Below are 57,918 nucleotides of genomic sequence, written 5' to 3'. Positions count from 1 at the left end.
TTGGCACCTTTCAACACCCTGCTTTATCACATTCATGCATGCAAAACACTCACTTACACTACTGATTACTGATTACACACACCATTGTAAATTATACTTAGTTATTTAGTTAATAAATATATGTTTTGCTACTCCTTATCTCCACGTTGTCTCCCTTTGTTACGGGCTTTGAGCCGGTTCGTGACAAGAGACAGAGTACATTTTTATAGAGAACAAAGGAATTTCTTCCACCTCACAGAACTTGAGGTCCGAACAACATTTATGTTCTGGAGAAGGTATAAAAGATCGGTGAAGAATCCAGCTACGAACTGGTCCGTTTGGTACACTTTTGGGAAACTCAAGGGAGACAATACGGCCACATTAACGCTGTTTATATAATAGCCTCAGATATGAGGCTTACATCTAATTGCTGTATAAGATGAATGAGTGAGGATGATACTGTTTGTGAAATTGTATAATGTGATTTTGGACTGTTTAATGAAGGAAACTCCAATTCCCTTTGGAGTTTAACTAAATCAGAGGGCCGCCCATGAGCACAGTTGTGGTCGGTCGGGCATCCTGGGACAGGCCCTTTTCTGCAATTCGAATAAAACCCCACCTTGAGAATTTCTCAACAGACCATGTTGCTCTCAATTACGAGAGGACAAAGGTTGCAGACCAACTTACCTCGATAACGAGAGGGCCAAGGTTTGAGACCAGACTGCTGAATCTTTTAACCATCCCACGTGTTTAAACTCTTAGACTATCGATACCGACAGAATAAGATATTAATTACTAGTCTGCAGCTAGGAATTCGGTATCATTGAATGCGATGACCGACAACCGCCGAAACATCTACCCATAACAACATGAATGAATGTCACTCTGAACTATCCATTCTAACCACGACAGAGAGGACGGACAAACTCTCCAACAGAAACAAACTTTTCAGCAGAGATCCCGACAACACACTGAGAGTAAATATATATATTGATTGCAATTTTCCGAAAGAGTGAGCGTTCATGTGCAAAGGATTAGCATTTCAATTGTTATAATTATCAACTGTGTGTTGTCTCATCTCAGTCAACCCCCACTTCCCTTTTGGACACCAAGTCGCGATGCCAGTTTATCCCACTAGGGAAACTCCGTTATCATTTCCTTGTAACTATCTACTGTTTATGCATTTCTGTGAGTTACTTAGTTAGTAAATAAATTATTTTAAGACAATTGATGTATGGATGACTCATAGTGAAGACAGGGTTCGTGCAGATAACCAACAATTTACGGCGTTTGGAATGAGACTAACGTGAGGTCAAATAAATAAATAATTTATTAAGAAGACTAATTGATCAGATATTAAAATATCTGAAAAGTTGTATTAGGAAAATTATAACTTTGTAATCTGAATATTTTCCTTGGTGCCCCGACTTCCTAGTTAATTACATTTGCCTGAGTAGTTAATCACGAAATGCTAATTACAGAGAATCTTTGATAAAAACTAAGTCTTGAGTTAATGATTGTAAAGACACGACAAGTGTATATAACTTTCAAAATACAGAAATACAAAATACAGAAATACAACCCATTTCATTTTTCTAGTCCCAAAATGTTTTGCATTTCAGTGTAACAGTATAGACTTTGCGTCCGTCCCCTCGCCCCGACCTGGGCACGAACCAGGGACGCTCTGCACACGTTAACATTCACCCTCGAAGCATCGTTACCCATCGCTCCACAAAAACCGCGGCCCTTGCAGAGCAAGGGGAACCACTACTTCAAGGTCTCAGAGCGAGTGACGTCACCGATTGAAACGCTATCAGCGAGCACCACCGCTAACTAGCTAGCCATTTCGAATCGGCTACACTAGCAATCAAGTTTTCAATACCGGCAGTATTTCTGTATTTTGAAAGTTATACATCTTGAAAACTTGATTGCTGACATGAAAAACATTGAGACTATAAAAAATAATGGACTAATGAAACAAATACCAAAATACACTTTTTGGGTGGAAGTTTCCTTTAAGATTTAGGCCTGCTAATCTGTATTGGCCAATACCTATCGTCTCTGGGTGTTTCAACATTTCTATAATTTCTACCAACTATTTTGTGTCTATCTGTACAGGGGGCTCTCGAGTGGTGTAGCGTTCAAAGGCACTGCATCCCGTACAAATCAGATGGGCTTGACAATCTGGACCCTCTATTTCTGAAACTATCCGCCGCCATTGTCGCAACCCCTATTACCAGCCTGTTCAACCTCTCTTTCATATCGTTTGAGATCCCCAAGGATTTGAAAGCTGCCGCAAGTCATCCCCCTCTTCAAAGGGGAGACACCCTGGACCCAAACTGTTACAGACCTATATCCATCCTGCCCTGCCTATCTAAGGTCTTCGAAAGCCAAGTCAACAAACAGGTCACTGACCATCTCGAATCCCACCGTACCTTCTCCGCTGTGCAATCTGGTTTCCGAGCCGGTCACGGGTGCACCTCAGCCACGCTCAAGGTACTAAACGATATCATAACCGCCATCGATAAAAGACAGTGCTGTGCAGCCGTCTTCATCGACCTTGCCAAGGCTTTCGACTCTGTCAATCACCATATTCTTATCGGCAGACTCGGTAGCCTCGGTTTTTCGGATGACTGCCTTGCCTGGTTCACCAATTACTTTGCAGACAGACTTTGTGTCAAATCGGAGGGCATGCTGTCCGGTCCTCTGGCAGTCTCTATGCGGGTGCCACAGGGTTCAATTCTCGGGCCGACTCTTTTCTCTGTATATATCAATGATGCTGCTCTTGCTGCGGGCGATTCCCTGATCCACCTCTACGCAGACGACACCATTCTATATACTTCCGGCCCGTCCTTGGACACTGTGCTATCTAACCTCCAAACGAGCTTCAATGCCATACACTCCTTCCGTGGTCTCCAACTGCTCTTAAACGCTAGTAAAACCAAATGCATGCTTTTCAACTGTTTGCTGCCTGCACCCGCACGCCTGACCAGCATCACCACCCTGGATGGTTCCGACCTTGAATATGTGGACATCTATAAGTACCTAGGTGTCTGGCTAGACTGTAAACTCTCCTTCCAGACTCATATCAAACATCTCCAATCGAAAATCAAATCAAGAGTCAGCTTTCTATTCCGCAACAAAACCTCCTTCACTCACGCCGACAAACTTACCCTAGTAAAACTGACTATCCTACCGATCCTCGACTTCGGTGATGTCATCTACAAAATTGCTTCCAACACTCTACTCACTCTACTATGCAGTTTATCACAGTGCCATCCGTTTTGTCACTAAAGCACCTTATACCACCCACCACTGCGACCTGTATGCTCTAGTCGGCTGGCCCTCGCTACATATTCGTCGCCAGACCCACTGGCTCCAGGTCATCTACAAGTCCATGCTAGGTAAAGCTCCGCCTTATCTCAGTTCACTGGTCACGATGGCAACACCCACCCATAACACGCGCTCCAGCAGGTGTATCTCACTGATCATCCCTAAAGCCAACACCTCATTTGGCCGCCTTTCGTTCCAGTTCTCTGCTGCCTGTGACTGGAACGAATTGCAAAAATCGCTGAAGTTGGAGACTTTTATCTCCCTCACCAACTTCAAACATCTGCTATCTGAGCAGCTAACCGATCGCTGCCACTGTACATAGTCTATCGGTAAATAGCCCACCCATTTTTACCTACCTCATCCCCATACTGTTTTTATTTATTTTATTTTATGCTCTTTTGCACACCAATATATCTACCTGTACATGACCATCTGATCATTTATCACTCCAGTGTTAATCTGCAAAATTGTAATTATTCGCCTACCTCCTCATGCCTTTTGCACACAATGTATATAGACTCTCATTTTTTCTACTGTATTATTGACTTGTTAATTGTTTACTCCATGTGTAACTCTGTGTTGTCTGTTCACACTGCTATGCTTTATCTTGGCCAGGTCGCAGTTGCAAATGAGAACTTGTTCTCAACTGGCCTACCTGGTGAAATAAAAAAATAAAAAAATAAATCTCAGAGCTAGAGGCATCACTACAGACCCTGGTTCCATTCCAGGCTGTATCACACCCAGCTGTGATTGGAAGTCCCATAGAGCTGTGCACAACTGGCCCAGCGTCGTCTGGGTTAGGATTTGGCCAGGGTAGGCCATCATTGTAAATAAGAATTTGTTCTTAACTGACTTGCCCTAGTTAAATACATTATTATTTTTTAAATACACTGAGTATACAAAACATAAAGTAAAATCCACTTCAATCAGTATAGATGAAAAGGGAGGAGAATAGGTTAAAGAATAACTTTAAGCCTTGAGACAATTGAGACATGGATTGTGTATGTGTGCCATTCAGAGAAAAGGCAAGACAAAATATTTAAGGGCTTTGAACGGGTATGGGTAGGTGCAGGGCACACCGGCTTGTGTCAAGAACTGCAACACTGTTGGGTTTTTCTATGCTCAACAGTTTCCTGTGTGTATCAAGAATGGTCCACCACCCAAAGGAAATCCAGCCAACATGGCACAACTGTGGCAAGCATTGAAGTCAACATGGGCCAGCATCCCTGTGGAATGCTTTTGACACCTTGTTGAGCCCCGACGAATTGAGGCTGTTCTGAGGGGAAAAGCCAGTAACTCAATATTAGTGAGGTGTTCCTAATGTTTGGTATACGTACTGTATATATAATAGGCATAATATCTAAACTCAGCCAAAAAATATATGTTCTCTCACTGTCAACTGCATTTATTTTCAGCAAACTTAGCATGTAAATATGTGTATGAACATAACAAGATTCAACAACTGAGACATAAACTGTACAAGTTCCACAGACATGTGACAAACAGAAATGGAATAATGTGTCTCTTGAACAAAGGGGGGCAATATCAACAGTAACAGTCAGTATCTGTTGTGGCCACCAGCTGCATTAAGTACTGCAGTGCCTGCAGGAAGGGTACCACATGAGGGAGGAGGATGTCTTCCCTGAAACGCACAGCGTTGAGATTGCCTGCAATGACAACAACCTCAGTCCGATGATGCTGTGACACACCAGGCCTCGGTGTAACGCTCATTCCTTCGTGATAAACGCGAATCCGACTCATCACCCCCAGTGAGACAAAACCGCGACTCGTCAGTGTCTGGTCCAGCGACGGTGGGTTTGTGCCCATAGGCGACGTTGTTGCAGGTGATGTCTGGTGAGGACCTGTCTTTACAACAAGCCTACAAGCCCCTCAGTCCAGCCTTCTCTCAGGCTACTGCGGACAGTCAGCACTGACAGAGGGATTGTGCGTTCCTGGTGTAACTCGGGCAGTTGTTGTTGCCATCCTGTACCTGTCCCGCAGATGTGATGTTCGGATGTACCGATCCTGTGCAGGTGTTGTTACACGTGGTCTGCCACTGCGAGGACGATCAGCTGTCCGTCCTGTCTCCCTGTAGTGCTGTCTTAGGCGTCTCACAGTACGGACATTGCAATTTATTGCCCTGGCCACATTTGCAGTCCTCATGCCTCCTTGCAGCATGCATAAGGCACGTTCACGCAGATGAGCAGGGACACTGGGCATCTTTCTTTTGGTGTTTTTCAGAGTCAGTAAAAAGGCCTCTTTAGTGTCCTAAGTTTTCATAACTGTTACCTCAATTGCCTACCATCTGTAAGCTGTAAGTGTCTTAACGACCGTTCCACAGGTGCATGTTCATTGATTGTTTATGGTTCATTGAACAAGCATGGGAAACAGTGTTTAAACCCTTTACAATGCAGATCTGTGAAGTTATTCGGACTTTTACGAATTATCTTTGAATGAAAGGGACGTTTCTTTTTTTGCTGAGTTTATGTGGTTTGTATGTATTTATTTACGTGTATTCAGTGGTGTAAAGTACTTAAGTACTTGAAAGTACTACTAAAGTCGTTTTTGGGGTATCTTTACTTTACTATTTATATATTTTACAACCTTTACTTCACTATAGTCCTAAAGAAAATAATGTAGTTTTTACTCCATCAATTTTCCGTGACACCCAAAAGTACTCGTTACATTTTGAATGCTTAGGACAGGAAAATTGTCCAGTTCACACACTTATCAAGAGAAAATCCCTGGTCATTACTACTGCCTCTGATCTGGTGGACTCATTAAACACACATGCTTCGTTTATAATGGTGGAGGAGTGTGCCCCTGGCTATCCATAAATTTAAAAAAAATTAAAAAATTATGGCTTAATAGAAGGAATTTGAAATGATTTATACATTTACTTTTGATACTTAAGTATATTTAAAACCAAATACTTTGACTTACTAACTTTACTTTAACTCAAGTATGACAATTGGGTACTTTTTCCACCACTGTGTGTATCTACTGTATCTATTTACCTCACATGCAGTTTACAGTACATTCACAGAGAACTCGTTATTTAATTATTTCTTGGTTTGACTCTCAGTAAAAATCTATGATATTCCAGGTGCTTTTCCAGAAGTATCAGATTTTGTCTACCCACTTCAGGAAGATCTCTACTAAGAAGAGTGCCAGGATGATCCGGTCCAACATGTCCAGAACCAGCTTCTGGATCTCCAGCTTGGGGTCCATGTTGTCAAACACCTCTGGGCAGAAAGAATAGTCAGGTTGCCAGATCTACTTCTAGTCCAGAGAGCAAAAACCAAGCTAAAGTGAAGACAGATCATCTGCAGACCTGGCAAACAGGCTACTGAAAGTTGTGACAAAATATGTTGTAAAAACGAAACTAATTAAGAGAGTGAGATAAATACAGTAAGAATTTTTGAAATGGAGTAGGCATTCAAGCTAGGTTCCATGTAGCTCAGTTGGTAGAGTATGACATTTGTATCACCAGGGCTGTGGGTTCGATTCCTACAGGGTACCAGCACCATGCGCTCACTACTGTAAGTCGCTCTGGACAAGTGTGTCTACTAAATGTAGTGCAAAAATCTTATGTCATTGAAAATTCCAGTCAATGTTCATCTGTTTGTTTTTACAAGAGCTGCAGGTAGACTCGACTGTGGTAATATGCATTACATATTAGTTGAGGGAGACTTTAATATGTTTCACCTGCTTGTTTCTCCAATACAATGGTATTCGTAAATATTTTACCTGAAGAATTATTTCAAGGTGTGTGTGTGCGTGCGTGCGTGCACGTTGGCACGTTTCCTGTAATTCTATTGGCTACCATAGTATATGGGTATTTAATATAGTGGGCATGCACCGGTGATTGTCAGTTAGTAAATTGATCTCTTGATGGCTTAATGACACAGGACTGCTCGTTTTGTGCCAAAGCTGAAGCGTCCTAACTAACTCATACTAACTAGCTGCTAGGTACTTGTTCACACTGTGCTGTGAGTTATATGTTACTTATGTAATAAACCACATCAACAAGTTTTCTTTGTTGTGGCATTAATCATGGTGAACCCACGCATCAAACAGAAGATTAGCCCCACAATAATATTATACAATATACAGTAAACAATACAATAGAAAGGAATATGTGCAAAGCTGAACTACATCTGAAATATTGCTTTAAATTATAATGAAAAAAACACTGATCAACAACAACAAAAACATTCAATATGAGTCTCAAGTACATCGCCATAGTAAAATCCCCCGCCATGACATTTCCAGGCACAACTAAAACCCAAGGCTTTAGTTTTCCATTCAAGACTCTGTGGAGAGTTAGTCTCTAGAATCCAGTCGTCCCTGGCGATGTCGGTCCATGGTGATGGTGCTGCCCCACTGGGGGAGATGGGGAGATCTCAAAGCACACCAGCTGGTGTGTGTCTTTCCCCATTAGACTAGTGTACTTCTCCTCGTCTGTCTCTCTCTCACACACAAACATACACCCTTGTTATTTAGCATGCAGTTTATAACAAAAGGTATGAGCTGTTGAGCCTATCAGGTGTAGTGTTTAATCACCTCAAGTATAATAAAAAGCATTGAGCTGGCACACACCTAGAGAAAGTTATTTAGTGTAGAGGTGCTGACTAACAGCGAATAAACTGTAAGCTATGAAAATAAATAAATAAAGAGAGTTGCGCACTCTAGTAAAACACCAACGTTTCGGCATCGCACCCTGAAGAAGGCACAGTGACGCTGAAACATTGGTGTTTTACCCAATAAATTACTGGGATTTTATACATAGAGTGTGCGACTCTCTTTAATCACATCAAGTTAAAATGGCGCCGAAGAGGATGGCTGACGTTTTTGCATTGTTTGTAACTTATATTTTAACTTATTTTGCACATAATGTTGCTGCTACCATCTTTTATGACTGAAAATAACTTGGACATCAGAACTGGGATTTCTCACCACAAACTTGAAAGAAGTTTTTTCCTTTAACAAGTCAGACGAAAGATATACTGCTCTCCCGGGAACAGGCCCAGATCCACGCTTTCATAGCGTGAAGAAAAGACGAGGAAAAGAGGATGCAGATCGGGCTGGCTTTTAGAATCCGGGAGGTTGACAAAAACTCCCACTGCCATCTGTTCTACTTGCTAACATGCAGTCATTGGAAAATAAAATTGATGACCTCAATTATCTTACCAATGATAAGAACTGTAATATCTTATGTTTCACTGAGCCGTGGCTGAACGACCACAAGGATAATATAGAGCTGGGGGATTTTCAATGCACCGGCAGAACAGAGAAGCTACGTCTGGCAAGACGAGGGATGGGGTGTGTGTCTTTTTGTCAATAACAGCTGGTGCGTGATATCTAATATTAAAAAAGTCTTGAGGTATTGCTCACCTGAGGTAGAGTACCTTATGATAATCTGTAAACCACACTATCTACCAAGAGTTCTCATTATATTATTCCTAGCCGTCTATTTACCACCACAGACCAATGTTGGCACTAAGACTGCACTCAACCAACTCTATAAGGCCATAAGCAAACAAGAAAATGCTCACCCAGAAGTGGCGCTCCTAGTGGCCGGGGACTTTAATGCAGGCAAACTTAAATCAGTTATAGCAAATATTTACCAGCATGTCACATGTGCAAGCAGAGGGGAAAAAAACTCTAGACCACCTTTTCTCCACACACAGAGATGCATACAAAGCTCTCCCTCGCCCTCCATTTGGCAGTATACCACCTCAGTCATTGGCTTCATCAATAAGTGCATCGACGTCGTCGTCCCCACAGTGATCGTACGTACATATTCCAGCCAGAAGCCATGGATTACAGGCAACATCCACATCGAGCTAAAGGCTAGAGCTGCCACTTTCAACGAGAAGGACACAAATCCGGACGCCTATAAGAAATCCCGCTATGCCCTCAGGCGAACCATCAAACAAGCAAAGCGTCAATACAGGATCAAGATTCAATCATACTACACCAGCTCTGACGCTTGTTGGATGTGGCAGGGCTTGAAAACTATTACGGACTACAAAGGGAAACCCAGACGTTGATGCTCGCTTCGAGGGTAGCAACACTAAAGCATGCACGAGAGCACCAGCTGTTCTGGATGACTGTGTGATAACACTCTCGGTAACCGATGTGAGCAAGACCTTTAAACCAGGTCAACATTCACAAAGCCACGGGGCCAGATGGATTACCAGGACATGTACTCAAAGCATGCGCGGACCAACTGGCAAGTGTCTTCACTGACATTTTCAACCTCTCCCTGACTGAGTCTGTAATACCTACGTTTCAAGCAGACCACCATAGTCCATGCGCCCAAGGAAGCGAAGGTACCCTGCCTACACTATTACCCTCCCGTAGCACTCACGTCGATAGCTATGAAGTGCTTTGAAAGGCTGGTCATTGCTCACATCAATAGCATCCTCCCGGACACCCTAGACCCACTCCAATTCGCATCCCACCCGAACAGATCCACAGATGACGCAATCTCAATCGCACTCCACACTGCCCTTTCCCAACTGGACAAAAATAATACCTACATGAAAATGCTGTTCATTGACTACAGTTCAGCGTTCAACACCACAGTGCCCATGAAACTCATCACTAAGCTAAGGACTCTGGGACTAAACACCTGCAACTGTATCCTGGACTTTCTGACGGGCCGCCCCCGCAGTTGGTAAGGGTAGGCAACAACACGTCTGCCACGCTGTTCCTAAACACACTGGGGCCCCTCAGGGGTGTGTTTTTAGTCCCTTCCTGTACTCCCTGTTCACCCACCACCTCATGGCCAAACACGACTCCAGCACCATCATTAAGTTTGCTGACGACACAACAGTGTAAGGCCTGATCACAGACAACGATGAGACAGCCTATAGGGAGGAGGTCAGAGAACTGGCCGTGTGGTGCCAGGACAACAACCTCTCAACGTGAGCAAGACAAAGAAGCTGATTGTGACTGCAGGAAAGGCAGGTTTAACAGGCCCCCATTAACATCAACGGGGCTGTAGTAGAGCGGGTCGAGAGTTTCAAATTCTTTAAGGGTCCATCACTCAACGATCTATCATGGTCCAAACACACCAAGACAGTTGTGAAGAGGGCACGACAAAACATTTTCCCTCAGGAGACTGAAAAGACTTGGCATGGGTCCCCAGATCCTCAAAAGTTCTACAGCGAGAGCATCCTAACCCGGTTGCATCACCGCCTGGTATGGCAACTGCTCGGCATCTGACCGATAGGCGCTACAGAGGGTAGGTGTGCATATGGCCCAGTACATCACTGGGGCCAAGCTTCCTGCAATCCAGGAAATCCCATAAAATTGTCAGAGACTCCAGTCACCCAAGTCATAGACTGTTATGAACAGATATGAATAGGCAATGAACATAAAAATAGACTATTTTAATATCTGTGATTGTATGTTATTTTTCAAAGAAATAACGTTTGTTTTACTGTATTTTTAATTAATTGAGCTAAGGGATCAATATCAGTATGATTTCTTTTCAATACAATTATTCACGATATAGCCAAGGAGATGAATGGAGATTGGTCGTGAACAAGGAAATAACGTGCCGGACTCTTATTGGCTGATTAAGACCGTATGACGCTGTTTAAACTCCAATGGTAAGATGCCACACTTGGGTTCCTTTGAGAAGCTCCGGTAATACACATCCTCACCACTAACCTTTTCTCTCGAACAGTGCCACCAACATTGGGCCTAGCGAGAAAGCCTTGTACATTAGATTTCCCCCATTTAAAAACAAAGCTTTACATTTCAAATTGCGCCTCTTTTTTTATTTTTATTATTGCAGGATTTAGAAGACGTTGGCGCGTTTTACAATGTTGAAATTGTTTTTCATTGTTGTTCTCGCCCGGGTTGCTCTGGCGAGATGTGATTGAATTCACGGATGACGATTTTGACAGTAAAATTGGAGACCACGGATGATTCTCGTGGAATTCTTTGCGCCATGGTAAGATATACTAGCTTTGCGTTTCTGTATATCTTATACTGTTCAGTTACTCACGCAAGAGGAATAACATTGGCTTGTCCAAAAGGTTAATGGGCCTTTTAGAATTGATATAAACGTGGGTTAACGTTAGCAAAATTGTGTCCCCCAACTGCATCTAGCTAGCTAGGTACTGTTACCTAGCTGATAATGGTTAGCTCATAGCCATGCACTTCCTAACTTTTATCTAATTTGCCACAGCCTAGTCTTGTGACTCTCTTTTCTGCTCCCATTTGTTAAATGCACTTTGCTACGTTATTAAATGTGTTCGCTAACTAGTTAACTTAAGGTGTCTGGTTTTGTTGGCTAACTAGTTGAGCCTGGCTATCCAGAACGTTTCATGTTTTAATAATAAATGGCCTAATTCGTAGTTTGTTTTGATCATTAGTTTACTAAGTTATCTTGTCTACCTCTGACTTTAACCTTAAGGCTAAATTATTAGCTATTACTATTGGAAATTACCTTACAATGAAGTTAACAATAACGACGTCGGGGGCTTGGCCTGCCACTGTTGTAAACCCTCTCTTTTGGGTTGTCACTAGTTAACGCAGCCACAAAGTAAAACATTGACCATCTTAAAAATGGGTGAAAACAAAATATGTAGGGTTAGGTTTATAAAAGATTTTAAAAGATAAATTATAGAAATGGGCGGGGCTTAGACATAATTATGCCGAGTGACGATCCACTCTTAGCAGAGTTATACAAATTCCGATGCATCCGGATTTCAAGGATGTAACTAAACTGAATGTGGCTTCTTCTCAGGGGTTTATTTTTTTACGCCTGCTACGTGGTCATTGCTAGAAGGATCCAGCGTTTGTCAATTTTTTTTGTGCATTTTATTTAAAGCTAGTCCTAACCTTAACCTAATTCTCCTAACCCGCTGCATAAATTTTCCTAACCTGTCAAATCTGTTAATTTGACAAATGCTGGATCTCTTCTGGCTATGACCCTGCTAGGTTCTTTACCTCAGTGACAATATTAGTTTAGTTGTAACCTTATGATTGGCCAGTGAGCTTGGGTGGCTACTCCCGATTGGTCCCAAAAACCTTTACATAGTTCAACAATGCTGTCAAACTTTGGCAGGGCTTCCTCAGATAATCAGATAATCTTTTCAAGATGGGTGATCAGATTTGATAACTTCATACAGGTTTGTATTTTCCAAGCAATATGTGGATTTCCTTTTTTCTCTCAAAACATTGCTGCTGCATTTATTTCAACGTCCATTTACACGTCAATTTGATCTGTCACCGTGGTATCAAATTCCCCCTGCTTTTAACTACCACTAAGGCCTGAACGGTTCACTGCCTGGGAAGGCAAACATAAAGCAAGATTTTATTGTTTTACAGATGATCAGTTTACCTCACTTGTTTGTCCTGTAGGTGTGGCCATTGTAAAAAACTAGCTCCGGAGTATGAGGTGGCAGCCACACGTCTGAAAGGCATCGTCGGATTGGCCAAGGTACTTCAGCCACTTAATGCACCTTACATTTTTGACCTTTTGGTCTTAAAAGGTTGTGTGTGTGTGTAATACCTACCCCACACTTATGTAAAGACAGCCATGTCCATAAGGTTTCTATAAACTGAGCTAGTTGCACAGTTTGTGCTCTAGGTCACACTTAAGTGATGGACATCTTGCTTTAGGTCGACTGCACAGTCCACAACAACGTGTGCCAGAAATACGGAGTCAGCGGTTACCCAACACTGAAGATCTTCAGAGATGGAGAGGACGCTGGTGCCTACGATGGACCCAGAAATGCAGGTATTTAGCCAACATTCAATATCGTCTTGTCCTGATGGGCTGAGTCACTGCCTGTTATCCACCTAATTACATGTTTTTGTATTTCAATTGTTTCTCTTGTCAGATGGAATTGTCAGCCATCTTAAAAAGCAGGCCGGCCCAGCTTCTGTGGAGCTCAAGACCGAGGCAGATTTCACAAAGTATGTTTGAGACCGTGACGAGCATGTTGTGGGTAGGTTTTGCCTTAACGTTGAGTTCTGCATGAATAAACAAACCAAATGACTGAGTAAAATGTCTACTATTTGCCTTTGTCGTCCTGATATTTGACTGTATGCTGTGTTTCCTGTGTCTGTCTTGTCCAGGTTTCTTTGCCGACGGTGGAAGCCCAGCCAAAGCAGAGTTCCTGAAGTCGGCCAGTGCCCTCCGAGAGTCCTTCCGCTTTGCACACACCGACTCAGAGGATCTTCTCCAGAAACATGGCGTAGAGGGAGAGTGAGTGTTCTCTGATCATTGGCTTGTTCATCCCTGTAAAGGGATGGTTCACTCAAAATACAAACATGTTTTCTCACTGTAGGCGTCAGGTAAGCGGAAAATCATGTTAACTTGTATTTTAAGTGAACTGTCACTTTAATCAGGGACACAAACTAGTCACCTTTTTGTGAAATTCGCTGTTTTGAATCCAAAATGGGTGACGTACGTGAATCGTAAAATCCAATGAGATGTTTACGGGGTTTATCACTACTGGCTGTAAGCGAACGAGTGATGCACCTCTGCCAATCGTTACATAACAGAATGCAGCACGCGACTGAAGAGAGACGCAATCAATGTGCTGCTTACAGCATCAGTGAGCGCTCTGGAAATACAGCAGTAGGGTGCAAGGCAGTTTGCCAGTTAATTTACAGCAGCGCGTCCCTGAACGATAACCAGAGGTAGGTCAGAAGCCTGACCACGGAGACGGGGTGGATGAAGGTGATGAAGCGTACTTCATGAGCTGTAACTGGAAAAACAACTGGCATTTGGAAAGTTTGAGGTGAGGGAGAAAGTGTGGTGGAACAAGTATTAGCATTGTTAAGTATCTTGTTAGCTGGATCTATTTCTCCTCCGTAAGCTAGCCAGAGAAATGTTGAGCAACATTAGCTAACTTAGCATATCAAATAATTGAGTCTATTGTTTTGAACATTAGCTGGCTAATAAAGTCAGACAGTTAGCTAACGTTAGTAACCTAACCAATTCGCTATAGTGTTAACTGGTATACGACTCCTTGCCATTCTCAAGTTATAACGTGTTAGCTGCTTACTGGACCCTGGCAATCTGTGTGAAATGTTAACTAGCTAACGAACTATCTGTGATCAAATGTTTGCTCTACAGTATGTGGTTAATTTTCAGAATGAGAGAATTAAGTGAAAATTAGGAGTTTCAAGTGTAGCTGCAGCTGGAGCCTGTCTTAAACTGGATGCCACTGTAGAGTTGAAAGGAACACCACACACTTTCCTCTTTCAATACAGTGGATAAAAGAGGTATGCCAGGTTCTCTGCCTGAAATAGATTATGCCAACATAGGGTATCATGCTCTGCTGGCACATTGTAGAACAGATGTCCACAGGCAGACAGTGAACAATGTAGTAATGTGCAGTGTAGCACACAGATATGACTTTTGTGAGTGAGGGGGTGGTTATTTCATTTTTTTTACTCAGTGAACTTTATTTTTGCACATGTAGCCTTGTGCACTTGATAGATGTCTGCTATAGTGGCCACTATAATAGAGCAATTCTATTTCTACTTTAAGATTTTTTCACAAGTGCGATATTTAGATGTGTGTGATCACAAGTGTTCTATTATAAAGGCTGTCGTGGCTAACTGCAATATTAGTGTGTTTTTTTCTTCTCAAGACTTGAGTGTCATTTGCAGTAAAGTCTAGGCAACAAATGACATTGGGTTGCTTACATTCTTTAGCTGTGAGTTAGGTTCAGATTAACCACTTTTTATTTTACACACAGAGACTGATCATGTAGAACATTCTTTGTTTAATTAGTTAAAACCTGCATTTTCCTGCATTTATTTTCCTCCTATGTTTCAGTGCAAAATGAAGTGTCACCTTTTGGACCCTCACCAGTTTGCGTCCCTGTTTTAATAATGCTCACTGTTTGCGTCCCTGTTTTAATAATGCTCACTGTTTGCGTCCCTGTTTTAATGCTCACTGTTTGCGTCCCTGTTTTAATAATGCTCACTGTTTGCGTCCCCTGGTTTAATAATGCTCACTGTTTGCGTCCCTGGTTTAATAATGCTCACTGTTTGCGTCCCTGGTTTAATAATGCTCACTGTTTGCGTCCCTGGTTTAATAATGCTCACTGTTTGCGTCCCTGGTTTAATAATGCTCACTGTTTGCGTCCCTGGTTTAATAATGCTCACTGTTTGCGTCCCTGGTTTAATAATGCTCACTGTTTGCGTCCCTGTTTTAATAATGCTCACTGTTTGCGTCCCTGGTTTAATAATGCTCACTGTTTGCGTCCCTGGTTTAATAATGCTCACTGTTTGCGTCCCTGGTTTAATAATGCTCACTGTTTGCGTCCCTGGTTTAATAATGCTCACTGTTTGCGTCCCTGGTTTAATAATGCTCACTGTTTCGTCCCCTGGTTTAATAATGCTCACTGTTTGCGTCCCTGGTTTAATAATGCTCACTGTTTGCGTCCCTGGTTTAATAATGCTCACTGTTTGCGTCCCTGGTTTAATAATGCTCACTGTTTGCGTCCCTGGTTTAATAATGCTCACTGTGTTTGCGTCCCTGGTTTAATAATGCTCACTGTGTTTGCGTCCCTGTTTTAATAATGCTCACTGTTTTCTTGTTTGATGTGTAATCTGATGCCAGTATCATCTCGTGTTCTGTTTTATTGCAGGGGAATCATTCTGTTCCGTCCATCACGCCTCAACAACAAATTTGAAGAGAGCAGTGTGAAGTTCAGCGAGGACACGTTTACCAACGCCAAGATCAAGCCGTTCATCCAGGACAACATGTGAGTTTTACCACAATTTTCTCCCTTTTGTGTTGCTGGCACTGGTGACCCTTTTTAGGCAGTTTTCAAGGGATTCTTTTTGAATGAGTTCTGGGAGACGTATGGACCAGTTAAGACCAGTTTCTCTGTCAAGAGCAGCCTCTAATTTTTTTTTGTTCAATCCCACTGTCTAGAATGAGGGGATTGTTTTTCTTGACAAGTTGTACCTCTAGTCTACTGCGTCTTGCATGCTGACATTTTATGAAACAAGTTGTACCTCTTACACTGCATGTTTCTCTTTCTCCGTCAGCTTTGGAATGTGCCCCCACATGACTGACGACAACAAGGACCAAATGAAGGGCAAGGACCTGCTGGTGGCCTACTACGATGTGGACTATGAGAAGAACCCCAAAGGCTCCAACTACTGGAGGAACCGGTAGGGTCCCTAATAAATAACACTTAATCCCAGGAGGGAACCTTCCTTTTGTCTCATGTGCTATGTCTTGTTAACGTGTAATCTCTCCAGCTGTCAGTCCCTAAGACTCAACTTGTACCTCATGTTGTGTACTCTGAAGGCTGGTTTCCTGGACACGGATGGTAAAGCATGTTCAATGGAGATTTGCAACAGATTTGCATTTCAGTGGCCTATTTGGGATGCATGATAAATGTTCCAAGGTGTTGTTATATGCAATGAACCCAACTTCCTCTCTCTCACTGTCTATAGGGTAATGAAGGTGGCTAAGGGTTTCCTGGACCAGGGGAACAAGCTGAACTTTGCTGTGGCCAGCAAGAACGGCTTTAGCCAAGACATCGCTGAGATGGGCCTGGACGCCAGCTCCGGGGAGCTTCCCGTGGTCGGTATCCGCACCGCCAAGGGAGACAAATACGTCATGACCGAGGAGTTCTCGTAAGTGTCACTTATCACCACACAACTCCAAATGGCTCTTCGGACATGGTATCCCTTAGGATAGGGTGATGAACATTGGTGGAGAATTTACTGGTTAAGAGTTTATTGATCAGACAAGTGCTACCTGTTATTTAACTAGGGAATTCACTTACTGTTTGTGAGTGTGCTCTCACTCACTCAGTCTAATCTGCCATAGAAAAGGAAGATTTTCAAGCATCCCTTGAAAAATGTTAAAGGTTTTGGGGCTTTGTTGCCAAGTTTGACATTTGAAACTCTCTGCAACAAAGGATATCAGCCAGAACTGCAGTTTAAAAGCAGACAAAGATTTACACACGTATTGTCTTACTACCAGCAAGTTAAATGCTTTACTTTCCACTGAAATATAGCAGCTCTAATGGGTTACGGTGCCCTCCTACAGGTAGGAACTTCCTGTGTCTGGGTTTTATTTCTCTACTGGTTCAGTACAATGAAATATAGCAGCTCTAATGGGTCACGGTGCCCTCCTACAGGTAGGAACTTCCTGTGTCTGGGTTTTATTTCTCTACTGGTTCAGTACAATGAAATATAGCAGCTCTAATGGGTGACGGTGCCCTCCTACAGGTAGGAACTTCCTGTGTCTGGGTTTTATTTCTCTACTGGTTCAGTACAATGCCTTGGGTTTTTACACAGACGTGACGGCAAGGCCCTGGAGCGTTTTCTGCAGGACTACTTTGACGGCAAGCTGAAGCGTTACCTCAAGTCTGAGCCAATCCCTGAGAACAACGACGGCCCAGTCAAGGTGAGTCTGCGCTTGAGACTGACTGACAAAATGTGTAATGGAAGCAGCAACTTCGATGGTTTCCAATTGGAGCAGTGCGTTTGGGGAGGATCTGTTTGTGTTGCACTGTCTGACAGATGTCCCTGTTTTACTCTACAAAGAGGCATGGCTTTTCTAGGTTTGTCTGTGTAAACCATTTCACAAGGCCAACCCTTTCCATCCTTTGTTGTCCTCCAGACTGTGGTAGCTGAGAACTTTGACGCCATTGTGAACGAGGAGGACAAGGACGTGCTGATTGAGTTCTACGCCCCCTGGTGTGGTCACTGCAAGAGCCTGGAGCCCAAGTGGAAAGAGCTGGGAGAGAAGGTAAGGGCTACTGATTTGAAATGATGTGATTATGGCCATTCTTCATTGGCATGTGATACTAAACCCCCCCCCCCCCCCCCCCTTTCTACCTCGCAGCTGTCCAGTGATCCCAACATTGTCATCGCAAAGATGGATGCCACAGCCAATGACGTGCCATCCCAATACGAAGTCAGAGGGTGAGTGATACATTTCACTATTTAGCAAGTGTTTGACATGCAGGCGGTGTACATGTCATGGCTGTTGCTCATAATCATTATGCTTTTAAATTCCATGTTTCAGATTCCCACCATCTTCTTCTCTCTCCAGCTGGACAGAAAATGAGCCCGAAGAAATACGAGGTTTGTTCCGAGTATACACACAACCCCAGATAGAACAATGACACATTTCACCGGATGTATAAATGTGAAGCATCCGCTTGGTATTTCCACTCACTACCAAATATGGTGATGAGAGGAAGCTCATTGGTTACCAGTGGGAGGATATGGAAGGTGATGAAGTTTGGTTTACAGTCTGCACATTTTCTCATCGGTGAAACAACCTTTGATCTCAATAGTGTTTTTCTGTTCCCAAAACTATAATCTGCTATGAACAGAGTGGACTAAGTTGATTTTCTAGATTACATTTTTTTGTGTCGACTTCACTCTTTGTTTAAAAAATTATTTTAAATTATTTTTTTATTTTTTAGGAGTGAAAAGGCAAATTGAGGTATTGCACACACGCTCTTCAGAGTAGGCGTTCCCTAACGGAAATATGCAAATGTAGGCTAGAATACCCATAGGTTCTCGCTAGATGCTACTTGTTCTGCCCACTACAACTCATTTGTTCCCATTTGAAACGACTGCTTTGGTCTAGCTTGGTTTAGTTGTAAAAATAAAAATACATTTTTGATATAAATGCAAATCTTTAAAATCCAGACAGATTGCTTCTTGTGTAAATATTTTCTATCACACAGTCAAACTCTCAGTCGTTTAGTTAAGTTCACCATTCTGCGATTCTCGCTGTTAATAAACATCGCTCATAGAAGATTCCAAGGATACTCTCACTCACATGTAGGACTTATTGTGTCACATTGATGCTGCAGCTAACCTGGCTTGTCGATGTTTTCCTTTCTTTCAGGGAGGTCGTGAGGTCAGTGACTTCATCTCCTACCTGAAGGAGGAGGCCACCAACCCCCTGGTGGCTCAGGAAGAGGAGACGTCCAAGAAGAAGATCGAGCTATAGAAGCTCAACTGGAGCCCACATTCCAAGGAGGGGAAAACACTGACAACTAAATTATATTCCAATCTTTAGTAAACTACAGAATGCTCTGAGCCCAGTTGAGATGAGGGTCCTGCCGCTCTGCGAACACTGTGGAAAGTGACGGTGGTGTCCAGGGCCTGCCTGAATATTTTTTATTTTTTTGTTGCCTCAATGAAATTGAGTATTTCCCCTGGTCTGTCTGTACCTCTGATGCACTTTGGTACAATAACAATTTCCAGTCATCTATTAGTTTATTATTTCTGGAAGAGGGGAGTTATGGTGAATTCCTTTTATTTTGTACCATGTCTTTGTTTTTGTACATTTGAAAGGATTGTGAAATAAAAAGGCCCACAAAACCAATATGTTTTGTTTGAATTTATGAGATGTGGCTCGTTTCTGAATTCCTTGAGGGGGGTATTTCTAAACTATATTCTTCCTGATTGGTGCAGCGGTCTAAGGCACTGCGTCTCTGCTAGAGGAGTCACTAAAGACCCTGGTTTCGATTCCAGGCTGTATCACAACCGGCCGTGATTGGGAGTCACATAGGGCGGAGTCAATAACACAATTGTCCCAGTGTCTTCCAGGCTAGGGTTTGGCTGTCATTGTAAATAAGAATCTAACTGATTTCCCTAATTAAAGGGTAAATTAAATCACACGGGACCCATTCAATAAATGTAGTGTTGCACTTCTAACGGGCGTGTTTCCTGGATGCAGTCTAGGCTAACTCCTGGACTGAAATGCTCAACAGAGTTACTGAAAGGTTGTTTTGGACCTGGTATAGGCTTGTTTCCAGGAAACTGGCCTTGCTTGTAAGCGGCTACTTCCAGACACCAATGTGCTCTGTCTTTGTACTAAAGTAAAGTGTCACGGTTTATTTTCATCTCGTGAAACACTGCCTTGCTTCTCAACGAAAGTGAATAGTTTACACTTTGAAGATGTTGCTGTGTAATTTCATTGATCCCAGAGCAGAGGTGTGAAAATCCGCTTTGACCACTGACAATTCCTATTGAAGTGAATGGTGGGGCAGGGCAGAGATACTGGCAAGACAAAACACCCTTCCTAAATTTGGCAACTGATTTTTCTGGAAGTCAAAATGGAATTGAGCCAGCCATGATTACCTGACCCTGGGTTTTCCCATCTAGGGAAAAGTTGTTGAAAAGATGACTATACACATCTACATTTGGTTCTGATTAAAAGGTGAAATGACTTAAATGTCATTTCAACATTTTATTGAACCTTTATTCAACTAGGCAAGTCATTTAAGAAAAAAATCTTATTTACCATGACGGCCTACACCAGCCAAACCCTAATCTGGACGACGTGCGCCGCCCTATGGGACTGGAGTTGGTGGTTGAAGATATCCCTCTAGTGGTATGGGGGCTGTGCTTTGGCAAAGTGGGTGGGGTTATATCCTTCCTGTTTGGCCCTGTCCGGGGGTGTCCTCGGATGGGGCCACAGTGTCTCCTGACCCCTCCTGTCTCCTGAATCCATGATCCCTTATTGATGTCACTTGTTCAATCCACTTCAATCAGTGTAATGAAGGGGAGGAGACAGGTTAAAGAAGGATTTATAAGCCTTGAGACATGGATCGTGTATGTGTGCAATTCAGAGGGTGAATGGGCAAGACAAAAATATTTCAGTGCCTATGAACGGGGTAGTAGGTGCACTCAATATTAGGAAGGTGTTCTTAAGATTTTGCACACTCAGTAAATTTAATATCACTTTTCAACCAATCCAGTGCATTTTTGTTAAATTAAAAATTGAGAAATCAACATGTCAAAGGATTTAACTAAACAACATAACCTTCACTCCAAATCAAAACTCCAACCCTACAACCTGATTTTGGACGATATTACCTGTAATGCTTCTTACACCCAAGGATTATTATTCCCAAACTATACAGCAAATGTTCCGGGAAGCAAACAGAAACCTGAAAACACCATCCAACCTGGAACCGAGTGAGTAATGCTTAGTCTGAAGCTATTTTTTACTTTCAAAAGCCAAGACGGAAAATACATTACAATGATATTTGCCTTTATAAAGGACTGAAAGCTACCAATCTTGCTAGGGCAAAGAGATACAACTTCAATTAGCACTGACTTGTGAAGCGAGAGGTGTCGAAGCCTTTGAGCCCAACAAATGGCAGGCTACCCCACCCAGGCTACCCCACCCAGGCTACCCCGGCTACCCCACCCAGGCTACCCCACCCAGGCTACCCCACCCAAACCCAGAGGCCTTGAAGCCCCCTCCTGCTGTTCAGAGACTGGCATTTTCTACAAGAAATCTGCCTCCAGAAATAAAAGCTTCTCCCAAGTGGGTGTGACACCTACTCCTGTTGCCTGCTGCACTGCTGCTTGGATTCCACCTGGTGATCTGTTCACCGTCTGCCCTGGTTGTCTCCCCCCCACTCCCCTCCCCACTGTTGGGGCGAGTGACTCTGAATTTACAATGGCTACCCCCTCGTTATATATAAAATATTTTATTGTGAATTATGCTATTTGCATCACGACTCCTGCATGCTTTGTTGACTACGAACATTCTTTACCCAATCGTGGGACAGACCATGTTTGTTCCCACACTCGAGACTCTGACTCTATTGGTTACAGAGACTTTTGGCCTCCCATCCTATTCTAACCACCTCTCGCCGGCTTTGTATTCATGTTACCTGATGAAATTACGGAACAATATGATCTTGTTGCCATCTGATGCACATTCTGATGTCATAAATCAGCACTGCAGAGCTCTCGCTGTCCTCTGCCATTTCCTGATTGTATTACTGTTGATGATATCTGGAAATGTGCATGTACACCCTGGCCCATCTACAGTTGCTAGTACCAATTCTGACTTGTGCTCTGATATCTGCTTCACTGATTTCTGCTCTCGTAAAAGCCTGGGTTTTCTGCACGTTAACACGAGAAGCTTATTACCTAAAATGGATCAATTGAAAGTGTGGGTTCACAGCTACAATCCAGATGTGTTGGTCATTACTGAGATGTGGTTTAGGAAGAGTGTTTTGAATACTGATGTTAACCTTTCTGGTTATAACCTTTTTAGGCAAGACAGATCTTCCAAAGTTGGTGGAGTGGCAATCTTTACCAATGGTCACCTTCAGTGCTCAGTTGTCTCCACAAGTCTGTCTCCAGACAATTTGATTTACTGGTTTTAAGTATTAAACTCTCAAATAGCTCTTTGTTGCTGGGTGCTATCGTCCTCCATCAGCACCGGCCTATACCCTACCTGTCCTAAGCTCTCTCCTGACCCCTTACACTAAGTCTGAATTTGTCCTGCTAGGTGACCTAAACTGGGACATGCTTACACCGGCTGACCAAGTCCTAAAACAATGGGACTCCCTAAATCTTTCTCATATTATTACCAATCCCACAAGGTATGACTCCAAACACCCAGAAAAGGCTACTCTTCTTGATGTTATCACAAATAATCCTGATAGGTATCCGTCTGGTGTTTTCTGTAATGACCTTAGCGATCACTGTTTAGCAGTCTGTGTTCGTAATGGCTGCTCAGTGAAACGACCTGTCCTGATTTGTCATACACGCTTGCTAAAAAACTGGCCTCTGTAAAATGGTATAGAATCAGCTTGATACTTCGAATCCCACCGTACATTCTACACTATGCAATCTGGTTTCCGAGCTGGTCATTGGTGCCCCTCAGCCACGCTAAAGGTCCTAAACGTTATCATAACCTCCATCGATTAAGAGACAATACTGTGCAGCTGTATTCAAAGACCTGGCCAAGGCTTTCGACTCTGTCAATCACCACATTCTTATCGGCAGACTCAACAGCCTTGGTTTCTCAAATGACTGCCTCGCCTGGTTCACCAACTACTTCTCAGATTTCAGTGTGTCAAATCAGAGGGTCTGTTGTCTGGAACTCTGGCATTCTCTATGAGGGTGCCATAGGGTTGAATTCACGGGCTGACTCTTTTCTCTGTATACAACAATGATGTTGCTCTTGCTGCTGGGGATTCTCTGATCCTCCTCTACGCAGACAAAACCATTCTGTCGTCTTCTGGCCCTTCATTGGACACTGTTAACTAACCTCCAGACAAGCTTCAATGCCATACAACTCTCCTTCCGTGGCCTCCAACTGCTCCTAAATGCAAGTAAAACTAAATGTGTGCTCTTCAACCGATCGCTACCAGCGCCTGTCCAGCATCACTACTCTGGACGGTTCTGACTTAGAATATGTGGATCTACAAATACCTAGGTGTCTGGGCAGACTGTAAACTCTCCTTCCAGACTCACATTAAGCATCTCCAATCCAAAATTAAATCTAGAATCGGCTTCCTATTTCGCAACAAAGCATCGTTCACTCATGCTTCCAAACATACCCTCGTAAAACTGACTATCCTACTGATCCTTGACTTCAGCGATGTCATCTATAAAATAGCCTCCAACACTCTACTCAGAAAATTGGATGCAGTCTATCATAGTGCCATCCTTTTTAACACCAAAGCCCCATATACTACCCACGACTGCGACCTGTATGCTTACATTTACATTTAAGTCATTTAGCAGACGCTCTTATCCAGAGCGACTTACAAATTGGTGCGTTCACCTTAAGACATCCAGTGGAACAGCCACTTTACAATAGTGCATCTAAATCTTTTAAGGGGGTGAGAAGGATTACTTTATCCTATCCTAGGTATTCCTGAAAGAGGTGGGGTTTCAGGTGTCTCCGGAAGGTGGTGATTGACTCCGCTGTCCTGGCGTCGTGAGGGAGTTTGTTCCACCATTGGGGGGCCAGAGCAGCGAACAATTTTGACTGGGCTGCGCGGGAACTGTACTTCCTCAGTGGTAGGGAGGCGAGCAGGCCAGAGGTGGATGAACGCAGTGCCCTTGTTTGGGTGTAGGGCCTGATCAGAGCCTGGAGGTACTGAGGTGCCGTTCCCCTCACAGCTCCGTAGGCAAGCACCATGGTCTTGTAGCGGATGCGAGCTTCAACTGAAGCCAGTGGAGAGAGCGGAGGAGCGGGGTGACGTGAGAGAACTTGGGAAGGTTGAACACCAGACGGGCTGCGGCGTTCTGGATGAGTTGTAGGGGTTTAATGGCACAGGCAGGAGCCCAGCCAACAGCGAGTTGCAGTAATCCAGACGGGAGATGACAAGTGCCTGGATTAGGACCTGCGCCGCTTCCTGTGTGAGGCAGGGTCGTACTCTGCGGATGTTGTAGAGCATGAACCTACAGGAACGGGCCACCGCCTTGATGTTAGTTGAGAACGACAGGGTGTTGTCCAGGATCACGCCAAGGTTCTTAGCGCTCTGGGAGGAGGACACAATGGAGTTGTCAACCGTGATGGCGAGATCATGGAACGGGCAGTCCTTCCCGGGAGGAAGAGCAGCTCCGTCTTGCCGAGGTTCAGCTTGAGGTGGTGATCCGTCATCCACACTGATATGTCTGCCAGACATGCAGAGATGCGATTCGCCACCTGGTCATCAGAAGGGGGAAAGGAGAAGATTAATTGTGTGTCGTCTGCATAGCAATGATAGGAGAGACCATGTGAGGTTATGACAGAGCCAAGTGACTTGGTGTATAGCGAGAATAGGAGAGGGCCTAGAACAGAGCCCTGGGGGACGCCAGTGGTGAGAGCGCGTGGTGAGGGAGAGACAGATTCTCGCCACGCCACCTGGTAGGAGCGACCTGTCAGGTAGGACGCAATCAGCGTGGGCCGCGCCGGAGATGCCCAACTCGGAGAGGGTGGAGAGGAGGATCTGATGGTTCACAGTATCGAAGGCAGCCGATAGGTCTAGAAGGATGAGAGCAGAGGAGAGAAAGTTAGCTTTAGCAGTGCGGAGCGCCTCCGTGATACGGAGAAGAGCAGTCTCAGTTGAATGACTAGTCTTGAAACCTGACTGATTTGGATCAAGAAGGTCATTCTGAGAGAGATAGCGGGAGAGCTGGCCAAGGACGGCACGTTCAAGAGTTTTGGAGAGAAAAGAAAGAAGGGATACTGGTCTGTAGTTGTTGACATCGGAGGGATCGAGTGTAGGTTTTTTCAGAAGGGGTGCAACTCTCGCTCTCTTGAAGACGGAAGGGACGTAGCCAGCGGTCAGGGATGAGTTGGTGAGGTAAGGGAGAAGGTCTCCGGAAATGGTCTGGAGAAGAGAGGAGGGGATAGGGTCAAGCGGGCAGGTTGTTGGGCGGCCGGCCGTCACAAGACGCGAGATTTCATCTGGAGAGAGAGGGAGAAAGAGGTCAGAGCACAGGGTAGGGCAGTGTGAGCAGAACTAGCGGTGTCGCTTTGACTTAGCAAACGAGGATCGGATGTCGTCGACCTTCTTTTCAAAATGGTTGACGAAGTCATCTGCAGAGAGGGAGGAGGGGGAGGATTCAAGAGGGAGGAGAAGGTGGCAAAGAGCTTCCTAGGGTTAGAGGCAGATGCTTGGAATTTAGAGTGGTAGAAAGTGGCTTTAGCAGCAGAGACAGAAGAGGAAAATGTAGAGAGGAGGGAGTGAAAGGATGCCAGGTCCGCAGGGAGGCGAGTTTTCCTCCATTTCCGCTTTCGGCTGCCCGGAGCCCTGTTCTGTGAGCTCGCAATGAGTCGTCGAGCCACGGAGCGGGAGGGGAGGACCGAGCCGGCCTGGAGGATAGGGGACATAGAGAGTCAAAGGATGCAGAAAGGGAGGAGAGGAGGGTTGAGGAGGCAGAATCAGGAGATAGGTTGGAGAAGGTTTGAGCAGAGGGAAGAGAGATGATAGGATGGAAGAGGAGAGAGTAGCGGGGAGAGAGAGCGAAGGTTGGGACGGCGCGATACCATCCGAGTAGGGGCAGTGTGGGAAGTGTTGGATGAGAGCGAGAGGGAAAAGGATACAAGGTAGTGGTCGGAGACTTGGAGGGGAGTTGCAATGAGGTTAGTGGAAGAACAGCATCTAGTAAAGATGAGGTCGAGCGTATTGCCTGCCTTGTGAGTAGGGGGAAGGTGAGAGGGTGAGGTCAAAGAGGAGAGGAGTGGAAAGAAGGAGGCAGAGAGGAATGAGTCAAAGGTAGACGTGGGGAGGTTAAAGTCGCCCAGAACTGTGAGAGGTGAGCCGTCCTCAGGAAAGGAGCTTATCAAGGCATCAAGCTCATTGATGAACTCTCCGAGGGAACCTGGAGGGCGATAAATGATAAGGATGTTAAGCTTGAAAGGGCTGGTAATTGTGACAGCATGGAATTCAAAGGAGGCGATAGACAGATGGGTAAGGGGAGAAAGAGAGAATGACCACTTGGGAGAGATGAGGATCCCGGTGCCACCACCCCGCTGACCAGAAGCTCTCGGGGTGTGCGAGAACACGTGGGCGGACGAAGAGAGAGCAGTAGGAGTAGCAGTGTTATCTGTGGTGATCCATGTTTCCGTCAGTGCCAAGAAGTCGAGGGACTGGAGGGAGGCATAGGCTGAGATGAACTCTGCCTTGTTGGCCGCAGATCGGCAGTTCCAGAGGCTACCGGAGACCTGGAACTCCACGTGGGTCGTGCGCTGGGACCACCAGATTAGGGTGGCGGCCACGCGGTGTGGAGCGTTTGTATGGTCTGTGCAGAGAGGAGAGAACAGGGATAGACAGACACATAGTTGACAGGCTACAGAAGAGGCTACGCTAATGCAAAGGAGATTGGAATGACAAGTGGACTACACGTCTCGAATGTTCAGAAAGTTAAGCTTACGTAGCAAGAATCTTATTGACTAAAATGATTAAAATGATACAGTACTGCTGAAGTAGGCTAGCTGGCAGTGGCTGCGTTGTTGACTTTGTAGGCTAGCTGGCAGTGGCTGCGTTGTTGGCACTACACTAATCAAGTCGTTCCGTTGAGTGTGATAGTTTCTACAGTGCTGCTATTCGGGGGCTAGCTGGCTAGCTAGCAGTGTTGATTATGTTACGTTGCGTTAAAAGAACGACAATAGCTGGCTAGCTAACCTAGAAAATCGCTCTAGACTACACAATTATCTTTGATACAAAGACGGCTATGTAGCTAGCTATGTAGCTAGCTACGATCAAACAAATCAAACCGTTGTACTGTAATGAAATGAAATGAAAATGTGATACTACCTGTGGAGCGAATGCGACCGGGTTGTTGAGTGAGGAAGTTCTATTCGGTAGACGTTGGCTAGCTGTTGGCTAGCTAGCAGTGTCTCCTACGTTAAGGACGACAAATAGCTGGCTAGCTAACCTCGGTAAATTAAGATAATCACTCTAAGACGTTGGTTGGCCCTCGCTTCATATTCATCGCCAAACCCACTGGCTCCAGGTCATCTATAAGTCTCTGCTAGGTTAAGCCCCGCCTCATCTCAGCTCACTGGTCACCATAGCAGCACCCACCCATATCACGCGCTCCAGCAGGTATATTTCACTGGTCACCCCCAAAGCCAATTCCTCTTTTGGCTGCCTTTCCTTCCAGTTCTCTGCTGCCAATGACTGGAACGAATTGCAAAAATCACTGAAGCTGGAGACTCATATATCCCTCACTAACTTTAAGCACCAGCTGTCAGAGCAGCTCACAGATCACTGCACCTGTACATAGCCCATATTTAAACAGCACATCCAACTACCTCATTCCCATACTGTTTTTTTTTCTTTTTCTCCTTTGCATCCCAGTATCTCTACTTGCACATCTATCACTCCAGTGTTTAATTGCTAAATTGTCATTATTTCGTCACTATGGCCTATTTATTGCCTTACCTTCCTTATCCTACCTCATTTGCACACACTGTAAATATTCTTTTCTATTTTGTTATTGACTGTATGTTTGTTTATTCCATGTGTAACTATGTTGTTTGTGTCACACTGCTTTGCTTTATCTTGGCCAGGTCGCAGTTGTAAATGAGAACTTGTTCTCAACTAGCCTACCTGGTTAAATAAATAAATAAACATTCAGCCATCAGATTTGCCACCAATAGGGCACATCACTGCACTCTATACTCCTCCGTAAACTGGTCATCTCTTTATACTCATTGCAAGACTCACTAGTTGATGCATATTTATAAAACTCTCTTAGGCCTCACACCCCCCTATCTGATATATCTACAGCAGCCCTCATCCTCCACATACAACATCAGTTCTGCCAGTCACATTCTGTTAAAGGTCCCGAAAGCACACACATCTCTGGGTCACTCCTCTTTTCAGTTCGCTGCAGCTAGCGAATGGAACGCGCTGCAACAAACACTCAAACTGGACAGTTTCTCAATCTCTTCATTCAAAGACTCAATCATGGACACTCTTACTGACAGTTGTGACTGCTTTGCATGATGTATTGTTGTCTCTACCTTCTTGCCCTTTGTGCTGTTATCTGTGCCCAAAAATGTTTGTACCATGTTGTGTTGCTACCATGTTGTTGTCATGTTGTGTTGCTGCCTTGCTGTGTTGTTGTATTTTATGTAGTGTTGTGTTGTTGTGATGTGTGTTTTGTCATATCTATATATATATATAATTATCCCTGCCCCCGTCCCTGCAGGAGGCCTTATGCCTTCTGGTAGGGCGTCATTGTAAATAAGATAATTTTTCTTAACTGACTTGCCTCGTTAAATAAAGGTTCAATAAAATAAATCCTGAAAACAGAAACAAACCGATCAATCCCACTGTTCAAGCCTGCTGAAGGTGTGGTTGCGTGGTAACCATCACTCCCAGCTTTACCAGGGGCACGCTTGAGGTGCTCTCCCACAGCTCTGCGTACAACATGTCATGTTCTGTGGCTTTGCCATTGCATTTCTTGACTGCCCCTGCAACACAGAAAGAAACACTTAGTTATAGTATATAAAACACTCAAAGTAATGGATATGTGGCATCTATGGCCTCGGTTATACCCGGGCACGTAAATGCAACTTCTGTCATCCGATCACTCCAAGCTGCATTAGGTCTGGATACGCGAAAGTCACATTGTGTTCGCAATAGGTCATTATCTGCCAGGACAGGCATTGCGCTCGGAATTTAGTCTAGATGCAATCAGGCCACTGAATATGCACAAGCAATGAACAGAAATGTGGGGAAAAGCACATTATATACAAATGACCTTCATAATAACACAGAACACGTGTGTGTTTGATGGGAAATCAACTTTTATACAACCCAAAGGGGCGAGAAATTACATGAATATCGGTGGACAACTTGCATTAGTGTAAATGAACATAGATGATGGAACATATTCCCTTTTTCTTATGAGATGAATCGCTATGGTGACAAATATTTACCATTTAAACCATGTGTGACCTCTCACCTCACTGGCTGTAGAAGTGTTCTGCCTAGCCAGTCCCTCAACAGTTATCAGAATGAGCTCCACCCTCACTGGGTCCTCAGAAGAGAGGAAGGCTGGGGAGAGATGGAGGGATGGAAGGATCAATTCATCCATCATTCAACAAGTCAGTAAAATAACGAGAACGTTGATGAGCTTAAATATCCATCTCCCATCCATGGAGAGACCTATATGCTCTATCTTACCCTCCAGACAGTGGCGCAGTGGTCTTAGGCACTGCATCTCAGTACATAGAGATGTCACTACAGACCCTGGTTCAATTCCAGGCTGTATCACAACCATCTGTGATTGGGAGTCCCATAGGGCAACGCACAATTGGCCCAGTGTGGTTTTGGTTTGGCCAGGGTAGGCCGTCATTGTAAATAAGAATTTGTTCTTAACTGACCTGGTCAGTGAGGGGTGAGCGAATCATCACTGGTTCATTCAAACACAGGCCAGGGGCAAAAATGTACTTTTTGTTTTACCAGCCACTGTGGCAGGCCACTCAGATTACATTCCCCCAAAAAACAAAAAACAGATGCCCATTCATTAATGTTTCTAAAACAAGAAATGACCAGTGTTTTATGACCAGTGTCTTTTAACCAAAATATTATATGAGACAAAATGTTCAGCTGCCCCTTTTAAGGGCTGGAGGTTACCGTGGCCACTTGAGTCGTGTCACGAGTGTCTGTGAGATTTGGGATCTGACTGCTAGGACATCTCTTCGCTGTCAGTTGAAGCAGCAGTCTCAAACTAACGTTGAAAAACAATCGAGCTTGTGAACAAAACAATGTAAAGAGCCAAGAAACACGCGGACAAAGTCTCACATTTTACACTTTAGAGTAAATAAGACCAACTTTTGTGTCTGTGTACAGCGCCTCCAAAAACGAATCTATCAGCACTTCACTCAGAGCACAAAACTCTCCTGCTAGGCAGTGTTGCCACAGAACAATGCGAGGTGTTGCTGCCTGAGGTGGGATATAAGGATTCCTATTTATTTGTGCAATTAGCAGCACAGCAGAAATGCTTTGAAAACAGCTACTGCAGAATTTTCTACAGTAAATCGTAGGATGGTACAGCCTGGAATGGTACTGCCTGACATGATACTTCCTGGAATGGTACTGCCTTAGATTTTTTTATTTTTCCTTTATTTTACTAGGCAAGTCAGTTAAGAACAAATTCTTATTTTCAATGACGGTCTAGGAACAGTGGGTTAACGGCCTGTTCAGGGGCAGAACGACAGATTGTGTACCTTGTCAGCTCGGGGATTTGAATTTCGGTTACTAGTCCAATGCTCTAACCACTAGGCTACCCTGCCGCCCCTGGTGCCTGAGATGTTACTGCCTAGGATGGTACTGTAGCTGTGGTAGAAAGTTGATTTGCGATGTTCTGCATTTATCAGAGTGCCATCAGGTAGCCTGATTTCAGATGTGTCAATTTTTAAACAGGATTATTAAGGAAATATTTTTTATTAATTTTAATTTTATATTTAACATGTATTTAAGGTTAAGGTAATTGCAACGCATGTAAACGTTTTAACCGAACTATTATATTAATTTGACTATTCACAATATTCGCATTAATTGTGTGCATGTAACCGTACTCAGTGTTTCAATCGGTTTGAATAAGATTTGAACGGTGGAGGATTATTGATAAAGTAACTAACTGTTCTTTCTATCCAGTAGAGGGCAACATTGTTGCTGTTTGTCAATACATTTTGTTGAGGTGGATGTTCTTCCGTAAAATGACTGACAGCGGCTCAGGAGTTGGTATTCTTCTTTGATTGGTAGAAATGCATGAAAGGTATATTATATAATCCAATCAGAGTTGAATGCGAACCCCAAAGGCGGGATTTACCAGCGTACAAGCCAATCAGTGCCAAGTTATTAACATTTGTAGAGTGTTCCGGACGGGCTCACATGTCAGTAGAGGTATGGAATGCTACCAATGTTTTAGGATATTATTTGTTTGCAAAGCGTTTTGGTTAGTCAATGTCTCTATCAAGCTAGCTAAGCATGTATCGTATGGTTGTGGTTTGACGGCATTTTGATTGTTCATTTTTTCTTTTGGAAAAGTTTTATTGGCACAATTCCTTTAAAAACAGCTCATACATTTTTTTACATCATTTATACACATAAAACGGCAACAAAGCATAAAACACAGCATTCGAACGTTACATTTAAATGTGTTAAAAAGTACATGTTGTTAAAACCAATGAAAACAACCATGAATATAAGTACTTTCTTTGTAAAAAACATTGAATCTGTAAAAGCCATTTAAAATGTGTACTAATGATCTAACAAAGGTAAAACATTTTTAAGACATGAAAAACATGTTAAAAAAACCACTTTGTTAAAAAGCTGTCTGCAGTCCCTTGTACAGGAGCGGGGTGAGTCTTTATCAAGCTCCCCTCATCCTGCTCTTCTGAATAGATCATCGTCCCGTCCTTCGGGGCCCAGAGGAGATCCCTCCCCTAGGCGCATCGCCCTAGGCGCCGCAGCGCTGTCAGGCCGTGGCAGCCGGGACCTAGGGTGTTGTGGGGGACCCTTCGCCTGGGGTCGAGGCCCCCTTCCTTTCGTACCACCCCAGGGCTTCCGTGGCTACCATGGCCACTGCCTGGGGGGTGGTCTCTACGTTTTTCGCTACCAGCAGGTTACGGGAGGACCACAGTGCTTCCTTCAGGCACGTGAGGGTGGGCCAGAGCTTGGTGAAGGTCTTCGATGGAAAGGGCCTTCGGCCCACCCCATACAGCACGAGCTGAGGGTTTAGGTCCTCCCCTGCTGGCAGACACGAGGAGATCAGGGGGCCTGCTTCCTTCCACAGGTCCCTGGCGGCTCTGCACTCCCAGAGCATGTGCCTCACCGACTCTTCTTGGCCGCAGCCTGGTCGGGGGCACGCGGATGTCCTCGCCATGCCCCGTGAGTGCATAACGGCCCTGACCGGGAGGATCTCGTGGGCAACCATCCAGGACAGGTCCCGATGCCGATTCAGGAGAGCAGGATGGGCCACGTTGCGCCAAACCGTTGTGGGCTCACCTATAGCGAGCCCGCGCACTAGACATACTGGTTCCCGATCCTGCACAAGAGAGAGAAGAGAGCGGTGTTTTGTTAAGACCGTGACTGTTTCTTTTTCCAGTTTAAAATGTCTTAACTTCTGGAGCTGGACGTAGGGCGGGGGTAGCAGGAAAGAGACTGGGGCTCGCAGGTCGACTGGGATCAGCCTCAGAGTCCTGAGGTAAGATCCCAGCCAGAACCGTGCGAGGGCCTGTGTCTTGTTGTTGACCGGGGAGGTGGCCAGAGTCAGATGTAACGCTGTGTAGCGGCTGCCCAGGAACAAGTAGAGGTCAGGCAAGCCTTTCCCCCCCTTGGACCTGGGCCTCTTGACCACCTCCCTCCTCAGCCTCTCCCACTTGCCTCCCCACAGGAAGTAAAAAAGCATTCGCTCCAGGTCTAAAATACTCCTTCGAGGGGGGATAAAAACAGAACTGATTAATAAAAGCACAGGTAAAATCACAGCTTTAATGATTAAAACCTTGCCCTCCAAAGTCAGCTGTCGTAGTCCCCAAAAACCCAGTCTCTGTCTTACAGTCCCCAGGATTCCACTCCAGTTACCGCTCCCTCCTCCCCCCCGGTCAAACTATGGTAAGTACATATATTAGGAAATTAGCTTGATGAGGAATTGTTCATCTCTATCAATGATTTGAAGTGGGAGGAATTAAGAAATAGGCTTGATGATAATTGGGAATACAGCCTGTGTTGAGGTTGATGTAACTTGCAGATACTAGTGCTATTCAGATATGAAACGTTGTAACTTTACTTTAAATGTGGTTTGGAAATTTTATACAGCATATTGTATTGGGCATATTGTATTTCACATATTGTGAAAATATTTGCATGGAGTTGCATGGAGTTTGAAGTTGTGATTTGAATAATCATGTTGCAGACACGATTGTGTTCATTTTGTGGAAAGAAATGTTGGTGTTGAATTAGAGTTAAATGGCTGCTGTTAAACAATGCCTTTAACTTTAAATGCACATGCAATGATCTGGACTTAGGTTGTATGCAAGGTGAAATCATGGTTCTGTCTGGACGTACACTCGGTCCAAAAAAATTGAGGCTGTTGAGGGGAGGACGGCTCATATTAATGGCTGGAATGGTGCTAATGGAATGGCATCAAAAACATGGAAACCATGTGGTTGACGTATTTTTGATAGCATTCCGCTCCAGCCATTACTACAAGCCGGTCCTCCCCAATTAAGGTGCTTTGTCCCTTCTGAATTTAGAATTCTAAATGATCCACATCAGAACACATACTTTGTCCCTTCTGAATTTAGAATTCTAAATGTTCCACATCAGAACACATACTTTGTCCCCAGTCTCGAAAGCCTTTTGTTTCCTATCATGGAAATAGTTTTTCCCCCCAGTCTTTAATACTGATTTCCTGACTCCCACTTGTTTTTTTCCCTCAAACTATGTGGGAGTGCAAGCCTTAAAAAATAAATGGTTTCAATCTTTTTGTTTCAAAACCTTTGGTGACATGTCAAATGTATGTCCTCTTGTCTTTCATATAATCAGCTTTCCTCTAGAGACCCTAGAAGTTGTTCAGGTGAAAGGCACGACTGCAGATGCAGTTACTATGGGAAATCAAATGTCCACTGATGTTAAACGGACGAGCAGACCGGTCTTGGGCAGGTGCTGCAGTGCCTATTCTGGCTGTATGCTGCAGCATGATGTGTCAGACCTACAGTACTTGTAAAAAGTTTGGACACCAAGGGTTTTTCTGAATTTTGTACTATTTTCTACATTGTAGAATAATAGTGGAGATGTCAAAACTATGAAATGACACATATGGAATCATGGAACCAGAAGTGTTAAATCAAAAATATATATTTGAGATTCTTCAAGTAGCCACCCTTTGCCTTGACAGCTTGGCACACTTGGCATTTCCTCAAGCAGCTTAATGAGGAGTGCTTTTCTAACAGTCATGAAATTCCCACATATGCTGAGCACTTGTTGGCTGCTTTTCCTTCACTCTGCTGTCCGACTCATCCCAAACCATCTCAATTGGGTTGTGGTCGGGTGATTGTGGAGGCCAGGTCATCTGATGCAGCACTCCATCACTCTCCTTGGTCAAATTGCCCTTACACAGCCTGGAGGTGTGTTTTGGTTCGTTGTCCTGTTGAAAAACGAATCACAAACCAGATGGGATGGTGTATTTCTGTCGAATGCTGTGGTTGCCATGCTGGTTAAGTGCCTTGAATTTTAAATAAATCACTGATAGTGTCAACTGCAAAGTACCATCACACCACCTCCATGCTTCACAGTGGGAATCACACATGCCGAGATTATCCGTTCACCTTGTCTGCGTCTCACAAAGACATGGCTGTTGGAACCCAGAATCTCAAATTTGGACTCATCAGACCAAAGGACAGATTTCCAAAAGTCTAATGTCCATTGCTTGTGTTTCTTCGCCCAAACAAGTCTATTCTTCTTATTGGTGTCATTTAGTAGTGTTTTTTTTTTTTTTACAGGAATTTGACCATGAATGCCTGATTCACGCAGTCGTTGCATTATATAGGTGCATTATATACAGTAGGTGTATTATATAGGGGCATTATATACAGTAGGTGTATTATATACAGTAGGTGTATTATATAGGTGCATTATATACAGTATGTGTATTATATAGGTGCATTATATACAGTAGGTGTATTATATAGGTGCATTATATACAGTAGGTGTATTATATAGGTGTATTATATACAGTAGGTGTATTATATTCTCAGAATTTGTCCAGTCGTGATGCTGGATGTCTTTCTTCGATCGTTTACTCACTTTACTGTATAAAATTCTTTAAGACCTTTGATTATATATGGTGCCACTATTTGTGGTGCTGCCGGTTTGCACACACACACACACACACACACACACACACACACACACACACACACACACCATGGGAATACGGAGCCAGGCATTGTGCTGCCATTCGGGTTGATTTCGTCACACAGACTCCCCCATTGAGCGGATCAGACCTGGTTTAAGAGATTATTCCTGCTCCACCATTGCATCAGTGACATTTTGGGGTTGAAGGGGCTCACTACCAAATATCCTTCATCTGCTTTATACTGTAACACACATGCTTCGACCTGTAGCTCTCTCCTTCACTTCCTAAGTCATTTATTTCCCCACCCACTGACTCACTCACTAATTGCATTGTTCCTCAATGTTTCCCATGCTAAGAACCAAAGACCACAACTAATACCTAGATTTGTATTTAACTCTGGAATGCTGAATCACTCAGTTCATTTCACTTCAATCACCCTTTCACATTTTCTAACCCTCGTTCTTATCACGGTTAAAATAGGGGACTATGTAACAAACTCTACGTTATATAAACACAGCACTATTCTACAGGCTTTGCATTGTGTCACCACAGAGCATGTGTGTAACATTTTGATCCTATAGAACATAAGAATTTTATATTCCCTATGGAAAAACCACATGATTTCACATGTGAAATCCATGTGTTTTAGGAACACTTCACATGTTGATTTTTCACATGTCGATTTCCACTTGTCGCATAACCTTACATATGTGAATTCACATTTTCACATGAGATTTCACAGGGGATGCCCCCTCTATCATACACACAGTCCTTCTAACATACCGTTTCCTAATTTACATATTTGACCCACTTTGACATATATGACTACACTGTGTGTATATTTTATAGAGTAGTTATTATTACAACATGTCCTTATCTGGGATGTGAACTCACAACCTCTTGGGTCACTGCATTCCAATCTTCCTACTACACCACCATGTCTGTGTCAATAGCTACATTATATTACACAATAATCCTACACTTTGGACCTCAAAGCGAATATTAGCTTTAGAAAACAATTTATATTTATCATGGTGATTCAGGAGTAATTAAAACAGAATAATTTAACACACCAACATTAGACAACTATACAGAAAACACTAGCATTTCTGAAATAATTAAATTAAATCAATGATGAGAGTATAGACAGAATAACTGATAACTAAAATAGCAGTAAAGATGGCAGTCTTGCTAAATACTAAAAGAGTATATGTAATTAATATGATTGGGAACACTACAGACTTTGTGGCACAGCAAAAAAGGTCAGTGTACTTCAAATCAAAAAGGTGTGAGTTTAAATCCCAGGTTGGGTCATATTTTAAGTAAACGTGATCACGTGAAGTGTACCTTTGACCTTTGAAAAACAGGTTTTGTCTATACATGAAGACACTTCCTTCTAGGCTTGCGACTTTAGCAAGACCTCTCACTGCAAGTTCCTTTTCATTGTCAATGATATAATATTGCCAACTCAAACTGGTTGAGAATGATTGATTTCTAATGCTCTACTATGAAGTTGTCAAACAATTAATGAGAACTGAAAATATGCTGTTGCTTTATATCAGGGTTCCCCAACTAGCAGGCTGCAGGCCGAATATGGCCCATGCGAGTGGTTTTATTTGGCCCACCAAGTTTTCTGAGCCCCCCAAAAAAATAAATGTGTAATTTTTATTGTTGGACATAATAGACTGTAGAACACTGGATAATCAGCTTCAAGTGAATTTCATTTAATACATTTGTTCCCAAGTATTCCCACGCATAATAGATAGACAGGTGCTCGTATACAAATGTAAGGAAGGTTTGAAATTATTGTGTTTTAGTCAAACATATCTGTTTGAGCTTCTTGTGGTCAATTTGCCGTCTACAAATATTTTCAAATTATGTTCCAGCCCCCCTGCTATCCGCACAAGAAGAAAATAAGCCCGCGGCTGAATCTAGGTGATGATCCCTCCTTTATATGATAATCCAGTTCTATTGATATCCTGAACACTTTACCTGGCTGTGCAATTGGTGGCAGCGATGGGATCTGATCCGAAATAGACAGATCACATTTATGGTGCTACATGTAAAGGGTGGGTCTGAACCTCCCTCTCTCCAGAGCTCTGTTCACGTTGCAGGCCACAGAGAGACTATTTACAGTAGCTCATTTTCACTTGTTCCATGAAGCATTGGAGTGCAATCAACTACCCCTCACCTTCTAAATGCCTCCCCCCTTTTCAACTCTCCTCAAACTACCGCTTACGTAAAAGTGTATCCTTTTTAAATTACAACATCTCATCTCACCTCACCCCCTACCTTCACCCACATCACTATAGTCCACCCTATCCCCTACCTTCACCCACATGTCACTATAGTCCACCCTAACCCCTACCTTCATCCACATGTCACTATAGTCCACCCTAACCCCTACCTTCACCCACATCACTATAGTCCACCCTATCCCCTACCTTCACCCACATGTCACTATAGTCCACCCTAACCCCTACCTTCACCCACATCACTATAGTCCACCCTAACCCCTACCTTCACCCATATCACTATAGTCCACCCTAACCCCTACCTTCACCCACATGTCACTATAGTCCACCCTAACCCCTACCTTCACCCACATCACTATAGTCCACCCTAACCCCTACCTTCACCCACATCACTATAGTCCACCCTATCCCCTACCTTCACCCACATGTCACTATAGTCCACCCTAAACCCTACCTTCACCCACATCACTATAGTCCACCCTAACCCCTACCTTCACCCACATGTCACTATAGTCCACCCTATCCTCTACCTTCACCCACATGTCACTATATTCCACCCTAACCCCTACCTTCACCCACATGTCACTATAGTCCACCCTAACCCCTACCTTCACCCACATGTCACTATAGTCCACCCTAACCCCTACCTTCACCCACATGAAGTCCACCCTAACCCCTACCTTCACGCACATCACTATAGTCCACCCTAACCCCTACCTTCATCCACATGTCACGATAGTCCACCCTAACCCCTACCTTCACCCACATCACTATAGTCCACCCTATACCCTACCTTCACCCACATGTCCCTATAGTCCACTCTAACCCCTACCTTCACCCACATGTCACTATAGTCCACCCTAACCCCTACCTTCACCCACATCACTATAGTCCACCCTATACCCTACCTTCACCCACATGTCACTATAGTCCACCCTAACCCCTACCTTCACCCACATGTCACTATAGTCCACCCTAACCCCTACCTTCACCCACATGTCACTATAGTCCACCCTAACCCCTACCTTCACCCACATCACTATAGTCCACCCTAACCCCCACCTTCATCCACATGTCACTATAGTCCGCCCTAACCCCTACCTTCACCCACATGTCACTATAGTCCATCCTATCCCCTACCTTCACCCACATGTCACTATAGTCCACCCTAATCCCTACCTTCACCCACATGTCAATATAGTCCACCCTAACCCCTACCTTCACCCACATCACTATAGTCCACCCTAACCCCTACCTTCACCCACATCACTATAGTCCACCCTATCCCCTACCTTCACCCACATGTCACTATAGTCCACCCTAAACCCTACCTTCACCCACATCACTATAGTCCACCCTAACCCCTACCTTCACCCACATGTCACTATAGTCCACCCTATCCTCTACCTTCACCCACATGTCACTATATTCCACCCTAACCCCTACCTTCACCCACATGTCACTATAGTCCACCCTAACCCCTACCTTCACCCACATGTCACTATAGTCCACCCTAACCCCTACCTTCACCCACATGAAGTCCACCCTAACCCCTACCTTCACGCACATCACTATAGTCCACCCTAACCCCTACCTTCATCCACATGTCACGATAGTCCACCCTAACCCCTACCTTCACCCACATCACTATAGTCCACCCTATACCCTACCTTCACCCACATGTCCCTATAGTCCACTCTAACCCCTACCTTCACCCACATGTCACTATAGTCCACCCTAACCCCTACCTTCACCCACATCACTATAGTCCACCCTATACCCTACCTTCACCCACATGTCACTATAGTCCACCCTAACCCCTACCTTCACCCACATGTCACTATAGTCCACCCTAACCCCTACCTTCACCCACATGTCACTATAGTCCACCCTAACCCCTACCTTCACCCACATCACTATAGTCCACCCTAACCCCCACCTTCATCCACATGTCACTATAGTCCGCTCCTAACCCCTACCTTCACCCACATGTCACTATAGTCCATCCTATCCCCTACCTTCACCCACATGTCACTATAGTCCACCCTAATCCCTACCTTCACCCACATGTCAATATAGTCCACCCTATCCCCTACCTTCACCCACATGTCACTATATTCCACCCTAACCCCTACCTTCACCCACATGTCACTATAGTCCACCCTAACCCCTACCTTCACCCACATGTCACTATAGTCCACCCTAACCCCTACCTTCACCCACATGTCACTATAGTCCACCCTAACCCCTACCTTCACCCACATGTCACTATAGTCCACCTAACCCCTACCTTCACCCACATCACTATAGTCCACCCTAACCCCTAACTTCACCCACATGTCACTATAGTCCACCCTAACCCCTACCTTCACCCACATGTCAATATAATCCACCCTAATCCCTACCTCTACTATTGGCTCATCGTCATTGCCCTAACCCATCTTCACCTCTTCTATTGGCCCATCGTCATTGCCCTAACCCCTCCTTCACCTCTTCTATTGGCCCATTGTCTTTGCCCTAACCCCTCCTTCACCTCTTCTATTGGCTCATCGTCATTGCCCTAACCCATCTTCACCTCTTCTATTGGCCCATCGTCATTGCCCTAACCCCTCCTTCACCTCTTCTATTGGCCCATCGTCATTGCCCTAACCCCTCCTTCACCCTTTCTATTGGCCCATCGTCATTGCCCTAACCCCTCCTTCACCTCTTCTATTGGCTCATCTTCATTGCCCTAACCCCTCCTTCACCTCTTCTATTGGCCCATTGTCATTGCCCTAACCCCTCCTTCACCTCTTCTATTGGCCCATTGTTATTGCCCTAACCCTCCTTCACCTCTTCTATTGGCCCATTGTCATTGCCCTAACCCTCCTTCACCTCTTCTATTGGCTCATCGTCATTGACCTAACCCCTCCTTCACCTCTTCTATTGGCTCATCTTCGTTGCCCTAACCCCTCCTTCACCTCTTCTATTGGCCCATTGTTATTGCCCTAACCCCTCCTTCACCTCTTCTATTGGCCCATTGTCATTGCCCTAACCCCTCCTTCACCTCTTCTATTGGCCCATCGTCATTGCCCTAACCCCTCCTTCACCTCTTCTATTGGCTCATCTTCGTTGCCCTAACCCCTCCTTCACCCACATGTCACTATAGTCCACCCTAACCCCTACCTTCACCCACATCACTATAGTCCACCCTAACCCCTACCTTCACCCACATCACTATAGTCCACCCTATCCCCTACCTTCACCCACATGTCACTATAGTCCACCCTAAACCCTACCTTCACCCACATCACTATAGTCCACCCTAACCCCTACCTTCACCCACATGTCACTATAGTCCACCCTATCCTCTACCTTCACCCACATGTCACTATATTCCACCCTAACCTCTACCTTCACCCACATGTCACTATAGTCCACCCTAACCCCTACCTTCACCCACATGTCACTATAGTCCACCCTAACCCCTACCTTCACCCACATGTCACTATAGTCCACCCTAACCCCTACCTTCACCCACATGTCACTATAGTCCACCCTAACCCCTACCTTCACCCACATGTCACTATAGTCCACCCTAACCTCTACCTTCACCCACATCACTATAGTCCACACTAACCCCTACCTTCACCCACATGTCACTATAGTCCACCCTAACCCCTACCTTCACCCACATGTCACTATAGTCCACCCTAACCCCTACCTTCACCCACATGTCACTATAGTCCACCCTAACCCCTACCTTCACCCACATGAAGTCCACCCTAACCCCTACCTTCACGCACATCACTATAGTCCACCCTAACCCCTACCTTCATCCACATGTCACGATAGTCCACCCTAACCCCTACCTTCACCCACATCACTATAGTCCACCCTATACCCTACCTTCACCCACATGTCCCTATAGTCCACTCTAACCCCTACCTTCACCCACATGTCACTATAGTCCACCCTAACCCCTACCTTCACCCACATCACTATAGTCCACCCTATACCCTACCTTCACCCACATGTCACTATAGTCCACCCTAACCCCTACCTTCACCCACATGTCACTATAGTCCACCCTAACCCCTACCTTCACCCACATGTCACTATAGTCCACCCTAACCCCTACCTTCACCCACATCACTATAGTCCACCCTAACCCCCACCTTCATCCACATGTCACTATAGTCCGCCCTAACCCCTACCTTCACCCACATGTCACTATAGTCCATCCTATCCCCTACCTTCACCCACATGTCACTATAGTCCACCCTAATCCCTACCTTCACCCACATGTCAATATAGTCCACCCTATCCCCTACCTTCACCCACATGTCACTATATTCCACCCTAACCCCTACCTTCACCCACATGTCACTATAGTCCACCCTAACCCCTACCTTCACCCACATGTCACTATAGTCCACCCTAACCCCTACCTTCACCCACATGTCACTATAGTCCACCCTAACCCCTACCTTCACCCACATGTCACTATAGTCCACCCTAACCCCTACCTTCACCCACATCACTATAGTCCACCCTAACCCCTAACTTCACCCACATGTCACTATAGTCCACCCTAACCCCTACCTTCACCCACATGTCAATATAATCCACCCTAATCCCTACCTCTACTATTGGCTCATCGTCATTGCCCTAACCCATCTTCACCTCTTCTATTGGCCCATCGTCATTGCCCTAACCCCTCCTTCACCTCTTCTATTGGCCCATTGTCTTTGCCCTAACCCCCTCCTTCACCTCTTCTATTGGCTCATCGTCATTGCCCTAACCCATCTTCACCTCTTCTATTGGCCCATCGTCATTGCCCTAACCCCTCCTTCACCTCTTCTATTGGCCCATCGTCATTGCCCTAACCCCTCCTTCACCCTTTCTATTGGCCCATCGTCATTGCCCTAACCCCTCCTTCACCTCTTCTATTGGCTCATCTTCATTGCCCTAACCCCTCCTTCACCTCTTCTATTGGCCCATTGTCATTGCCCTAACCCCTCCTTCACCTCTTCTATTGGCCCATTGTTATTGCCCTAACCCCTCCTTCACCTCTTCTATTGGCCCATTGTCATTGCCCTAACCCCTCCTTCACCTCTTCTATTGGCTCATCGTCATTGACCTAACCCCTCCTTCACCTCTTCTATTGGCTCATCTTCGTTGCCCTAACCCCTCCTTCACCTCTTCTATTGGCCCATTGTTATTGCCCTAACCCCTCCTTCACCTCTTCTATTGGCCCATTGTCATTGCCCTAACCCCTCCTTCACCTCTTCTATTGGCCCATCGTCATTGCCCTAACCCCTCCTTCACCTCTTCTATTGGCTCATCTTCGTTGCCCTAACCCCTCCTTCACCTCTTCTATTGGCCCATTGTCATTGCCCTAACCCCTCCTTCACCTCTTCTATTGGCCCACTGGCATTGCCCTAACCCCTCCTTCACCTCTTCTATTGGCCCATTGTCATTGCCCTAACCCCTCCTTCACCTCTTCTATTGGCCCATTGTCATTGCCCTAACCCCTCCTTCACCTCTTCTATTGGCCTACTGTCATTGCCCTAACCCGTCCTTCACCTCTTCTATTGGCCCATCGTCATTGCCCTAACTCCTCCTTCACCTCTTCTATTGGCCCATCGTCATTGCCCTAACCCCTCCTTCACCTCTTCTATTGGCCCACTGGCATTGCCCTAACCCCTCCTTCACCTCTTCTATTAGCTCATCGTCATTGCCCTAACCCCTCCTTCACCGCTTCTATTGGCCCATCGTCATTGCCCTAACCCCTCCTTCACCGCTTCTATTGGCTCATCTTCGTTGCCCTAACCCCTCCTTCACCTCTTCTATTGGCCCATTGTCATTTCCCTAACCCCTCCTTCACCTCTTCTATTGGCCCATTGTCATTGCCCTCCTTTCTTGTCCCTCCTTCCACTTTATGCTGATTATCAGAGAAATCTGATGGGCGTAATCCAGTGTGACGACACTAATCCCCAAGTTAATAATCACAGGGCTCTGCCGTCCTGCTCCACACACTGACTCCTGTGACTTTCGGCAGCGCCCGGCCTCTTCCATCCCCAGGTAAGGCTTTACCTCTTCCCCGACCAGGGAGCCGCCGATGTGGGGTACCAACTGTGACCCGTCTCCCTGACACCTAGGGGGTGGTGCATTCCAAACCCTGCTGGGGGTTTGGCAGTTCTGATGGACCCAGTGGAGTGTTGCCACCCAGTGGAGCCCAGATGAGGAAGTTTCTTTGCTCGGAGGAAGAAGTAAAAATGGATTGGTGTTGCATTAAATCTTGCTCTCATATTTTACAAGGCAGAACAGTGCCTTGTCTGCAGGTTCGATTGTTGAAAGCTGACGGTTAAATCTGATAAACAGTAGAGCTTTGATCGTGCATATCTCAACGTGGACAGGTGGGAATGTTTTAGCTTCCTTGTTGTGCCTGATTGAGGACCTGGGAATCCACTGCCTGTAGCTCTGAGTCCAGTGCTTTCAGAGCTTTGGAAGCGGAGCCCTCTAGTTGACTCAGTCACAAATCCAGGGAAGCTTTGGCTGCATGTGAAGCTCAGTCACAAATTCAGAGAAGCTTTGACTGCATGTGAAGCTCAGGATGATTTTAATAATAGCTTTGTCTATCTGAATGCACTAGATCAATTGCACACTTTGACTGGTTTTCAGACTTTTTTGCCTGACACTGTTCATACAACAACTGTGCTACAGAGTCAGTGATATCATGATCGAGTCTGGTGTTAAATTAGATACAGCCTCCTATATAAAGAGTCAGGTGTTGTATTAGATACAGTCTGCTAGCTATATAAAGAGTCTAGTGTTGTATTAGATACAGCCTGCTATATAAAGAGTCTGGTGTTATATTAGATACAGCCTGCTATATAAAGAGTCTGGTGTTGTATTAGATACAGTCTGCTAGCTATATAAAGAGTCTAGTGTTGTATTAGATACAGCCTGCTATATAAAGAGTCTAGTGTTGTACTAGATACAGCCTGCTAGCTATATATAGAGTCTAGTGTTGTACTAGATACAGCCTGCTATATAAAGAGTCTGGTGTTGTATTAGATACAGCCTGCTATATAAAGAGTCTGGTGTTGTATTAGATACAGCCTGCTATATAAAGAGTCTGGTGTTGTATTAGATACAGCCTGCTATATAAAGAGTCTGGTGTTGTATTAGATACAGCCTGCTATATAAAGAGTCTGGTGTTGTATTAGATACAGCCTGCTATATAAAGAGTCTGGTGTTGTATTAGATACAGCCTGCTATATAAAGAGTCTGGTGTTGTATTAGATACAGCCTGCTATATAAAGAGTCTGGTGTTGTATTAGATACAGCCTGCTATATAAAGAGTCTGGTGTTGTATTAGATACAGTCTGCTATATAAAGAGTCTGGTGTTGTATTAGATACAGCCTGCTATCTATATATAGAGTCTAGTGTTGTATTAGATACAGCCTGCTAGCTATATAAAGAGTCTGGTGTTGTATTAGATACAGCCTGCTAGCTATATAAAGAGTCTGGTGTTGTATTAGATACAGCCTGCTAGCTATATACAGAGTCTGGTGTTGTATTAGATACAGCCTGCTATCTATATATAGAGTCTAGTGTTGTATTAGATACAGCCTGCTAGCTATATAAAGAGTCTGGTGTTGTATTAGATACAGCCTGCTAGCTATATAAAGAGTCTGGTGTTGTATTAGATACAGCCTGCTAGCTATATACAGAGTCTGGTGTTGTATTAGATACAGTCTGCTATATAAAGAGTCTGGTGTTGTATTAGATACAGCCTGCTATCTATATATAGAGTCTAGTGTTGTATTAGATACAGCCTGCTATCTATATAAATAGTCTGGTGTTGTATTAGATACAGTCTGCTATATAAAGAGTCTGGTGTTGTATTAGATACAGCCTGCTATATAAAGAGTCTGGTGTTGTATTAGATACAGCCTGCTATATAAAGAGTCTGGTGTTGTATTAGATACAGTCTGCTATATAAAGAGTCTAGTGTTGTATTAGATACAGCCTGCTATATAAAGAGTCTGGTGTTGTATTAGATACAGCCTGCTATATAAAGAGTCTGGTGTTGTATTAGATACAGTCTGCTATATAAAGAGTCTAGTGTTGTATTAGATACAGTCTGCTATATAAAGAGTCTGGTGTTGTATTAGATACAGCCTGCTATATAAAGAGTCTGGTGTTGTATTAGATACAGCCTGCTATATAAAGAGTCTGGTGTTGTATTAGATACAGTCTGCTATATAAAGAGTCTAGTGTTGTATTAGATACAGCCTGCTATATAAAGAGTCTAGTGTTGTATTAGATACAGTCTGCTATATAAAGAGTCTGGTGTTGTATTAGATACAGCCTGCTATATATATAAAGAGTCTGGTGTTGTATTAGATACAGCCTGCTATATATATATATAGAGTCTGGTGTTGTATTAGATACAGCCTGCTATATATATAAAGAGTCTGGTGTTGTATTAGATACAGTCTGCTATATAAAGAGTCTAGTGTTGTATTAGATACAGCCTGCTATATATATAAAGAGTCTGGTGTTGTATTAGATACAGCCTGCTATATATATATAGAGTCTGGTGTTGTATTAGATACAGCCTGCTATATATATAAAGAGTCTGGTGTTGTATTAGATACAGCCTGCTATATATATATAGAGTCTGGTGTTGTATTAGATACAGCCTGCTATATATATAAAGAGTCTGGTGTTGTATTAGATACAGCCTGCTATATATATAAAGAGTCTGGTGTTGTATTAGATACAGCCTGCTATATATATATAGAGTCTGGTGTTGTATTAGATACAGCCTGCTATATATATAAAGAGTCTGGTGTTGTATTAGATACAGCCTGCTATATATATAAAGAGTCTGGTGTTGTATTAGATACAGCCTGCTATATATATAAAGAGTCTGGTGTTGTATTAGATACAGCCTGCTATATATATAAAGAGTCTGGTGTTGTATTAGATACAGCCTGCTATATATATAAAGAGTCTGGTGTTATATTAGATACAGCCTGCTATATATATAAAGAGTCTGGTGTTGTATTAGATACAGTCTGCTATCTATATAAAGAGTCTGGTGTTATATTAGATACAGTCTGCTAGCTATATAAAGAGTCTGGTGTTGTATTAGATACAGCCTGCTAGCTATATAAAGAGTCTGGTGTTGTATTAGATACAGCCTGCTATATAAAGAGTCTGGTGTTGTATTAGATACAGCCTGCTATATATATAAAGAGTCTGGTGTTGTATTAGATACAGCCTGCTATATAAAGAGTCTGGTGTTGTATTAGATACAGCCTGCTATATAAAGAGTCTGGTGTTGTATTAGATACAGCCTGCTATATAAAGAGTCTGGTGTTGTATTAGATACAGCCTGCTATATATATAAAGAGTCTGGTGTTGTATTAGATACAGCCTGCTATATAAAGAGTCTGGTGTTGTATTAGATACAGCCTGCTATATATATAAAGAGTCTGGTGTTGTATTAGATACAGCCTGCTATATAAAGAGTCTAGTGTTGTATTAGATACAGCCTGCTATATAAAGAGTCTGGTGTTGTATTAGATACAGTCTGCTAGCTATATAAAGAGTCTGGTGTTGTATTAGATACAGCCTGCTATCTATATAAAGAGTCTAGTGTTGTATTAGATACAGTCTGCTATATATATAAAGAGTCTGGTGTTGTATTAGATACAGCCTGCTATCTATATAAAGAGTCTAGTGTTGTATTAGATACAGCCTGCTATATATAGAGTCTGGTGTTGTATTAGATACAGTCTGCTATATATATAAAGAGTCTGGTGTTGTATTAGATACAGCCTGCTATATAAAGAGTCTAGTGTTGTATTAGATACAGTCTGCTATATAAAGAGTCTAGTGTTGTATTAGATACAGCCTGCTATATAAAGAGTCTGGTGTTGTATTAGATACAGCCTGCTATATAAAGAGTCTGGTGTTGTATTAGATACAGTCTGCTATATAAAGAGTCTAGTGTTGTATTAGATACAGTCTGCTATATAAAGAGTCTGGTGTTGTATTAGATACAGCCTGCTATATAAAGAGTCTGGTGTTGTATTAGATACAGCCTGCTATATAAAGAGTCTGGTGTTGTATTAGATACAGTCTGCTATATAAAGAGTCTAGTGTTGTATTAGATACAGCCTGCTATATAAAGAGTCTAGTGTTGTATTAGATACAGTCTGCTATATAAAGAGTCTGGTGTTGTATTAGATACAGCCTGCTATATATATAAAGAGTCTGGTGTTGTATTAGATACAGCCTGCTATATATATATAGAGTCTGGTGTTGTATTAGATACAGCCTGCTATATATATAAAGAGTCTGGTGTTGTATTAGATACAGTCTGCTATATAAAGAGTCTAGTGTTGTATTAGATACAGCCTGCTATATATATAAAGAGTCTGGTATATATATATATAGAGTCTGGTGTTGTATTAGATACAGCCTGCTATATATATATCTGGTGTTGTATTAGAGTCTGTCTGTGTTGTATTAGATACAGCCTGCTATATATATAAAGAGTCTGGTGTTGTATTAGATACAGCCTGCTATATATATAAAGAGTCTGGTGTTGTATTAGATACAGCCTGCTATATATATAAAGAGTCTGGTGTTGTATTAGATACAGCCTGCTATATATATATAAGAGTCTGGTGTTGTATTAGATACAGCCTGCTATATATATAAAGAGTCTGGTGTTGTATTAGATACAGCCTGCTATATATATAAAGAGTCTGGTGTTGTATTAGATACAGCCTGCTATATATATAAAGAGTCTGGTGTTGTATTAGATACAGCCTGCTATATATATAAAGAGTCTGGTGTTGTATTAGATACAGCCTGCTATATATATAAAGAGTCTGGTGTTATATTAGATACAGCCTGCTATATATAAAGAGTCTGGTGTTGTATCAGTCTGCTATAAAGAGTCTGGTGTTATATTAGATACAGTCTGCTAGCTATATAAAGAGTCTGGTGTTGTATTAGATACAGCCTGCTAGCTATATAAAGAGTCTGGTGTTGTATTAGATACAGCCTGCTATATAAAGAGTCTGGTGTTGTATTAGATACAGCCTGCTATATATATAAAGAGTCTGGTGTTGTATTAGATACAGCCTGCTATATAAAGAGTCTGGTGTTGTATTAGATACAGCCTGCTATATAAAGAGTCTGGTGTTGTATTAGATACAGCCTGCTATATAAAGAGTCTAGTGTTGTATTAGATACAGCCTGCTATATAAAGAGTCTGGTGTTGTATTAGATACAGTCTGCTAGCTATATAAAGAGTCTGGTGTTGTATTAGATACAGCCTGCTATCTATATAAAGAGTCTAGTGTTGTATTAGATACAGTCTGCTATATATATAAAGAGTCTGGTGTTGTATTAGATACAGCCTGCTATCTATATAAAGAGTCTAGTGTTGTATTAGATACAGCCTGCTATATATAGAGTCTGGTGTTGTATTAGATACAGTCTGCTATATATATAAAGAGTCTGGTGTTGTATTAGATACAGCCTGCTATATAAAGAGTCTAGTGTTGTATTAGATACAGCCTGCTATATATAGAGTCTAGTGTTGTATTAGATACAGCCTGCTATATAAAGAGTCTAGTGTTGTATTAGATACAGCCTGCTATCTATATAAAGAGTCTAGTGTTGTATTAGATACAGCCTGCTATATATAGAGTCTGGTGTTGTATTAGATACAGTCTGCTATATAAAGAGTCTGGTGTTGTATTAGATACAGCCTGCTATCTATATATAGAGTCTGGTGTTGTATTAGATACAGCCTGCTATATAAAGAGTCTGGTGTTGTATTAGATACAGTCTGCTAGCTATATAAAGAGTCTAGTGTTGTATTAGATACAGCCTGCTATATATAGAGTCTGGTGTTGTATTAGATACAGCCTGCTATATAAAGAGTCTAGTGTTGTATTAGATACAGCCTGCTATATAAAGAGTCTGGTGTTATATTAGATACAGTCTGCTATATATAGAGTCTAGTGTTGTACTAGATACAGCCTGCTATATAAAGAGTCTAGTGTTGTATTAGATACAGCCTGCTATATATAGAGTCTGGTGTTGTATTAGATACAGCCTGCTAGCTATATATAGAGTCTGGTGTTGTATTAGATACAGCCTGCTATATAAAGAGTCTGGTGTTATATTAGATACAGTCTGCTATATAAAGAGTCTGGTGTTATATTAGATACAGTCTGCTATATAAAGAGTCTGGTGTTGTATTAGATACAGCCTGCTAGCTATATATAGAGTCTGGTGTTGTATTAGATACAGTCTGCTATATATAGAGTCTGGTGTTGTATTAGATACAGCCTGCTAGCTATATAAAGAGTCTGGTGTTGTATTAGATACAGTCTGCTATATATAGAGTCTGGTGTTGTATTAGATACAGCCTGCTATCTATATAAAGAGTCTGGTGTTGTATTAGATACAGCCTGCTAGCTATATATAGAGTCTAGTGTTGTATTAGATACAGCCTGCTATATAAAGAGTCTAGTGTTGTACTAGATACAGCCTGCTATATAAAGAGTCTAGTGTTGTATTAGATACAGCCTGCTATATATAGAGTCTAGTGTTGTATTAGATACAGCCTGCTATATATAGAGTCTAGTGTTGTATTAGATACAGCCTGCTATATATAGAGTCTGGTGTTGTATTAGATACAGCCTGCTATATAAAGAGTCTAGTGTTGTATTAGATACAGCCTGCTATATATAGAGTCTAGTGTTGTACTAGATACAGCCTGCTATATATAGAGTCTAGTGTTGTATTAGATACAGTCTGCTATATAAAGAGTCTAGTGTTGTATTAGATACAGCCTGCTATATAAAGAGTCTAGTGTTGTATTAGATACAGCCTGCTAGCTATATATAGAGTCTGGTGTTGTATTAGATACAGCCTGCTATATAAAGAGTCTGGTGTTATATTAGATACAGTCTGCTATATAAAGAGTCTGGTGTTATATTAGATACAGTCTGCTATATAAAGAGTCTGGTGTTGTATTAGATACAGCCTGCTAGCTATATATAGAGTCTGGTGTTGTATTAGATACAGCCTGCTATATAAAGAGTCTGGTGTTATATTAGATACAGTCTGCTATATAAAGAGTCTGGTGTTATATTAGATACAGTCTGCTATATAAAGAGTCTGGTGTTGTATTAGATACAGCCTGCTAGCTATATATAGAGTCTGGTGTTGTATTAGATACAGCCTGCTAGCTATATATAGAGTCTGGTGTTGTATTAGATACAGCCTGCTATATAAAGAGTCTGGTGTTATATTAGATACAGTCTGCTATATAAAGAGTCTGGTGTTATATTAGATACAGCCTGCTAGCTATATAAAGAGTCTGGTGTTGTATTAGATACAGTCTGCTATATATAGAGTCTGGTGTTGTATTAGATACAGCCTGCTATATAAAGAGTCTAGTGTTGTATTAGATACAGCCTGCTATATAAAGAGTCTGGTGTTGTATTAGATACAGCCTGCTAGCTATATATAGAGTCTAGTGTTGTATTAGATACAGCCTGCTATCTATATATAGAGTCTAGTGTTGTATTAGATACAGCCTGCTATATAAAGAGTATGGTGTTATATTAGATACAGCCTGCTAGCTATATAAACATTTACATTTACATTTAAGTCATTTAGCAGACGCTCTTATCCAGAGCGACTTACAAATTGGTGCTTTCACCTTATGACATCCAGTGGAACAGCCACTTTACAATAGTGCATCTAGGTCTTTTAAGGGGGTGAGAAGGATTACTTTATCCTATCCTAGGTATTCCTTAAAGTGGTGGGGTTTCAGGTGTCTCCGGAAGGTGGTGATTGACTCCGCTGTCCTGGCGTCGTGAGGGAGTTTGTTCCACCATTGGGGGGCCAGAGCAGCGAACAGTTTTGACTGGGCTGAGCGGGAACTGTACTTCCTCAGTGGTAGGGAGGCGAGCAGGCCAGAGGTGGATGAACGCAGTGCCCTTGTTTGGGTGTAGGGTCTGATCAGAGCCTGGAGGTACTGAGGTGCCGTTCCCCTCACAGCTCCGTAGGCAAGCACCATGGTCTTGTAGCGGATGCGAGCTTCAACTGGAAGCCAGTGGAGAGAGCGGAGGAGCGGGTGACGTGAGAGAACTTGGGAAGGTTGAACACCAGACGGGCTGCGCGTTCTGGATGAGTTGTAGGGGTTTAATGGCACAGGCAGGGAGCCCAGCCAACAGCGAGTTGCAGTAATCCAGACGGGAGATGACAAGTGCCTGGATTAGGACCTGCGCCGCTTCCTGTGTGAGGCAGGGTCGTACTCTGCGGATGTTGTAGAGCATGAACCTACAGGAACGGGCCACCGCCTTGATGTTATTTGAGAACGACAGGGTGTTGTCCAGGATCACGCCAAGGTTCTTAGCGCTCTGGGACGAGGACACAATGGAGTTGTCAACCGTGATGGCGAGATCATGGAACGGGCAGTCCTTCCCGGGAGGAAGAGCAGCTCCGTCTTGCAGAGGTTCAGCTTGAGGTGATGATCCGTCATCCACACTGATATGTCTGCCAGACATGCAGAGATGCGATTCGCCACCTGGTCGTCAGAAGGGGGAAAGGAGAAGATTAATTGTGTGTCGTCTGCATAGCAATGATAGGAGAGACCATGTGAGGTTATGACAGAGCCAAGTGACTTGGTGTATAGCGAGAATAGGAGAGGGCCTAGAACAGAGCCCTGGGGGACACCAGTGGTGAGAGCACGTGGTGAGGAGACGGATTCTCGCCACGCCACCTGGTAGGAGCGACCTGTCAGGTAGGACGCAATCCAAGCGTGGGCCGCGCCGAGATGCCCAACTCGGAGAGGGTGGAGAGGAGGATCTGATGGTTCACAGTATCGAAGGCAGCCGATAGGTCTAGAAGGATGAGAGCAGAGGAGAGAGAGTTAGCTTTAGCAGTGCGGGAGCGCTCCGTGATACAGAGAAGAGCAGTCTCAGTTGAATGACTAGTCTTGAAACCTGACTGATTTGGATCAAGAAGGTCATTCTGAGAGAGATAGCGGGAGAGCTGGCCAAGGACGGCACGTTCAAGAGTTTTGGAGAGAAAAGAAAGAAGGGATACTGGTCTGTAGTTGTTGACATCGGAGGGATCGAGTGTAGGTTTTTTCAGAAGGGGTGCAACTCTCGCTCTCTTGAAGACGGGAGGGACGAGCTAGCGGTCAGGGATGAGTTGATGAGCGAGGTAAGGGAGAAGGTCACCGGAGATGGTCTGGAGAAGAGAGGAGGGGATAGGGTCAAGGGGCAGGTTGTTGGGCGGCCGGCCGTCACAAGACGCGAGATGTCATCTGGAGAGAGAGGGGAGAAAGAGGTCAGAGCACAGGGTAGGGCAGTGTGAGCAGAACCAGCGGTGTCGCTTGACTTAGCAAACGAGGATCGGATGTCGCGACCTTCTTTTCAAAATGGTTGACGAAGTCATCTGCAGAGAGGGAGGAGGGGGGGAGGGGGAGGAGGATTCAAGAGGGAGGAGAAGGTGGCAAAGAGCTTCCTAGGGTTAGAGGCAGATGCTTGGAATTTAGAGTGGTAGAAAGTGGCTTTAGCAGCAGAGACAGAGGAGGAAAATGTAGAGAGGAGGGAGTGAAAGGATGCCAGGTTCGCAGGGAGGCGAAGTTTTCCTCCATTTCCGCCGGCTGCCCGGAGCCCTGTTCTGTGAGCTCGCAATGAGTCGTCGAGCCACGGAGCGGGAGGGGAGGACCGAGCCGGCCTGGAGGATAGGGGACATAGAGAGTCAAAGGATGCAGAAAGGGAGGAGAGGAGGGTTGAGGAGGCAGAATCAGGAGATAGGTTGGAGAAGGTTTGAGCAGAGGGAAGAGATGATAGGATGGAAGAGGAGAGAGAAGGGGGAGAGAGAGCGAAGGTTGGGACGGCGCGATACCATCCGAGTAGGGGCAGTGGGAAGTGTTGGATGAGAGCGAGAGGGAAAAGGATACAAGGTAGTGGTCGGAGACTTGGAGGGGAGTTGCAATGAGGTTAGTGGAGGAACAGCATCTAGTAAAGATGAGGTCGAGCGTATTGCCTGCCTTGTGAGTAGGGGGGAAGGTGAGAGGGTGAGGTCAAAAGAGGAGAGGAGTGGAAAGAAGGAGGCAGAGAGGAATGAGTCAAAGGTAGACGTGGGGAGGTTAAAGTCGCCCAGAACTGTGCGAGGTGAGCCGTCCTCAGGAAAGGAGCTTATCAAGGCATCAAGCCTATTGATGAACTCTCCGAGGGAACCTGGAGGGCGATAAATGATAAGGATGTTAAGCTTGAAAGGGCTGGTAACTGTGACAGCATGGAATTCAAAGGAGGCGATAGACAGATGGGTAAGGGGAGAAAGAGAGAATGACCACTTGGGAGAGATGAGGATCCCGGTGCCACCACCCCGCTGACCAGAAGCTCGGGTGTGCGAGAGCACGGGGCGGACGAAGAGAGAGCAGTAGGAGTAGCGGTGTTGTCTGTGGTGATCCATGTTTCCGTCAGAGCCAAGAAGTCGAGGGACTGGAGGGAGGCATAGGCTGAGATGAACTCTGCCTTGTTGGCCGCAGATCGGCAGTTCCAGAGGTTACCGGGAGACCTGAACTCCACGTGGGTCGTGCGCGCTGGGACCACCAGATTAGGTGGCTGCGGCCATGCGGTGGAGCGTTTGTATGGTCTGTGCAGAGAGGAGAGAACAGGGATAGACAGACACATAGTTGACAGGCTAGAGAAGAGGCTACGCTAATGCAGAGGAGATTGAATGACAAGTGGACTACACGCCTCGAATGTTCAGAAAGCTGTTTACGTAGCAAGAATCTAATTAACTAAAATGATTAAAATGATACAGTACTGCTGAGGTAGGCTAGCTGCGTTGTTGACACTACCCTAATCAAGTCATTCCGTTGAGTGTGAAGTTTCTACAATGCTGCTTTTCGGGGGCAAGCTGGCTAGCTAGCAGTGTTGGTTACGTTACGCTTGCTAGGAGAACGACAATAGCTGGCTAGCTAACCTAGAAAATCGCTCTAGACTACACAATTATCTTTGAAACAAAGACGGCTATGTAGCTAGCTATGTAGCTAGCTACGATCAAACAAATCACACCGTTGGGACTGTAATGAAATGAAATATGATACTACCTGTGGAGCGAAGCGGTCTGGTGTTGTATTAGATACAGCCTGCTATCTATATATAGAGTCTGGTGTTGTATTAGATACAGCCTGCTATATAAAGAGTCTGGTGTTGTATTAGATACAGTCTGCTATATAAAGAGTCTAGTGTTGTATTAGATACAGCCTGCTATATAAAGAGTCTGGTGTTGTATTAGATACAGCCTGCTATATAAAGAGTCTAGTGTTGTATTAGATACAGCCTGCTAGCTATATAAAGAGTCTGGTGTTGTATTAGATACAGTCTGCTATATAAAGAGTCTAGTGTTGTATTAGATACAGCCTGCTAGCTATATAAAGAGTCTGGTGTTGTATTAGATACAGCCTGCTAGCTATATAAAGAGTCTGGTGTTGTATTAGATACAGCCTGCTATATAAAGAGTCTGGTGTTGTATTACATACAGCCTGCTAGCTATATAAAGAGTCTGGTGTTGTATTACATACAGCCTGCTATATAAAGAGTCTGGTGTTATATTAGATACAAGATAGGCCTCAAATTGCATCCAATTCACTATGTAGTGAGATATTTCTGACCAAGTCCCATAAGGCTCTGGTCAAAAGTAGTGCACTATTTAGGGAATATGGTGCCATTTGGGACACATAGAATTCGAAAACGTAGATACGTTTTGTTGGCAGCTGGATCAAAACATGTACTTCAGGGGAATAATCTTGAAATGGAGGTAACCTAAAAATAGAAGGAGAATGAGATGGAAAGAAAAAGGTGTAGGAGCTGAAGTGTAACAAATGCTGAGGGGGTTGAGATGGAGCGTAAGCCTGGGGCACAATCAATTCTTTGTTTTATTTTTTCAAGCTGTCCTGGAATCCAATGTTCTCCAACCGTGAATAATCAAATCCATCTTATTTTCCAGTGAGTACGTAGCGGCTCTAAACAACTGAAGAAATGGCTGTCGTGGTAAGTACATCGAAGCTCCTCTCTTGGTGTGCAACAGGCTTACATGCCCCACTGCAATAATTCAAACACATTCAGTGGCGTTTGTATTGCAGATCAATGTCAAAAGTATCAAGTCTGATGAATGTAGATACATGTTGAGTTTAAGAGTCAGTTCTGACATGTTCTGTTCAGGTGGTTATTTTTCATCCATTGCAGAGCAGAAACAATCTACCATCAAGGTCCTTAGGAGGATGCAATCCACAATAGATACTCTTACTACGTCATTATGTTCTTCCTTCGCGTTCCACATCATGGTTAGTCAAACAGCAGAAACAGAATGACACTCAAAATGGCCGCCAGAAAAGCCCGACCGTCAGGGAACGTTGACTTGAACGGGGATATCTGTTCTATAGATTGTGTTTCTAGGACTCCAACACCACATAACGTCCTGTGCCATGGACAATGGCAGTTCCACATTTCTCAGGCACATTAGCACTGGGTGCCGTCAATCGCTAGCATTAACCCCTAATCACAGATCTCAGTCACAGGTTTACCAGGCTTTGCTGCGCTCATGTGAGGGAGATTAGCCAATGCTAACACTGAAGCCCATTGATACAGGCCTCCTTTTGGATTGAGTTTTTGGGCGTACGCCCTGGATTAAACTAGGTTTAAACCTCATTTTTGTAAGGTAGCCTTGTGAGCAAATGGTGTTTTTGTTGGCAAGTCATGATTCTCATTATCCCCCCTCTCTCTACCCAGAGTGGAACGTTCCGTATGGTATCAGAGGAGGAGCAGGCTCTCAGGGCCAAGCTGGAGCGCCTCACGGTCAAGGACCACGGTCCCGTGTTCGGACTCTGCGCCAAGTTGCCTGACCACACAGTGCAGAAGGTCTGTGGTCACTGTCTCACACAAGCCTCACGCTGTAGATTCACTTCACATCTTAAGCCCTACCACAAACTCAAGTGCAACCACAAATCAAATCACATACAACTAGTGTAGACATTACAGTGAAATAATTTACACGAGGAATAAAATTAAATACCAAAGAATGGAAATATATATACAGGGAGTAGCAGTACCAGGTACTTGAGGTAGATATGTTCATGAAGGTAAAGTGACCAGGCATCAGGATAGATTATAATAAGGTATTTGAGGTAGATATGTACATGAAGGCAAGGTTAAGTGACTAGGCATCAGGATAGATAATAATAAGGTACTTGAGGTAGATATGTACATGAAGGTAAAGTGACCAGGCATCAGAATAGATAATAATAAGGTATTTGAGGTAGATATGTACATGAAGGCAGGGTAAAGTGAATAGACAGGATAGATAATAATAAGAGTATAAAGAACAGAGTAGCAGCAGCAAATGATGAGCGTAAAAGTGTGTGTGTGTGTGTAATGTGTATGTATGTGTGTTTGTGTTGTGTCAGTGTGTGTTATGTGTGTGCGTATGTAGTGTATGTGAACGTGTTTGGGTTTTGTGTGGGAGTGTCAATGTAGTGTGTGTGTGAATGTGTATATGGTTTGTATACAGTGCATTCGGAAAGTATTCAGACCCCTTGATTTTTTCCACATTTTGTTGCGTTACAGCCTAATTCTAAAATGGATTAAATAGCTTTTTCCCCCCTCATCAATCTACACACACTTCTGCGTTGTCTTGGCTGTGTGCTTGGGTTTGTTGTCCTGTTGGAAGGTGAACCTTCGCCCCAGTCTGAGGTCCTGAGCGCTCTGGAGCAGATTCATCAAGTATCTCTCTGCATTTTGCTCCGTTCATCTTTCCCTCAATCCTGACTAGTCTCCCAGTCCCTGCCGCTGAAAAACATCCCACAGCATGATGCTGCCACCACCATGCTTCACTGTAGGGATGGTGCCCAGTATCCTCCAGACGTGACACTTGGCATTCAGGCCAAACAGTTCAATCTTGGTTTAATCAGACCAGTGAATATTGTTTCTCATGGTCTGAGAGTCCTTTAGGTACATTTTGGCAAATTCCAAGCGGGCTGTCATGTGCTTTTTACTGAGGAATGGCCTCCAATCAAGTTGTAGAAACATCTCAAGGATGATCAAGCCTGTTTTCGCTTTGTCATTATGTGGTATTGTGTGTAGATTGCTGAGGAAATAGTTTTATTTAATTCATTTGAATAAGGCT

General features: G+C 43.8%; 1 long non-coding RNA gene and 1 pseudogene across 1 annotated transcript; both read left to right on the top strand.

Annotated features, from left to right (window-relative positions):
- Nucleotides 1-11,138: 11,138 nt before the first annotated feature.
- LOC135567503 (protein disulfide-isomerase A3-like) lies at nucleotides 11,139-19,675 on the top strand (annotated as a pseudogene).
- Nucleotides 19,676-43,669: 23,994 nt separating this feature from the next.
- Nucleotides 43,670-56,652, top strand: LOC135567502 (uncharacterized). Its single transcript, XR_010462372.1, has 3 exons — nucleotides 43,670-43,739; nucleotides 55,744-55,787; nucleotides 56,526-56,652. It is a non-coding gene; the product is annotated as an uncharacterized LOC135567502 (long non-coding RNA).
- Nucleotides 56,653-57,918: the final 1,266 nt, after the last annotated feature.

The sequence above is a fragment of the Oncorhynchus nerka genome, unplaced genomic scaffold, assembly GCF_034236695.1.
Source record: "Oncorhynchus nerka isolate Pitt River unplaced genomic scaffold, Oner_Uvic_2.0 unplaced_scaffold_1984, whole genome shotgun sequence".
Taxonomy (NCBI): domain Eukaryota; kingdom Metazoa; phylum Chordata; class Actinopteri; order Salmoniformes; family Salmonidae; genus Oncorhynchus; species Oncorhynchus nerka.
Note: the sequence above shows the minus strand (reverse complement) of the source record. Positions and strands in the feature narration are given on the sequence as shown.